At 38.0% G+C, this 72,089-nt stretch overlaps 2 protein-coding genes across 2 annotated transcripts; both read right to left on the reverse strand.

Annotated features, from left to right (window-relative positions):
- Positions 1–33,471: 33,471 nt before the first annotated feature.
- Positions 33,472–34,701, reverse strand: LOC122289235 (uncharacterized mitochondrial protein AtMg00810-like). Its single transcript, XM_043096212.1, has one exon. It carries the CDS (start codon positions 34,699–34,701, stop codon positions 33,472–33,474), a length of 1,230 nt encoding a protein of 409 aa, XP_042952146.1.
- Positions 34,702–36,353: 1,652 nt separating this feature from the next.
- On the reverse strand, positions 36,354–38,013 carry LOC122289236. Its single transcript, XM_043096213.1, has 3 exons — positions 37,822–38,013; positions 36,703–37,776; positions 36,354–36,563 (listed from the first exon to the last, which is right to left on the reverse strand). The coding sequence occupies exons 1-3, from the start codon at positions 38,011–38,013 to the stop codon at positions 36,354–36,356; spliced, it is 1,476 nt and encodes a 491-aa protein (XP_042952147.1).
- Between the last annotated feature and the right edge of the window lie 34,076 nt (positions 38,014–72,089).

The following is a 72,089-nucleotide window of genomic DNA, read 5'->3' on the forward strand; positions in this document are numbered from 1 at the left end:
AAAAGTCTAAATACATTTCTCCCACTTAGAATGTATTCTAGTCAACAACTTACCTTATCCCTTCAAATGTATCAAGGACTCATGTTCTTGAAAGAGAGGTTGGTTAGTAATTGTCGCACCCAGCACAAAAGCAATATAATGCTCTATCTCTCTAATAGGTGGTAATCCACTAAACACACCAGTAGGAATCATGATCTTATATTCTGCAACAAAGAAACAAAAATACTAGGCAAAGACACGTCAAGTTCATTAGTATTAAAATTTGCCTTGGTATAAAAACTCACTTCTCTCTTTATTTTTCTCTCACTTTTTTCACTCTCACTTTTCTTTTCACTCTCAGCCTCACAATTGTTTTTCAACTCACGCCCTCTTTTTCTTGAGGTTTCATTATTTCTTTCATCCTCAATCTCACTCTCACTCTTTTTTTTTTCACTCAACCCCACTTTTACTCTCTTTTTTTTTTTTATCAATCTCACTTTCTCTCTTTCTTTTTTGATCAACCTCACTTTTCAACTTCAGTTGGTCCTCATGGACTTGTGTTGGAGTTAAAGAAGCAAGTTTCATTCTTTTCCCATCCTTTTCAAAACTGTACATATTTCTAAACTCATCATAGATCACTCTCCTATCACACTGCCATGGCCTCTCCAACAAAATATGGCCAGCATGCATAGGCACAACATCACAAAGTACCTCATCCTTGTACCTCCCAATTGAAAAAGAAACTAGCACTTGCTTATTTATCCTAACCTCCCCACAATCATTCAACCACTGCAACTTGTATGGTCTAGGGTGTTTCAAAGTGGGTAAATTCAATTTCTCAACTAAAGTAGTGCTAGCAACATTAGTACAGCTCCCTCCATCAATAATCATACTACATACCTTGTTGTTGATGTGGCATCTAGTATGAAAAATGTTCTCTCTTTGCTGCTCTATACCATCCATCTTAAATTATGTATTGGGAGCACGCCTAACAACAAGAGACTCTTCATACTCTTCATTCGTATTGTATCTATTCTCAATACTAGGCTCACGTCTCCTCCTATCTCTCCCACTTTGCAAATTTCTAATCAATGCACCTTGTTGTTCCATCTTATCCCTCACTTCCCCCAACTTCAAATTTAACCTTTCAAACTTTTGTTGCATGGACTGTAACAAAAAGAATGAATTGTCTGACATCCCTTTGGTTATGAGTCACTTTAATGAGACATCGAATGTGCATTGATTATAGAAAGTTGAATGCTGCCACCCAGGAAGACCATTTTCCTCTCCCTTTTATTGATCAAATTCTTGAGCATGTGGCTGGTCATCCTTTCTATTGTTTCTTGGATAGTTATTCTTGTTATTATCAAATTGAAATTGCATTAGAAGACCAAGATAAAACCACTTTCACTTGTCCTTTCGGTACTTGTGCTCTTCGTAGAATGCCATTTGGATTGTGTAATGCACCTGCTACTTTTCAACGTTGCGTGATGAGCATTTTTAGTGACAAGGTTGAAAATTGCATGGAAGTTTTTATGGATGACTTGACTATTTTTGCATCTACTTTTGATGCATGCTTATTGAATTTAGAGAGGGTGTTGACTCGTTGTGAGGAGAAGGAATTGGTTTTGAATTGGGAAAAATGCCACTTTATGGTACCTTCAGGTATTGTGTTAGGGCATATTATTTCTTCTAGGGGGATAGAGGTAGATCAATCTAAGATTGAATTAATCTCTAAGTTGCCTACACCTAGGACAGTAAAGGACGTGAGATCCTTTCTTGGTCATGCAGGCTTTTATAGAAGGTTCATACTGAATTTTTCCACTATGTGGCCTCCTAGCTAAAGATGCCCAATTTGAGTTGACACGAGATTGTCAAGAGGCCTTTAAAACGCTAATTGGCAAGCTTACCTCAGCACCCATAATGCAGCCACCTGATTGGACTTTATATTTTGAGATTATGTGTGATGCAAGTAATTTTGCTGTAGGTGCTGTACTTGGACAGCGAAGGGAGGGAAAGCCTTTTGTCATTTACTATGCTAGTAGAACTCTAAATAGTGCTCAAATGAATTACTCCACCACTGAAAAAGAGTTGCTAGCTGTAGTGTTTGCTTTGGATAAGTTTAGTGCTTACGTGATTGGTTCTCCTATTATTATTTTTACAGATCATGCAGCCCTTAAGTACCTTCCTACAAAGAAGGATGCTAAGGCACGATTAATACGATGGATTTTACTTTTGCAGGAATTTGGCATCACCATCAAAGACAAGAAAGGAGTGGAGAACATAGTGGCTGACCATCTCTCGAGGCTCAAATTTGAGGACACCTCTGACCACCTGGCAATTAGGTATGATTTTCCCGATGAGCATTTACTATCTATTACTTCTCTACCATGGTTTGCTCATATTGTGAATTATTTGGCTGCAGGTGAGATACTGGTGGATTGGAGCACTCAGGACAATAGGAAGTTCATAACTGAGGTACGTAATTTCTATTGGGATGATTCTTTTCTTTTCAAATACTGGCCTGACCAAATTTTAAGGCGTTGCATCCCTGATGAAGAGATTGCTAGCGTTTTGGAATTTTGTCACTCTCAAGCTTGTGGGGGCCACTTTTCAATGAAGAAAACTGCTGCAAAAATTCTGTAGTGTGGATTTTATTGGCCCATCATATTTAAGGATGCAAACATGATGCCCTTAATATCCCGTGTGAAAAGTGTCAAAAGGAGTTATATCCCGTCGTAATATGATGCCCTTAAACCCAATTTTAGTGATTGAAATTTTTGATTGTTGGGGCATTGATTTTATGGGACCATTTCCTCCTTCTTTTGGATATCAATATATTATTGTGGCAATAGATTATGTGTCAAAATGGGTAGAGGCAGCAGCTTGCAGGAGCAATGATAATAGGACGGTAATTAAATTTCTTAAAGAGAATGTGTTATCTCGATTTGGTACACCACGTGCTATCATTAGTGATCGGGGTACACATTTTTACAACCGTTCTTTTGAGGCTTTGATGAAAAAATATGGGGTGGTACATAAGATCTCTACTGCCTACCACTCCCAGACAAGTGGACAAGTAGAACTTGCAAACAGGGAAATTAAGAAAATTTTAGAATAAACGGTCAACCCAGATCACAAAGATTGGTCTTTAAGACTAGTTTATGCGCTTTGGGCCTACCGTACAGCTTTCAAAACTCCCTTAGGTATGTCACCTTATAGGCTTGTTTTTGGGAAGCGTTGGCACTTACCTGTGGAGCTCGAGCATCGAGCTTATTGGGCCATCAAGCATTTCAATTTTGATATGGGAGAAGCAGGTAAGCTTAGAAAATTTCAGTTGACCGAGTTAGAGGAGTTGAGAAATGATGGTTATGAGAACTCTAAAATCTATAAGGCTAAAATGAAAGCGTTTCATGATAAAAATATTTTGAGAAAAACGTTTAAGCCTAATGATCGAGTGTTTTTATATGATTCTAGACTCCATAAGCACCCAGGAAAACTTCAGTCTAGGTGGACTGGCCCTTTTGTAGTAAAGAATGTTTTTGTAAATGAGGCAGTAGAAATAGAAGATCCTAAGGATGGTCGGATCTTTAAAATAAATGGTCAACGCCTTAAAGTATTAATTGATAGGCAAGTTTCGGAAGTGGAAGACATTCCACTTGTGGATCCAGTCTATCAACCTTGACCACACCACCAAGGTATCTTTTTCTTTATTTATTTTGTTTTGCTTTGTTTATTTTTGTTTTCTCTTATTTTCTTTCTTTTCCTTTTTGTTTGCTGTTGTTTTCTTTGTTTTTGATTGTAGGATAATTTCATTTCGCTATTTCAAGTTACCATCTTTGGTGCTTAACGAGCTACCATCGTCACTCATCATGTGTATTCTACCATTTTCAATTATTCCCCACTCAATTTTTGTGACGCCCCCAAATCCCCACGCACGGACACGGGGAAATCGAGACGTCCGGATGGTGACAACCCGGGTCACCATCCTATCGACGGGTGCCAACTGTGTGCAAAAGTAACATATGTGCACGAAGAAACACGCAGCGGATAACGAAAGTCATAACTACGTACCAAAATTGTTCTTAACGCAATACAAGCTGTTTAAAACGTACATAGATAAAATATTACAAAAACACAAATACAGTTTTAAACCAAATTTAAAGCAAAGCATCAGCAACCTGGCGGAGCCGCATCCTCAGGCTCAGCCTCCTCCTCCTCCTCCTCGAACTCTGCACCAAAAGCTACGGAACCAAAAATGGTACCGCAGGTAAGTAAAGCCCAAACACCACCAGATAAAAACACATAGAACTCAAACAACATGGATGCAAGAAAAACCAATGCACATGCCCCGCGAAACGACATTTTTTTTCCCACGCACGCCAAAAACCCATTTGGCCCAATAAAAACATATTCTTAAAAACCACGCCTCGCCATTATCCCAGATAATGGCCCAAACCACCATTTTCCCAGAAAATGGATCAAAAGCCTCAAAACCAAAACTCGCCATTTTCCCAGAAAATGGCCCGCATCTGAAAACCATAAAAACAAACCGGTTATGCATGCACCATGATCTCCCCTAGGGATCATCCGCACACCCTGGCTCCGTGCCACACCGCAGGTAACGACTACGCATGTGACACCTAAACGAGCGATGCCCAGACTCGCGCCCTGCGCGTACCTGGCCAGGCCATCCTCTAGCCCTCGCCAGCGAAGGGCCATGGAGTCGGTGAGTAGAGCGATGCCCAGACTCGCGCCCCGCGCGTACCTGGTCGGGTCATCCTCTAGCCCCGCTCCCGTCGTCGCCCAGCGACAACTCAGGGGACGTCACTCAGTATTATCCACTCCCGAGTGACCAGAGGAGCTCCACCGAGATAATAACCCATCCCGGCTTGGGCTCGTGAGACACACGCACCCGAAAATCCAATCACGCCAGCAAAACAGGGTTTCTCAAATAAAATAAAATACACGTGTATGCACCATGCAAATGCAATTATCAATGCACAAAACAAACAACCAACCATAAAACAATAAATCAAGCAACTCCGTCCTCCATCCACCCGACCCCCGAACTCCTCGGACTCAGTTCAGAATCAACCAACCAGCAGATTAATTAATTGAAAGAGCAATATATATTTAAATCTGAAAATAGGGTTTGGAAAATACTTACAGCGCTATATAGCAATTTTAGAAAACACGCGGCGTTACAAACGGCGCCGAAAAAGCAACGTCACAGTGAAAATTCACTGTGGCCGTGGGTTGTGAAAAACCCACTTTTGAACGGGGACACACTAGGGCTTGGGATTGATAGGGAATGGTCTAAGGATGGTTGTGAAGCTATTGGAAGTGGTGGTTGGCCGTGGGTGGCGGCGGAATCGCCGGAAAGAGGCCGAATTTCCCAAAAAGGAAAGCTAGCTCGTGGGAGCTGTTCCAGTGGTCGTTGGAGGCCGGAAATGGGTGGGTTAGGACGGCAAGGGACCGGTGATGGAGTGGTGAAGAAATGGTGGCCGGAGGTGGAGCGACGGCGGCGGATCGGAGCAAAATCCGTGCAGCCTTTGGAGAGCTTTTCCGGCCGGATGGGGGTCGAAATCGGTGGGGTGGTGCGCCGGAGGGAGATGAAGAGAATGGTGGGGGTGGTGTGCCGCACGGTGGCCGACAGCGGTGGGTCTGGGCTGAGAAGTGTTCCGGGGTGAGGGAGAGAGAAGAGAGAGAAACTGGGGGGGATGCTCGAGCGGGAAGAAGGAAAAAAAAAAGAAAAGAAAGAAAAAAGAAAAGAAAGGAAAAAAGAAAGAAGGAAAAAGAAAAAAAAAAAGAAAAAGGAAAAAGAAGAGAAAAAGGAAAAGAGATGTAGGGAAAAGATGAGGTCCAATTCTCATTCCGGGAAACAAAACTAAATCGCCAAAAAGAGATTAAAACTCACAAAACAACTAAAAGAAATAAAACAAAACATCAATTAAATTAAAAACAAAATTTTAAAATGCAAATAAATTAAAATAATTAACTAAAATATTAATAAAATAAAAACAATTATTTCAGCGAAAATACACTCAAAAGCGGGTCATCACATCCTCCCCTCCTTAAAAACAATTTCGTCCTCGAAATTGCAGATCAACCACCAACTTAAAGCAAGCCACAAGTAAACACATAAACCAACTGTGATCAAGATTAAGACACATACCTTCTCTATTCGAACAAATACGGGTACTGCTCCCTCATGTCTGCTGCTCACTCCCAAGAGAAGTCTTGAGCTAACGGATCTCCCCAAGCCACTTTAACCAAAGGTATCGTCTTGGACCTCAACTGTTGCTCCTTCCAATCCAAAATCTGCGATGGAACAACTTCATAAGTGAGATCCGGTTGCAACTGAATACTCGCTGGGTCGACGAAGCGTGGTTCTTGCTGTCCAAAGCTCTTCTTCAGGGATGATACGTGGAAGACATCATGAACATCCCCAAAATAATCTGGCAAGGCAACTCTATAGGCGACGGACCCTACTCTCTCCAGAATCTGAAAAGGGCCGACGTACCTCGGATCTAGCTTCCTCTTCTTACCAAAACGCTTAACACCTCTCATGGGAGAGACTTTAAGGTAAACCCAATCACCAACTTCAAACGACAACTCTCTCCTCCTGGTATCAGCGTAACTCTTCTGGCGACTCTGAGCTGCCGCCATTTTATCTCTGATGATCCGGACTTGGCTTTGCATCTCTTGAATTATTTCGGGTCCAATTATCCTACTCTTCCCAACTTCATCCCAACACAAGGGCGACCTCCACTTTCTCCCATAAAGAGCTTCATAGGGAGCCATCTGAATGGTCGCATGGAAGCTGTTATTGTATGCAAACTCGATGAGCGGCAAAAGGTTTTCCCAACTTCCTTGGAATTCCAGGACACATGCTTGCAACATGTCTTCCAGGGTCTGAATGGTGCGCTCTGACTGGCCGTCTGTCTGCGGGTGATAAGCAGTACTAAACTTCAACTTAGTACCCAAAGCTGCCTGCAAACTCTTCCAAAACTGCGACGTAAACCTCGGATCTCGATCCGACACTATACTCTTTGGTACGCCGTGTAGCCGTACTATCTCTTTGACATACAAACGGGTTAACTTACCTAAAGAGTCGGTGTTATTAACAGGCAGAAAATGAGCACTCTTTGTTAACCGGTCCACAATCACCCAAACAGAATTCTTCCCACTAGGCGTTCTTGGCAAACCCACTACGAAGTCCATCGTGATGTCATCCCACTTCCACTCAGGAATAGGGAGGGGTTGGAGCATACCTACAGGTCTTTGATGCTCGGCCTTTACCTGACGGCATGTGTGGCATTTCTCCACATATAAGGCAACGTCCTTCTTCATTCCATCCCACCAGTAATTTTTCTTCAAGTCCCAATACATCTTTGTACTGCTGGGATGAACTGAATACGGGGCCGCATGAGCTTCCGCCATGATCCGTTCTTTGAAATCTGAGTCCTTAGGGACCACTCTGCGATCTCGGAACCGAAGTATCCCATCACTATTCATGCTATAGTGCAACGGCCCTCGAGATTTTCTGACTCTCTTCCTGATGTTCAGCAGCTTCGGATCCTTTCTTTGGAGAGTTTTCAATTCTTCAAAATAAGTTACCCGAATATCGAGAACTGAAGACAAAATCTCCACTTGCTGCGAACTCTCTATAAGGAGCCTTCTCATCCCACAAAGCAACGATTCCAATTCTGACGGCTCGGCTTCATCTTCCAAGTGTGACTTCCGGCTCAAAGCATCAGCAACTATATTAGCCTTCCCCGGATGGTACTTGATCTCACACTGATAGTCACTGATTAGCTCCAGCCATCGCCTCTGCCTCATATTCAGATTTTTCTGGGAAAACAAATGCTTCAAACTCTTGTGATCAGTAAATACCTCGCAAGCTTCCCCATACAAGAAGTGCCGCCAGATCTTAAGGGCAAAAACAATCGCAGCCAATTCTAGATCGTGCGTCGGATAATTCTTCTCATGGTCCTTTAGCTGACGAGATGCATAGGCTACAACCCGTCCTTCCTGCATAAGGACACAACCCAAACCAAACTTAGACGCATCACTGAAGACTACGAATGGCTTATGCGGTTCTGGGAGTGCTAACACTGGTGCAATTGTCAACCTGTTCTTTAATTCCTGGAAGCTTCTCTCACATTTCTCTGACCAAACAAATTCTGTATTCTTTCGAGTCAAAGCTGTGAGAGGTCCGGATAGGCGAGCAAAACCCTCTACAAATCTTCGGTAGTATCCGGCGAGCCCCAAGAAACTCCTGACCTCGCGCTGCCATGACAAAATGGCTTCTACCTTACTGGGATCAACAGCCACTCCGCCCCGGGAAATTACATGCCCAAGAAATTTAACTTCTTCCAACCAGAATTCACACTTGCTGAGCTTGGCGTATAGCTGGTGTTCTCTCAACCTCTCAAGCACCAGACTAAGATGATACACATGCTCCTCCACATCTCGGGAATAAATCAATATATCATCAATAAATACTACCACAAAGGAGTCCAGATAAGGTCGAAACACTCGATTCATCAAATCCATGAAAGCTGCAGGGGCATTAGCTAACCCAAACGGCATCACCTTAAATTCATAATGCCCATACCTCGACCTGAAAGCAGTTTTAGGCACATCCTGGTCCCTGATTCTCAGCTAGTAGTATCCCGACCTCAGATCAATCTTAGAGAACACGGCTGCTCCTTGAAGCTGATCAAACAAATCATCAATCCGCGGAAGAGGGTATTTATTTTTTATGGTCACCTTGTTCAATTCCCGATAATCAATGCACATACGGAGGGTTCCATCTTTCTTCTTAACAAATAAAACTGGTGCACCCCACGGCGACGTACTAGGCTGAATAAATCCCTTCTCTACCAACTCTTGCAACTGAGTCTTCAACTTTTTTAATTCAGCCGGTGCCATGCGATAAGGAGCTTTATGCACAGGAGCCGCTCCAGGTTCCAAGTCTATAACAAACTCCATCTCTCGCACAGGGGGTAGTCCGGGCAAGTCATCCACAAACACATCGGGGAATTCTTCCACAACTGGAATGTCTGCTAAGGACTTCTTCTCAGACGGCGTGGACACCATCTGAACCAAGAATGCATCCGCTCCCCATGCAATCTCTCTCCTTGCCTGAATCGTCGATATAATCATCGGCTTTTCTTTTAATCTACTCCCCGCAAATTCCAGACAATCACCATCTGGAAGCTGAAAGCTAATTATCCGACTTCTGCAATTAATACTCACAGAATATCGGTATAGCCAATCCATCCCAAGGATGATATCAAAACCCAACAGCTTGAACACCACCAAATCAGCATCCAGGAATCTTCCCTCAAAATTTAACGGGCATCCCAAAGCAACCTTGGAACACCACACCATCTCACCATCGGGTAGAGCCACTACCATAGCCTTCGGCAATGGTTCCGTGACCAAATCACACTCCCGTGCAAACGTGGAAGATACAAACGATTGTGAAGCACCGAAATCAAACAAAGTACAAGCATAAAACTCATACAAACGGACTCTTCCTGAACCAAACACACAACCCATGAAATCCAAAAAGCAAAGAATAAACCAAAAACACCAAAAGAAATAAATCCAACTTAAAATTATATTAATCCATACCTGTGATTACTCCAGCATCATGGGTCACTGGTGCCTCATCATCCACCTCTCTGGGTGTGACAGCATAAACCCGGGCTTGCACTGTTTGTCTCGGGTTTGTTCTTCCACCGCGTCTACCTCCACGGCTTCCTTGAGCTGCTCTTGGACATTCTCGGGCAAAGTGACCCTGCTGGCCACAATTATAACATCGAGCCCCACCAGAAGGGCACTCACCCACATGGGCTCTATTACAAACTCCGCATACAGGCACACGTCCTCCCATGCGAACACTTGAGGATGCTTGCGGTCGAGTCCCGGTCCGCTGAACAAATTTCTGAGGCGAACCCGAGCTGCTTCCTTCACCAGAAAAACTCCGCCTCTTATGCCCTGGAGGGGAGCCCATACTCAGATTGTTTTCTCGTTCCACCAGGGTGGCCACATCCACTAATTCCTGAAAAGTGGATATCCGATGGCTGACCACCATAGGGCGTATATCAGGGCGCAGTCCCTCCTGAAAACGATCAGCTCGCATCTCCTCTGTGGCGATAAGGTGAGGAGCAAATCGCTCAAGTTCGATGAACCTCCGAGCTTATTGTTCCACTATCGTGTCCCCTTGGACCAGATTGGAGAACTCTCTTGCCTTTTGCTTCCTTACCGATGCGGGAAAGAAGAGGTCATTGAACTCCTTCTTGAAACGCTGCCAGGTCACCGCAGCGAAAGATCCCAGTTCAGATTCCAACAACACCCTCTTGGTATCCCACCAATCAGAAGCGGTACCTTGCAAGAGATAGCTGGCGTAGAGTACTTGTTGCGCCTCAGTGCATCCACACACCTCAAAGGTTTTCTCCAGATCTTTGATCCATTTTCCAGCCTGAAGTGGATCCTCATTTCCAGTGAAGTGTGGAGTCCTATGCGCCAGGAAGCGCTCATAGGTGCATCCGACTCGCACCATGCTACTGGACCCTCCTGGATACATCCAAGGCCCTCCCTGATATGGCCAAGGACCTCCTGGTTGTGGCCAAAACCCTCCTTGTTGCGGACAAGGCTCTCCTGACGGTGGATAAGGTCCTCCTGATGGTGGCCAAGGACCCCCTTGTTGTGGCCAAGGTCCTTGTTGTCGCCAAGGCCCTGTTTGTTGAGACCTCGCACTCTGCTGCATAAATTTCGTCATCTGCCGTATTGCTTCAGCTAGGGAGTCATCCCTGAAGGTATTGTCCCGTGGTTCCTGGGTAGATTTCCTTGGTCTCCCCATATCCCTGCCACAACACCACTCTTGACCCTCCTTTAAGAAAACAAATAAAACCATCATAAAACCAACAAAAACAAAACCACACCACACAGCAAGAAACAAAAGAAACCAGCTTGCAAAAACATAACCAAATAAATACAAACAAACAAACAAGCTCAAACAAATAAAACAACTGTACTTAACATAATTTTTTTTTTTTTTTAAAAACACAACTTTAAAACGCATTCTGGTACTGCCTACGGGACATGTGGTTTTACCCAGAGCCAAACCGCTCTGATACCACCTGTGACACCCCCAAATCCCCACGCACGGACACGGGGAAATCGAGACATCCGGATGGTGACAACCCGGGTCACCATCCTATCGACGGGTGCCAAGTGTGTGCAAAAGTAACATATGTGCATGAAGAAACACGCAGCGGATAACGAAAGTCATAACTACGTACCAGAATTGTTCTTAACGCAATACAAGCTGTTTAAAACGTACATAGATAAAATATTACAAAAACACAAATACAGTTTTAAACCAAATTTAAAGCAAAGCATCAGCAACCCGGCGGAGCCGCATCCTCAGGCTCAGCCTCCTCCTCCTCCTCCTCGAACTCTGCACCAAAAGCTACGGAACCAAAAATGGTACCGCAGGTAAGAAAAGCCCAAACACCACCAGATAAAAACACATAGAACTCAAACAACATGGATGCAAGAAAAACCAATGCACATGCCCCGCGAAACCACATTTTTTTTCCCACGCACGCCAAAAACCCATTTGGCCCAATAAAAACATATTCTTAAAAACCACGCCTCGCCATTATCCCAGATAATGGCCCAAACCACCATTTTCCCAGAAAATGGATCAAAAGCCTCAAAACCAAAACTTGCCATTTTCCCAGAAAATGGCCCGCATCCGAAAACCATAAAAACAAACCGGTTATGCATGCACCATGATCTCCCCTAGGGATCATCCGCACACCCTGGCTCCGTGCCACACCGCAGGTAACGACTACGCATGTGACACCTAAACGAGCAATGCCCAGACTCGCGCCCTGCGCGTACCTAGCCAGGCCATCCTCTAGCCCTCGCCAGCGAAGGGCCACGGAGTCGGTGAGTAGAGCGATACCCAAACTCGCGCCCCGCGCGTACCTGGCCGGGTCATCCTCTAGCCCCGCTCCCATCGTCGCCCAGTGACAACTCAAGGGACGTCACTCAGTATTATCCACTCCCGAGTGACTAGAGGAGCTCCACCGAGATAATAACCCATCCCGGCTTGGGCTCGTGAGAGACACGCACCCGAAAATCCAATCACGCCAGCAAAACAGGGTTTCTCAAATAAAATAAAATACACGTGTATGCACCATGCAAATGCAATTATCAATGCACAAAACAAACAACCAACCATAAAACAATAAATCAAGCAACTCTGTCCTCCATCCACCCGACCCCCGAACTCCTCGGACTCAGTCCGGAATCAACCAACCAGCAGATTAATTAATTGAAAGAGCAATATATATTTAAATCTAAAAATAGGGTTTGGAAAATACTTACAGCGCTATATAGCAATTTTAGAAATCACGCGGCGTTGCAAACGGCGCCGAAAAAGCAACGTCACAGTGAAAATTCACTGTGGCCGTGGGTTGTGAAAAACCCACTTTTGAATGGGGACACACTAGGGCTTGGGATTGATAGGGAATGGTCTAGGGATGGTTGTGAAGCTATTGGAAGTGGTGGTTGGCCGTGGGTGGCGGCGGAATCGCCGGAAAGAGGCCGGATTTCCCAAAAAGGAAAGCTAGCTCGTGGGAGCTATTCCGGTGGTCGTTGGAGGCCGAAAATGGGTGGGTTAGGATGGCAAGGGACCGGTGATGAAGTGGTGAAGAAATGGTGGCCGGAGGTGGAGCGACGGCGGTGGATCGGAGCAAAATCCGTGCAGCCTTTGGAGAGCTTTTCCGGCCAAATGGCCGGCCGGATGGGGGTGGAAATCGGTGGGGTGGTGCGCCGGAGGGAGACGAAGAGAATGGTGGGGGTGGTGTGCCGCACGATGGCCGGCGGCGGTGGGTCTGGGCTGAGAAGTGTTCCGGCATGAGGGAGAGAGAAGAGAGAGAAACCGGGGGGGTGCTCGAGCGGGAAGAAGGAAAAAAAAAAGAAAAGAAAGAAAAAAGAAAAGAAAGGAAAAAAGAAAGAAGGAAAAAGAAACAAAAAGAGAAAGGAAAACGAAGAGAAAAAGGAAAAGAGATGTAGGGAAAAGATGAGGTCCAATTCTCATTCCGGGAAACAAAACTAAACCGCCAAAAAGAGATTAAAACTCACAAAACAACTAAAAGAAATAAAACAAAACATCAGTTAAATTAAAAACAAATTTTTAAAACGCAAATAAATTAAAATAATTAACTAAAATATTAATAAAATAAAAACAATTATTTCAGCGAAAATACACTCAAAAGCGGGTCATCACAATTTTCATTCTTAAACATTGAGGACAATGTTTCATTTAAGTTGGGGGATGGTGGTGCAAATTCAGTATTTAAAATGCTTGTTGGAAATCTGTGGCATATTTTCACGTGTCAATTTTTTTTTTTAATTTGTATCACACTTGCATTATTTTCACATGTGTACTCATTCTCATTCATAGCCATCTTCGTGAATTCACTAAACCCACCATAATCATTTTTGCTTAAGCATTCACAGAACTCTTAATGCACTTATCCAAGTTTTGTGGTAAGATGGTAGTTTGACACATGTAGCTAGAGAACTCTTTTGCTTAAGTATTCATGTGAGTTTGGAGAGGATTGAGAGCATACAAATGCAGTAAATTGTGATAAGTGTTCATTGATCTGTTGAATTGGGCACTTCTTTTGAGAATATCATTACATGGTTTGTGGTACGATGGTGGATATACTTGGGATATGACGAAGGTCAACTTAGGATTAACGTTTGAGCCTTTCAAGCTATCCTTTTCCATCATAGACCCCTAGTAGCCAACTTTGAGCCAATAAACACATGTAACTTTTTTCTTTTCATATGCCCATATCATCCATGCCTCTCCATATTGGAGTATAACCTATACACTGATTTTCTTACCCTTTTTACTTCCAAGTGTATACTAGGTGTGTAATTTTCATTCTCTTTCTTTTATTTTATCAAAAAAGAAGAAGACGACAGGAAAAAAAAAAGGAAGAGTACAAGTTGCAATGTGTTCAATTGAGTGAGCTCTGAAAAAAAAAGTTGGTAGAAATGAAAAGAATACAAAAGTGGCATGTGTTTGTCCATCAAATTGTTGAAAAAAAAAAAGAGGAAGAAGAAGGAAAAGCATTATTATTTGATTATCTGAAAAGTTGGAGAGTACATCAAGTGAGAAGTGTGGTCTATTGAAATATTTAATGAAATTCCCTTTGTATGTACTTGGAAGTTTTTGAATCCCTTTCATCCTTTTTTTTTTCATATAACCCGGAAACCAAGCCACATTACAACCTTTTTGTGTTGACTATTCTGATCCTAAGTAAGCTGTTGGAAAGATTGATGGAAGTCTCATTTGTTAGTGTTCCTATCATAAGATCAATGTTTGCTTGTTGCTTGTACATAATTGCCTAATTTTCCATGAGAGTGTGTATACACCCATTGTCAACTCCATAGAGAGAGCCCTTACACGAAACAATATTATACCCATGAGTTATAGAGTTGAACCTTTGTTTGAGATGTTCTTGATGTTGTATGTGTCAAGGTTAGTGGTACGATAGTTATGGCTTGGAGAACACACACACACTCTGTGGATTGCTATAGGTGGATTGATCTTGATGGATTATTGAATTTCTTAGATTGTTTTGATATGTGAATCTGGAAAGTGTGACTTGATGGCCTTTATGTGTGATATTCTTTGGTCTCTTTCGTTGTTTTGACATGAAAATTGCTAGGGACTAGCAATGAGTAAGTTGGGGGGGTGTGATGAGTGTGCGAAAGTGCACTCTAAATACCCTATTATTGGACTAAAATGCTAAAATGTGAATAGAAATCATAGGAATTAATGTGTATTCTTAAATTGAATTTCTATTTACGTTGAGATACTCCTAAACTGTTTTTTTATGTCTAATTTCAGAATTTATAAAAGAGCAAGTCAAGCCCAGTCAAATTCAAAGGATGACATTCATGGGGTTTGAGAGCAATTTGGAAGAAAAGAAAAAGAAAAAAAATCACAAAATGAAATCACAAGAAGTCCAAGTCTGAAATTCGCTAAGAGACAGTCTGGACATAATTTAGTCTTTTAACTGTATCTTTTTACTCATATATCGGATTGATACGATTCTTGATGAATTGGAAAGATATCTTAAAGGGCTATAACTTTGTCTCTAATAAGGATTTCCAAATTCGAAATCCTGAAGGCTGTACGTGGCTGCCAAGATAAGTCCTAAAATTTAGGCGATTTTTTTATGCGGAAATCAAGAGGACATTAGGGTTTCTTTCTTACCCTATATAAGCATATCATTAGCATGAAATGGGAGGAGGAAGAGGCACAAGAGGCAGATCTGAAGAGAGGAGAAAATCACTTCCATGGCCACCGTTTGCTTCAGTTTTCTCTGGAGATTTTTGTTGTCCAATATATTTATGGGTAACTAAATTCTTAAGTAGGGTTAGGGATGAACTTGCATATTAGATGGTATTTCTAATTTATTCTTAATTCATGTATTTGATTTTCAATTGCTAAAACTATTTTGTTTTATCATTCTCAATTCATCGTTGATGTTTTGTTCTCCGAATAATCATAGAATTTATTCTGTTTATGGATTCAGTCATGCTTTTTCTATTAAATGGATTAGTTCTTTGATTATGTTTGGATAAATTATTTATCTATATTGATTTAGTTTTTTTGCTGCAATATCGCTCCCTGAGTATATTGTCATCATTGGATTTTCTCAATAGGGTAATAATTTATGTATATTAAAAGTGGTGAATGATATTTCAAAGAGTTAAATTTGATTTAATTTTAGTTTATAAATCTGTACCTTCCGATTGAGAATTTCTTAAATTGAGTTCCTAATTGAGTTATCCAATGAATTAAGAATAATTAAAATACCGGATTTGTGCAAGGGATTCCCGATGCTCTACTATTCGTCAAATTTGAGTATTTTTTCCGTTAATCACTTTGCTTCACTTTAATTTACATTTAAAATTAATTTTCATTCTCCATTATTTATTTAATATTTTTCTTTAGTTTCTTTCTTCCTCTTGCTATTCGTTTAATTTGTCTCCCTGTGGAATCGACACCCCAAAGCTGTGCTACAACTACCGTGTTATTCTTTGGGTGTAATCAGTTTGGTTAGGGTTTGAGATGCTATCAAGCCCAAATCCAATTTTTTCTTGGCCCAAACAAAATTCCAAGGTTTGAAGGCCAACTTTTGGGATTTGAGAAATTGAGAAATTAGTAGCATGTGGAAGAGATTTAATCAAGTGATTAAACACAATGCTAGAAATAGGATCAAAGAGGGTTTGAAGGCCAACTTTTGGGATTTGGGGAAACTGTTTAGGGTTTCGGTTTCAACCAAGCTTTTGGGATTTCAATTGGATTCCAACCATTTAGGGTTTTGCTAGGGTTGAAACCCTCTTTGATCTGGCTCAATTTGGTTGATCAGATGAAAAACCTAAAGCTTAGGTAGAATGATCTCACTCCTTGATTTCCTTCACAAATCCATCTAATGGTTCCTCTTTGTTCCAAGTGTCTAATACTATTCACTATGTGTGGCTAAGATCTTGTCAAGTGTCCAAATAAAACTTCTCTAACCTAATTTGGACATTCCACACTGTGATTTTCAAAACACTGCACTTAGTACGCTTATCGAGGTTACTATTCACTCCAAAGAAATGCATAATAAACTTAGTACTGAAAAATCCTAAATATTCATATTAACCTACAGTGAAAATCGTTTACCAAAACTCAACCCTGAAGTGCCCCTAAAAAAGATTTCACAGTTTCAAACAAGCATTTTGTCCGAAATTATGAAAATGAGTTATTGTGCCATAAAATCCTAAATATTCAAATGAGTCTAGTGGCTTAGACTATAACGTATTCTGACACTTCTCACTACCTCAAACAAATAAAATCGCATTTCTAGCACCATAGTGAGTGATAACACTGACTATGTTGACAGAATAAAACCTTTGCGACTAGTCAATTCGTGAAAACTTATGGAGTTTTCACAAGGTTCCTAAAGTCTATAGAAATTCCACCATTGAATTTCTAGCTGGATGTTACAAATGACATACATTTTGATGCATTGCCATATGTGATGACCCGTTTTTACGTGTATTTTCACTGAATGAATGTTTTTAATTTAACTAATATAGTAGTTCTTTTATTTTAAATTATTATATTTTAAATTGGTTTTTATTTTATTTGATGTGGTGTTTAATTTATTTTAGTCGTTTTATATTTTTAAAATCGTTTTCGGCGGATCGGTTTTTTGTTTCCAGAGTGAGGATTGGACCTCATTTATTTTCTTTTCTCTTTTGTCTTTTTCCCTTTTTGCTTTTTCCTTTTCCCTTTTCTTTCCTTCTTCTTTCTTTCTTTTTTCTTCTTCTTTTTCTCTTCTCTCCTGCGCACGGCCAGCTGCCTCTTTCTCCTTCCTGTCGCCGACCCTTTGACTGCCCAGACCTGCCGCCGCCGGCCGACGTGGTCAACACCACCCCCACCATTCGAACCCCCTCCGGTGGGTGATCACCCCCACCAATTTTCAGGGCCATCCGTGCAGCCGTTAGCCGCCACGCACGGCTGGAAGTCACGGCACCAGCTCTCTCTTTTCTCTCTGTTGCCGATTGCTTTCTCAGCCCAGAACCGCCGTTCGCCGGCAACGTGGCCAACACCACCCACCCAGTTTTCTTCCCCTCCCATTGATGAACATCCCCACCAAATTTCACCTCCATCCGAGCCACTATTAGCCACCACGAGCTCCTCCAAGCCACACGGTTTTTGAGCTTTTCCAGTGTCGTCGTTCCACTTCCGGCCACCACCTTTTCACAGCTTCTTCCCCTACCTCTTGCCGACCTAACCCACCCATTTCCGGCCCCGATCAGTTGCCGGAGCAGCTCCCACGAGCTCAACTCCGTTTAGCCCCTTTTTGGCCTTCCACCGTCGTTTCCACCGCCACCCACGGTCAAAGCTCGCTTCCTTTACCTTCATAAACATCTCAAGACCATTCCCTATCAATTTCATGTCTTGGTTTTTCCCCGTTCGAAAGTGGGTAATTTATTACCCACGGCCACAGTATAAATTACACTGTTACGTTGCTTTTTCTCCGCCGTTTGCAACGCCGCGAGCTTTTAAAAAATACCGTATAGCGCTGTAGGTATTTTCCAAACTCTACTTTTAGATTTAAATATATTTTACTCTTACAATAAATTATCTGGTTGGTTGGTTGATTCCTGACTGAGTTCAAGGAGTTCGGGGGTCGGATGGATTGAGGATAGAGTTGCTTGATTTGGTTGTTTTGTGATTGGTTGGTTATTTGTGCCTTGAGGCGTGCATTACATATTGCATTCATGTGCTTTTTATTTAATTGAGAAAAATCATGTTTTGTTGGCCTAAATGGATTTTCGAGTGCGTGTGTCTCACGAGCCCAAGCCGGGATGGGTTATTATCTCAGTGGAGCTCCTCTGGTCACTCGAGAGTGGATAATACTGAGTGACATCCCCATCGCACGATACAGTAATGCTGTCGTGTCGACTCCGTGGTCCCTAGAGTGGCGGGGACTAGAGGATGGCCTGGCTAGGGACGCGCTGGGTGCGAGTACTGGGCATCGCTCGTTTAGGTGTCACATGCGTAGACGTTACCTGTGGTGTGGGACAGAGCTAGAGTGTGCGGATGATCCTTAGGAGAGATCATGGTGCATGCATAATTGGATCGGTTTTTGTGGTTTTGGTTACGGGCCATTTTCTGGGAAAATGGCGAGGTTTGTTTTGAGGTTATGTGATCCATTTTCGGGGAAAATGGTGGTTTACTGTTTTGGGCCATTATCTGGGATAATGGTGAGGAATGGTTTTAATGGTAATGTTTTTGGGCCAAATGGGTTTTTGGCGTGCGTGGAAAAAATATGGTTTTATGGGTTATGTGCATTGGCATTCTTTCATGCATGTTGTTTGAGTTAATATGTTTTTATCTAGTGGTGTTTGGATCTTATTTACCTGCGGCACCATTTTTGGTATCATAGATTGGGTGTAGAGTTCGAGGAGGAGGAGTAGGCTGAGCCCGAGAATGCGGCTCTGCCGGAGTTCTGAGTTGGAGTTTATGCTTTGTAATTGGCTTTGAAACTATATTTGTAGTTTGTAATATTTTATTATATATGATTTGAACTGCTTTGTATTGAACTAAGAAAAATTCAAGTACTTAGTTATATGACTTTGCTATCCGCTGCGTGTTTCTTTTTGTACACTTGTTGCTTGTACACGCACTTGGCACTCGTTGTTAGAGTGGTGACCCGGGTTGTCATCATCCGGACGTATCGATTTTCTCATGTTCGTACGTGGGGATTTGGGGGCGTCACACTATACACTGGAATGTGAAGGGCATTTTGGAGCTCATCGGTCCACGACTAAAGTTCTTCAATCTGGGTTTTATTGGTCAACCTTGTTTAAGGATGCTCATGCTTTTATTGCTACTTGTAATAGATGGAATGAAATGCCTTTGCAGAATATTCTAGAGGTGGAGTTGTTTGACGTTTGGGGTATTGACTTCATGGGACCCTTCCCTTCATTGTACAACAACAAATACATTCTTCTAGTAGTAGATTATGTGTCCAAGTGAGTAGAGGCTACCGCAACTCCCACAAATGATGCAAAAGTGGTGCTTAATTTTCTCTGAAAGAATATTTTGTTCAATTTTGGGACTCCCAAGGCCTTTATTAGCGATGAAGGCACTCACTATTGCAACAAGCAATTTGAAGCTCTATTATTAAAATATGGAGTTAGACAGTGGATGGCATTGGCTTATCGTCTTTAGAAAAACAAACAGGTAGATGTATCAAATAGGAAGGTGAAGCAAATTCTAGAGAAAAAAGTTGACATCTCCTAAAAAGATTGTGTGAAAAAGCTAGATGATGCACTATGGGCTTATTGGATAGCATTCGAAACACCTTTGGGAATGTCTCCTTATTGGTTGGTGTATGGTAAAGTATGCCATCTTCATGTATTGCTCAAGCATAAAGCAAAGTGGGCGATGAAGCGCCTAAACATGGATTTCCAAGCATTCAGTGAAAAGCTTTTTTTACAAATTAATGGGATGGATGACTTTTGCAATGATGCTTATGAGAAGGCAAAAATCTACAAGGAGTGGCCCAAGGCTTGGTATGATAAGCACATCTTAAAGGAGTTCTACTCGGACAACAAGTTTTGCTTTACAATTCATGGCATCGACTCTTTCTAGGAAAGCTCAAATCGTGATGGTGGGGCCCATTCATGGCCATTAAAGTTTTTCCCCATGGAGCAGTAGAAGTCACTCATGAAGAGAAGGGGACATTTAAAGTAAATGGACAACATTTGAAGCCTTATTTGAATGGTGGAGTTGACAACAAGAAGACCATAATTCTCCTTGATCCAGCCTCGAAGAAGAGCAACAGTCTAGCTACTAACTATAACTAAGTGCTTCTTGGGAGGCAACCCAAGCATTCTAAACCTTTGTTTTGTTATTTTCATTATTCCTTGCAAGTTGTTTAGTTTTCTAATTATTATTTTCCTCAATTGCTTTCTTTACATGGGTGTGGCAATGATGTAGTTCCCCACTTCCTTGCTCCAAAACCTGAACGCGCTGATGAAGATACTGAGGAAGGGAGCTTGATTCATCTCCATCAGTGGTCAAGGAATTTTCTTTTTACCATGTAGTTGCTTTCTTTGCTGCACATTGGGGACAATGTGTTATTTAAGTTTGGGGGAAGGGATTTTTAATTTTTAATTATTTTTATTTGCTTTCAGTGTAAAACAAAATTATTGTCAAATATTTTAAATTTTTTTGGTTTGATGAATAAAAAGCCTAAAATATGATTGAAATTGATTATAATTCTTAGGAAAAAAATCTTTTTGCTTGAGTCAATTTGTTAATCCATACTTGATCTTACTAAATTTGAGATTTTCTATGTTCAATGAATGCTTATCATGATGATTAATTGTTTTGCATACCTAGAGAAATTTTATGTGAATTTTTATGGTCTCAACAAACTCTATAACTTGTTTGATTACACTAGAGATGAAATCCTAGATAGACTATCACTAGGGAAATGATTAAGGCGTTCTTTGGATCGATTTAGCATTTCAAGCTTACCTATTTATTATCTTTATCCATAGTCACCCCTTTGAATATTTTGGCATTATATTTTTCTTTCTTGTAAACCTTCAAATTCCCTACCCTATTTGAGCTTAAATATTGATTTCCTTACCTTTCAAGAGAACTGAGTAGACACAAAGTCAAAAGAGCATGAAAGGTGAGAGAGGTAGAAGGTTTACAAGTAAAGAGTATCATAGCTCTACTTATCAAAATCATAAGTTTGGGGGTGTCAACAAGGTGACTATGTGTACCGACGAACCAAGGTTGACAAAATTCGTCTGTAAAAGCATATAAAAAATTGGTTTAGTAACAAAAAAGAACATTCCAACTTGCAGACAGTGGGGTAGAGAAATAGATTTTTGGAAGTTTGATAAAGAGAGGTATGTTGAGAAATTCACAAGATTGAGAAGAGATGTTTGTGTTAGAAGTGAGTATGCTCTATGTGTTCTGTTGGTGTTCAAACTTAAGTTCTCTTGCTTTGTTTGAATCGTACCTTTTCTTTGTAGCTTTCATCCTAGCCTTACATTACGAGCTTAATAAAGACCTATTGATCCCTGGCAATAATTTTGTTCTATATTAGTGGAGAGTGATTTGAAAAGCAAGCCTATGGAGTTTTTTAGAGATCCATTCTTTATGTACTTGTTTGCATAAAACCATCTAGGGAGCTAATGATGAAGTGAGAATGAGACGTATGCATTAATGTAAAGATTGATAATACGGTGGAATTGGGTTTTGAATTAACTTGTGGACTTGTGTGCTTTTGAATGATTCTTTTGGATTATAAACTTTAGGCAATTTTTGAGGAAATAAATTTTATGAATCAAACCAAATTCTTGTTTTCAATTGTTTTTGTCTTTTTCTTTGCTTGAGGACTAGCAAAGTTTAAGTTTGGAGGAATTTGATAAGTGTAATTTTTACATAATTTTTATTACCCTTTTACTTATTACAAGTGTTAATTTTCATATAATTCTTTTGATTCTATTTTATTTTCATTTGTTTTTCCTTATTTTCTTTTTCTTGAAGGAATGAGAAGATGCAATGCAAAAGGAGAGCATTTTGGTATAAAAGAAGAGACTATAGATCCTGACCGACAATAGGCGACAAAATCTTATGAGAGCCGAGAAGGTTTGGCGAGGAGCCTTGTTCTATGGGCAACAAAGAGACTTATCTGAGCAGAAAGGTGAGAAGAATTACCTCTTGAAAGGTGAGTAGTTTTACCTCTCGGTAGGCGAGGAGACCCAAGGGCAACCAACCTAAACGACACATCTTGGGTGACGACTAGTCCGGCTGAGGAGACTTACAGTTCGATATATAATCCTAGTTAGGAGTCTATTATCTCAGCAAAGAAGCATTTTATCTATCACAAGCCGAGGAGAGTAGTTTTACTCTGCGCACATTGCATCTACCAGATGGGACCCTCCCGAGTTCCACAATCAATCTACTGACCACCAAATCCTCTCGAGCTCTTCAAATCAAGTTGCTTATCACTGAATCTTCCATTTTTTATAAGTCCATTATTTTTGACATATTTTTCTATTTTGTTAACAATTATCTTTTGAAACTATTTTCTAGATCTTTATGCTAGACTGTAGCCGTAAGTCTCTAATTTTGTTTTGCCAACTTTTATAGCTATTTAATCCATGTTTGTGGGATGAATTAGGGGGGATCAAAGGGAAACAAAATCTCTTTGAGTTTCTTGATGTTAAACTCTTTGATTATGCTTTTATTCTGTTTTATTATGAACTAATTTCCATTTTCTAAGGTTACGACGTAGCCTAACTATAATTATGTGAATCTTTCTTTAATCGAACTAATTTAGTAGCTGTTTCATATTGTTCAATATTTCATTTTGGACTTAATGCTTGTGAATGATTTATCAGCATTTACATGATTTGGGATTCAATTTGAGATTAAGAAGTGATAATTAGCCAATTTTTGAGATACCACAAGGAATCTGTAGGATAGATATATATATATATATATATGGACTTGTGTAATCTTTTTGAGGATTTCTTTGTTCTTAATGAATTTTGACAGGTTAAGAGTTTTCACATAGATGTAGAAAACTTACTTGTTGAGATATTGTGTTAATGCTTGAGAAGGATTAATGAATAAATTATGATCCGATATCAACAACAACAGGAAATAATTATACTTAGTTCAATTAGGAAATTCGTGTAGCATTAGTTATGATGGATCGGAAACATTAAAATATTGTTTCCTTTATCTCATCTTCTGTCTTTATTTTCTTTTTTGTTATTTTAAATTTTCTAGTCCAACAATTCATTTCTATTTCAATTATCAAATAGATTATAATTTAATAAATTTTGGTACTTATTAGTAATTTTTCAATCCTCGTGAGATGATACTCTCACTCATTCACTTTATTACTTGTTATGATTCATGCACTTGCAATTTCAATGAACAATGATATCAGTTCTCCAAATCTCAAAATCAGTATATATCAGTTCGGTTCTAAAATAAGTCCAAAGCCAGACCGAACCGAACCGGTTATACCCTAGAAGGAATAAGTTTGTGTTTGAAAGCAGATGTCAAGAACCCCATTGTCTATACTCAGCTGTAGAACAAGCATTACAGGAATCATGACCTGTAAGGAAGCTCAAGTCAGAAATCATAACCTGCCCATGGCCACAAGCAGTGGAAGGAGTAACAATATGCGGCGAAAACAAGAACATTAAGTTAAGAAAAATTGGGATGCTACAGTGAATTTAAAAGGTACAAGAGTAGGGATTTGTGTTATTGCAAGGGATCACAAAGGGAAAGTTCTAATGTCCTCTAATTTCCTTATGTGCAAAGCTAGAGTTGAATGTCCATGCATTTCTGAAGGTATGGCACTAAGGAGGGCTATGGAGGTAGCTACTGACCTTGGCTTATCAAATGTGACTTTTGAAGGAGATGCACAGACTACTATTAGAGCAATTAAATTCCAAAGAAGAGTATTGGGCTTGGAATGGAATGGATAGGTAATTGAGGACATCAAAAAATTACTTTCCCTTCACCCCCGCTAAAAAGTACAATTCACCTATAAAGAAGCAAACAAAGTTGCTCACAAGTTTGCTAAATAGGCTTACCCGTTGTAGGAAGAGAGAATATGGCTAGAGGTGGGTTCTAATTTTATTCATAATTCTGTCTCTTGTGAATGACATTGTAATGACTCGACTTTGATGAATAATACTTCTCTGCCTTGACTTAAAAAAAAGAAAAAGAAACACAAAAGTAAGAAATAGTAAAGCTCCATTGAAGTTTTATGCAGGTGGGCAATAAATTTTTGGCTTATTTACAATTAATTTGAATAATTTATCCTCATAAACAAGAGTTTTACTACACATAAGCTGATATATTAATACAACACTTGTAGTGGGATATATTATAACTTTAAAAACACTAAGACACCAATCATCTTTTAGCATAGATGATGTGGAAAGCTTCCACAGTAGTAATTTGCTGGGTGTGTAAAAAATAAAACTTACAAATAAATTTTCTCCATAAACAATATTAAATTAAAGAGAAAAATCAACCCCCTCTTGCCATATATTGAAGTTTTGTAATGAATATATATTACAGAATTATTAATGTTGATCATATTGTCAATGATGAGGAAATGACAACATTAAAGATCAATATAAGAAAAAAGTCTTTTTTTCTGACAACCAAAAGTCATCTGCAAAAGACCTAAAATTGCTAGAAATACTTGTTTCTAACAGGAAAGTGGTTGCCAAAGGCTAGTTGTGACTGTTGAGCCAAGATAATTTATGCCCTTTTATGCCTAGCCACAAGTAAAATGCATCCTTCAACAACTGCTCATTGTTTGTGCCAATGGCAATGGTTATAGGCAGGCTCAATATTTAACAAATAGAAAAGTTACTTTTGCTGAATACTACTCAAAGAAGAAGCTCAAAGCAAACTAGAAGGGATAAAAATTAGCAGAAACCGCCCATCCATCTCTCACTTGCTTTTCGCAGACGACACCATAATTTTTGCAAGAGCCACAGAAAACAATGCAAAATCCATTTCTGAAAGTTTGGCAAAATACCAAGAATGGTTAGGTCAAAAAGTAAATCTAGGCAAATCTTCTATCTACATCACAAGGAATACCAACCAAGTGATTAAGCAAGCTATCTCCCAAAGACTGCCATTCAAAAGCTCATCGGTGAAAATGAAATATTTAGGCCTTCCAACCTCCATGGGGATTAATAAAATAGCCACTTTCCAAGAAATGATGACAAAGATTGAGAAAAAATTAGAAGGCTAGAAATCGAAGCTACTCTCACAAGCTGTAAGAACTATGTTAATCAGAAGTGTTGCTAGTACAATCCCTTCATATGTCATGACCTCATTCAAACTGCCAAAATCAATGTGCAAGACCCTAGACATGAAATTAAAAAATTTTTGGTGGGGATTCCCGGAAGGAAAAAATCAAAACCTGACCCTAAAATCATGGAAGTTAATATGCCAACCAAAAAAGGAAGGAGGATTGGGAGTTAGAAGGGTGGAGAATCTCAATGCAGCACTAATGGCAAAAACAAGCTGGGAAATAAGTGAAAACAGAAATGGGCTATGGCATAACATTCTAAGCACCAAATATCTTAACAGAGAGGACTTCTGGAATGTATCACCTAAATGATCTGACTCAAACCAATGGAAAGGAATACTCTAAACAAGAGAACTCCTCAAAAAAGGAAGATGCTTCCAAATCAATGATGGCACCTCGGTCAATATTTGGTCGGACCCTTGGATACCAACTACCGAAAACTACAGACCAAAGCCACTCCAAGTTGAAATCAACTCTATGCCACTTGTCTCTTGCTTAAAAGTCTCCGACTTAATCTTCAGAAATCAAAGATCCTGGGATATACAGAAAATGCAAACACTCTTTGACCCTAATAGCATCCAACAAATTCAACAAATCCCATTCTCAAGCAATTCACAGCAGACAGACAAAATAGTATGGGCTCCAAATCATAATGGTAAATTCATAGTCAAACCAGCTTACAATTTGGAAATAAAGGAACAAGCTCAAGCTCAAGAGAATCAAGAGAGCCATACTAGGGATCTATTCAAGCCTTTACGGAAAATGAAAATCCATGAGCGTCATAAGCTGCTATTATGAAAAATGATTTGGAACATCCTCCCCACCAAAGGAAGAATTAAAGAAGTAATTCCCTCTCTACCTCAAAATGAATGTTCGCTGTGTAACCAAGCAGAAGAGACTCTTGAGCATCTCTTCACACAATGCCCAGTCACTCATATACTCTGGAGTCAAGGCCCATGGCCACTGCACTTGGAAAATCTCCCGATTAATTCTATATTAGATTAGATAAAAATGATCATATATCCAGATAAGAAGTTGGGGCTACAAGAACTGGAGAAACATCACTTCCAACTTTATGCGGTAGTCAACATGGATTACATCTGGCGATTGAGAAATGACATTATCCACAATCATGCCTCCTTTCATCTGAATAGGGCAAAAACTTACCTCAAGCAAGTTTATCATAACTATACAAATGCTTGGGAAAGGAAACAAAGGACTAATGAGAAACCATGGGAAGCTCCACCTCTGCTCTCTCTAAGCATCACCTTTGACACTGCAATTAGAAATGCCTTTTCTGTAATATCAGCATTATGCAGAAATCACAATGGAGACATCATAGACATCAGAACAGAGCAAATCCTATCGTCAAACCCATTGATAGCAAAAGCTTCGGTAGCTCTACTAGCTACCCAAATGGCATCACCACTTCATCATAGAAAAATCTTTTTTGAAGGGGATGACCCACAGGTAAACCAAGCAATACAAGATCCAGACTTCTCTTCCTTATGGTGAATATCTCCAATCATTGAAGAAATTCAAAAGTGGTTTCAAAGCAATATGAACTGGACCTTAACAAAGATTAATCGATTTCAGAATCGATGTATGCACTTTGTTGCGCAATGGGCAGCAGCCAATCTTGTCTTTGGTAGCATACCCCCTAATTTTATCTCTTGCTCTTCTTTTCTTTTTAAACGTCCTTGAACATGCTTTCTATTATTAATAAAGTTGCTTGATTAGAGGGAAAAAAAAGTTACTTTGAATTTATTATGCGCTTTAAAAAAAAAAAAAAGTCCTATAAACTTGTCAACCTTTTGATAAAACAACTAATTAAGGTATATTTGAAGTAACAAAACTCTCAATTCTCCAAATCACCTAATCCACAGATATAAATGCCATTCCAGCACTCGAAAAAGCACATACCACAATTGAGCCAATTTAGAATTGTAGTAAACCCACCAAAAGCAATAACACCCAATGTTCACAATGAAATACCTAGAGAAATTTATGTGAATTTTTATGGTCTCAACAAACTCTATAACTTGTTTGATTACACTTGAGATGAAATCCTAGATAGAATATCACTAGGGAAATGATTAAAGCATTCTTTGGTTCGATTGAGCATTTCAAGCTTACCTATTTACTATCTTTATCCCTAGTCTCCCCTTTGAACTTTATTGAATTATATTTTGGCATTATATTTTTCTTTCTTGTAAACCTTCATATTCCCTACCCTATTTGAGCTTAAATACTGAATTCCTTACCTTTCAAGAGAACTGAGTAGACACAAAGTCAAAAGAGCATGAAAGGTGAGAGAGGTAGAAGGTCTACAAGTAAAGAGTATCATAGCTCATATTATCAAAATCATAAGTTTGGGGTTGTCAACATGGTGACTATGTGTGCCAACGAACCAAGGTCGATGAAAGTCGTCTGCAAAAGCGTTGAAAAAAAAATTGGTTGAGTAACAAAAGGAAAAGAACAATCCTACCTGCTGAACATTGGGGTAAAGAAAGAGATTTTTGGAAGTTTGATAAAGAGAGGTATGCTGAGAGATTCACAAGATTGAGACAATATGTTTGTGTTAGAAGTGAGTATGCTCTATATGTTTTGTTGGTGTTCAAAATTAAGTTCTCTTGCTTTGTTTGAATCCTACATTTTCTTTGTAGCTTTCATCCAAGCCTTACATTACAAACTTAATAAAGACCTATTGATCCCTGGCAATAATTTTGTTCTACATTAGTGGAGAGCGATTTGAAAAGCAAGCCTGTGGAGTTTTTTAGAGATCCATTCTTTATGTACTTGTTTGCAAAAAACCATATGGGGAGCTAACGATGAAGTGAGAATGAGACGTATGCATGAATGTGAAGATTGATAATACGATGGAATTGAGTTTTGAATTAACTTGTGGACTTGTGCGCTTTTGAATGATTCTTTTGGATTATAAACTTTAGGCAATCTTTGAGGAAATAAATTTTATGAATCAAACCAAATTCTTGTTTTCAATTGTTTTTATCTTTTTCTTTGCTTGAGGACTAGCAAAATTTAAGTTTGGGGGAATTTGACAAGTGTAAGTTTTACATAATTTTTATTACGCTTTTACTTATTACAAGTGTTAGTTTTCATTTAATTCTTTTGATTCTACTTTATTTTCATTTAGTTTTCCCTATTATCTTATTTTGGAAGCAACAAGAAGATTCAATGCAAAAGGAGAGCTTTTTGGTGTAAAACAAGAGGCTACAGATCCAGACAGACAAGTGACGACAAAGTCTGATGAGGGCAGAGAAGATTTGGCGAGGAGCCTTGTTCTGTGGGCAACAAAGGGACTAATCTGAGCCAAAGGGTGAGAATTACCTCTTCGAAGGCGAGTAGTTTTACCTCTTAGTAGGCGCGGGGACCCAAGGGCAACCAACCTAAACGACACATCTTGGGCAAAAACTAGCCGGGTCGAGGAGAATTGCAGCTCAATATATCATCCCAGTTAGGAGTTTATCATCTCGGCCAAGAAGAATTTTATCTATCACAGGCCAAGGAGAGTAGTTTTACTCAGCGCACATGGCATCTACCCAATGGGACCCTCCAGAGTTCCGCAATCAATCTGCTGACCACCAAATCCTCCCGAGCTCAGCAAATCAAGCCGCTTATTACTAAATCTTCCATTTTTTAAAAGTCCATTATTTTTGGGATATTTTTCTATTTTGTTAACATTTATCTTTACAAACTATTTTCCAGATCTTTAGGTTAGATTGTAGCCGTAAGTCTCTAATTTCATTTTGTCAACTTTAATAGTTATTTAATCTTTGCTTGTGGGATGAATTTTGGGGGGGGGGGGGGGAGGGATCGAAGGGAACCAAAATCTCTGAGTTTCTTGATGTAAAACTCTTTGTTTATGCTTTTATTCAGTTTTATTATGAACTAATTTTCACTTTATAAGGTTTCAATGTAGCCTAACTATAGTTATGTGAATCTTTCTTTAAGGAACTAATTTAGTAGCTGTTTCATATTGTTGAGTATTTCATTGTGGACTTAATGCTTGTGAATGATTTATTAGCGTTTACATGATTTGGGATTCAATTTGAGAGTAAGAAGTGATAATTGTTTCAGCCAATGTTTGAGATACCATAAGGAATCCATAGGATAGAGTTATTTATGGACTTGTGTAATCTTTATGAGGGTTTCTTTGCTCTTAATGAATTTTGATAGGTTTAGAGTTTTCACATATGTAGAAAACTTACTTGTTGAGATATTTTGTTAATGCTTGAGAGAGATTAATGAATAAATTATGATCCAACTATCAACAATAGGATATAATTATACTTAGTTCAATTAGGAAATACGCTGAAGATTAGTTATGGTTAATCGGAAACCTTAAAACATTGTTTCCTTTATCTCAACTTGTTTAACAATTCATTTCTATTCCAATTATCAAATAGATTATAATATAATAAATTTTGGTAATTATTAGTAATTTTTCAATCCTCGTGAGATGATACTCTTACTCATTCACTTTATTACTTGTTACTATTCATACACTTGCGATTTCAATCAACAGTCATATCAGTTCATCAAATCTCAAAACCGGTATATATCGGTTTGGTTCTAAAATATGTCCAAAGCCCAACAGAACCAAACCGGTTACATCCCAGAAGGATTAAGGTTGTGTTTGAAAGCAGAAGTCAAGAACCCCATTGTCTATACTCAGCTATAGAACAAGCATTACAAGAATTTAAGGAAGCTAAAGTCAGAAATCATGACTTGCCCATGAACACAAGCTCTGGAAGGAGTAACAGTATATGGCGAAAACAAGAAGAACGTGAAGTTAAGATAAATTGGAATGCTGTAGTGGATTTAAAAGGTACAAGAAAGGGATTTGTGTTATTCCAAGGGATCACAAAGGGAAAATTCTAATGTCCTCTAATTTCCTTATGTGCAAAGCTAGAGTTATGGTTACATCCATGCATTGCAGAAGCCATGGTGCTAAGGAGGGCCATGGAGGTAGCTATTGACCTTGGCTTCTCAAATGTGATTTGATTGAGCTGAAATATTGCATGTTTTAGCTATTTAAAACCAATGTATTTTAAATTCTTCATGACACTATTATTGGTTTTAAATGAAAAAAAATAGTTAATAAGCATAAATACGAGTTGCGATTTTTAATTGATTAATATCATGTTTATGCTTAATTTTATAACTATGATTTAATGGGACAATATTTCCTCACATATATAGTTTATTTGTGATAATCTATTTTTCTTTTAATTTATTTTTGAGTGTTATTTTTATTGTTTGTGAATAAGTGACAACCATATGTGCATGATGCAGTGTAGGTGGTGGTATTGAGTTGGAAGAAAGAGAGCTAGAGGATGATGGTGAAGAACATGGAATAAATAAAAGAGACAAGGACGCATGAAAGCACCATGATTAAAGAGAAAGCAAAGTTGAGCTGGAAGAAAGAAGAGAAATGAAAGCAGCCGAGTTGAAGGAGTGTGAGGATGATTCACCTGTTGAGGAAAATAAAAAAAAAGCAAGAAGACGAAATGAAGGAAATTTAGAAAATAAATTTCAACAACCAAAGAAAAATAAGAAAGGGATAGGTGAGAAATTGAGGGGTTACGTAAGAGATAGAAGAAAGTTGAGGTGTTAGCTATTACGTGGGCCCTCATTAAAGAAAGGAATTGGAATAATTTGGTTGATGGTGAAAGGAGGAATCGGTGAGGATGGGTGTGTTAGTCATGAGTAGAGAGGGAGAGTAATGAGTGGAAGGGAATTGTGTTAGTTGAGATAGGAATTACGTGGGCCCTCATTAAAGAAAAGAAGATGAGAGAATTGGCTGGAATGATGGTAGAGGAATCGGTGAGGTGAGCTGCCGAGATTGAAGGAGTGATTTAGTGAGGGTGAGAAGTGTGTGGGGTCGGTTTGGGTAGCCGATTGGTTTAAGAATTGTGAAAAGTGGGGAGAGATGACAAAGAGAGAGGGACCGGTTAGTGGAATAAAATTAGTGGAAGAGTGGAACCGGTGGGTGCAAGATTAAACAACCAATTAAATGATTTTCAAGAGGCAAGTGGAGTCATTCGGCCATTGAATCTTTTGCTATAAATTGAGACCGGTTGAGGAGTTAAGGGGGAGGACATTTTGGGAGAAAAAAAAGATAGAGAGTAGAGGGAAGAGAGGGACGACACATTGAGAGAGAAGTAGGGGAAGAAATAAGTAGGGAAAGAGGGCTGAAGTACCACTCAATTTCGGCATTCTTTTGGCTGAATTCTTTAGTTTTTGTTCGGCATTTTTTTTTGTTGCAATGCTTTGTTGTTTTAGAATTTTTATTAAGTGTATTAATATGTGTTTCAGAATTGTATTTCATTAAGTGTAATACCTTAATTTCCATTAAGTTACTATTTTGTTTCATCCAATAAAAGAAATCGTGTTAGAAGTTTTTAATCAAGTATGCTATTTTGTTTCAATAAGAATTGCTTTAGAAGTTTTCATTAATTGTGTAACCTTAATTTATTGCAAGAAAGATTTGGTTATAAGCTTTTGTTTTTATTTTTATTTTGCCTGAAACATCATATATGAGAAATTGTTCCTTTTCGTTTCGAATTTCAATCGAATTGTGAAAGGACGTTTTCGTTTAGATTTTTCGGTCTATATTTTATTTAAATTCAGTTTAAAGTTTATAGAATACTTTTGAGTTTCTGTTTACTTATTTCATGTTATTTATTTTTCTTACTTCATTTAATTTTTCATAGTGATTACAACTGTTATATGTTATTTTGAGAATTCGTAATTTAATTCTAGAATCTTAGTTTTGGGCTCTTTTTAATTTTTCCGTTCATGTTTTGTTAATTACTTTCTAATTTAGTTTAATGCTTAATTTAGTTTTGTTAATCTCTGAATTTAATCTGTTAGTCATTTACATTCCAATTCGACAATCAAACATCTAAAAATATGAATCTAGTCCATGACTAGTAACCTCTTCCATCCATTGTACATATCATCCTCTTGTTTTCTCTTTGTGAAGTTTTTCACATTTTTCAACAAGTTTAATTTTAAGTAACTTTCCCTGAGGAGACGATCTAGGAATTTATTCCTAATTATTACACGACATCCTCCTGCACTTGGGATAGCATTAGTGTTACTCATTTTTGAGTGAGTCATGATTTTTGAAGTAGATGCACAGACTGTTATTAGAGTAATTCATGCCAACGAAGAGTGTTGGGCTTGGAATGGACAGGTAATTGAGGACATAAAAAAATTACTTTCCCTTCACCCCTGCTAAAAAGTACAATTCACCTATAAAGAAGCAAACGAAGTTGCTCACAAGTTTGCTAAATAGGCTTACCCGTTGCAGGAAGAGAGAATATGGCTAGAGGAGGGTCCTGATTTTATTCATAATTCTGTCTCTGGTGAATGACATTGTAATGACTCTTGACTTTGATGAATAATACTTCTTTGCCTTGATTTGAAACAAAAAATAAATAAATAAACACAAAAGTAAGAGAAACGGTAAAGCTCCATTGAAGTTTTACGCAGGTGGGCGTTAAATTTTTTGCTTATTTACTATTAATTTGAATAATTTACCCTCATAGACAAGAGTTTTACTACTCATAAGTTGATATATTAACACAACACTTGTAGTGGGATATATTATAACTTTAAAAAACCTAAAACACCAATCATTCTTTAGCATAGATGATGTGGAAAGCTTCCATAGTAGTAATCTGCTAGGTGTGTAAAAAGTAAAACTTAGAAATAAATTTTCTCCATAAACAATATTAAATTAAAGAGAAAAATCAACCCCTCTTGCCATATATTGAAGTTTTGTAATGAATATTGTTGAGAACTTGATGAATAGCAGAGAAAAACTAAAACAGAGGAAGAATATGAGAATTGTGTAATCTGATGTGAATGAAATCGATACTACTTGATGTCAAATACATGAAGGTCTATGTAATACTTATACTACATAGAGAAATAAATGTATAACAGAAATAACTGTATTTTAAATCTTCTCTTGCTCTTTTTCAGCCTTTAGCTTTTCTTCTTTAGACTTCAACTCCATGCTGTCAATATGAGAGGCTATACTCCAACACCCCCCCTGAAGATGAGCATGTATATTGATAATGTTCATCTTGCGCAAATTATGATGGAAAGGCAATGATCCGAGAGGTTTGGTAAATATATCTACTAGTTGTAATCTTGAGGGAATATAGAAAAGCTTTATAACATTCTGCTGCAATTTCTCCCTAACAAGATGGCAATCGATTTGAATATGTTTAGTCCTCTCATGTTGTACTGGAATAGTTGTAATGGACAAAGCTGATTTGCTGTCAGTGTAGAGCATTGTAGGCTGAGAGTGAACAACACTGAGATCTTGAAGGGCATATAATAACCACTGCACCTCACATGTTGTGGCAGCAAGAGCCCTATATTCTGCTTGTATAGATGATCTGCTAACTGTGGCTTGTTTCTTTGATTTCCATGAGATTAAAGAATCTCCTAGAAAAATTGCATATCCTGTAACACTTCTCCTGGTGTCTAAGCAACTTGCCCAATCACTGTCAGAAAAAGCTTTTAATTGAAAATCTGAAGATGAAGAGAAGAACAATCCTTGTCCTGGTGTAGCTTTTAAGTATCTAAGCACACGCATAGCAACTTGATAATGAGAAACTGCTGGTTTAGCAATAAACTGGCTAAGGACTTGAACAGAATAGGCCAAGTCAGGCCTTGTAACTGTCAAATATAGTAGCCTGCCAATTAACCTTCTGTAACCCGAGGCATCTTCATAGAGATTAGGATCATCTGCACTAAGTTTAAGAGTAGATTCCATTGGAAATGCAGCTGGCTTGGAACCTGTGAGACCTGCATCTTGAAGTATATCCAAAGTATACTTTCTTTGATAGAGAGAGATGCCAGGCTTTGATCTGGCTACTTCCAATCCTAGGAAGTACTTCAGCTGCCCCAAGTCCTTGATTGTGAACTTATCATGCAGAAATATCTTGAGTTGCTGAATCTCAATTAGATTATCACTAGCTAGTAGAACATCATCCACATATACTAGTAAAGTAATGAAAGAAGTGGCAGTTTTCTTGATGAAAAGTGAGCAATAAGAATTGCCTTGAGTAAAGCCATGTTGAAGAAGAGCTTGAGAGAGTTTGGCAAACCATTGTAGAGATGCCTGCTTCCAAACTACATTGGGATGTTTAACATCCAAACCAGGGGGCACTTCCATGTAAACTTCTTCATTTAATTCACCATGTAAAAAAGCATTATTTACATCTAATTGGTGAATATACCAACCCTTAATAGCAGCAACAACTAACAATAACCGAATTGAAGTAAGTTTTGCCACTGGGGAAAAAGTATCAAAGAAGTCTAATCCTTCTTGTTTTGGCTACTAGCCTTGCTTTATGTCTTTCTATGGTTCCATCAGCCTTGTATTTCACTTTAAAAATCCATTTACAACCTATGGTCTTTTTATTTTTAGGTAGAGTAACAAGTTCCTAGGTTTTATTTAACTCTAAAGCAGTGAGTTCATTTCTCATAGCAACTTGCCATGCATGAGATTTTGCAGCTTGTTGATATGTTTTGGGTTCTTTGATAATAGAAATTGAAGCTGAGAAAGCTTAGTGTGATGCTAAAAGTCTACTCACAAAAATAAAAGAGGATATATGATAGGGATTACCTGTGTTAGAGGAACAACCAATGAAAGTAGATGAGTTGATTGCATGAGGAAACAATGAGGCAGTACCACAATAATAATCCTGCAAAAATTTTGGTGTTTGTTTAATCCTTGATGATTTTCTGACAGTAGGGATAGGATTTGCTAAGTCAGTTTGATGGTTGCTATCAATATGAGATGAGTCTGAACTTTCTAAGTCATTTTGGTGCATGCTATCAATATGAGAGGAATCTGAACTTGCTAAGTCAGTTTGATGGATGCTGTCAATATGAGAGGAATCTGATTCATTAGGAAACAGTGATGAAATATTTTGATCAAAAGAGATAGGATTATTTATATGAGGGGAATTATATTGGAATTCTGAAGGAGGAAACAGAAAAGTAGGTATGGCAGAATTAACTGGAAGACTTTTGAATGGAAAATTGGTTTCATGAAACACAACATTTATGGAAATAATGATTCTATTTGTGTTTAAGTCCATGAGTTTGTAACCTTTGACAGCAGAAGGATATCCTAAAAATAGACATTTTGTTGCTCTTGGATCGAACTTTTGTCTATGACTAGTAATTGTAGATGCAAAGCATAAGCATCCAAAAACTTTTAAATGAGAAACATTTGGTGATTTGTGAAATAAATTTCAAAAGGTGTTTGATTTTGGAGAAGAGGAGTTGGAATTCGATTTATGATATGGGCTGCAGTCAATACACAATCACTCCAAAAAATTAAAGGTAAGTTTGCTTGAAACATCAAAGCTCTAGCTGTGTTTAATAAGTGTTGATGTTTTCTTTCAACCACTCCATTTTATTGTGGAGTTTCTACACAACTTCTTTGATGTACAATTCCATTGTCACTATAAAATGTTGTAAGGAAAAATTCTGAACCATTGTTTGTTTTATGGTTTTTACAGAGGTATTAAACTGATTTGTAACCATGTTACAAAAATTTGGTAGTAAAGATGAGACCTCAGATTTAGTTTTAAGCATATACACCCACATGCATCTTGTAAAATCATCTACTATAGTAAGAAAGAATTTAAAACCAGAATATGATATGGTAGCAAATGGACCCCATATATCACAATGAATCAATTTAAACTCTTTATTAGAAATACTTTGTGATACAAGGAAAGAAAGCTTTTTCTGCTTTGCTAGTGAACAAATTTCACAGACATTTGTACAATCAAATGTTATTGAATTGTCTATTTATCTAAGAAAAGGTATTTTAGAATTTGAGACATGACCTAATCTGTAGTGCCAAAGGTTTGGCTGGTTTTGAGTAATGGTTGCTGCAGAGATTGGTGTAGAATTAAACTGATTTTGCTGATAGGAATTAGCTTTTGAAGAAGCTTGAGGTAGGTGATAAAGGCCTTGTTTCTCATAGGCAATCCCAATCATCTTCTTCATTGATTGGTCCTGTAAAAGGCAATGTGAATCAAAGAAAGATAGACAAAGATTAGATTCTTTGGTTAGTTTAGAAATAGATAATAGGTTGAATGAAAAGCTTGGAACACACAAAGACATTATGCAAATGTAATGTGCTAGAAAGACTTACAGTTCCAATATACAATGCTGGAACAGTTTGACCATTAGGAAGATTTATGGAATTTGTAACTGGTTTAGGAGTAGAAGAATATAGTAGTGGTGAACAGATCATATGATCTGTTGCACCAGTATCTAGGATCCAAGAAAATTTAGAATTTAACTTGGTAGAAACATAATTGCATTGACTGAAAAGATTACCAGAAAATTGAGTGGTGGCTAGATTTACTGCTGTTGTGGATTTATCAATGTTCTGAGTAGTTGAACTCGAATTGGCAAGTGCTATGAGTTTATTGAATTCTTCAGCAGTTAGACTAAACCTTTGGTTCTCATTATTGTTTTTAATATAGACCTTTTCAGTTGAAATGGCTGCATGTGCAGAAGGAAGGTTTCTTTTTCCCTTAGGTCCAGTCCATCCAGGAGGATAACCATGCAATTGAAAGCATTTGTCAATTGTATGACCATTATAGCCACAGTGAGTACAATGCAGTGAGGATTTCTTCAGCTTGTCTTTGATGAACTTGGACTGAGTATTCTGATTGGACTGAGTATAATGCTTTGCCAACAAAGCATGTGTGTCATTACTTGTGAAGTTGGTCAATTGTCGCTGACTTTCTTCTTGAAGCAGCAAGGAAAACACTTTAGCCATGCTAGGCAACAGGACAGCAAGTAACAATTGACTTCCTACTGAGGCATAAGAATCATTCAATCCTACCAGAAATTTCAACACGTAATATGACTGTTGCCTAAGAAGCAAGAAATTGAACAGATCATAGGTGCAAGAAGCCATCTTGCCACATGTAGAAGTTGGAAATGGCCTATAATTGACATACTCATCCCAAAGAGTCTTGAAAGCACTGAAATATTCTGTAATCGAGGATGAACCCTGGTTTATACAGCTTAGGGATTTTTCAAGATGAAAAACCCTAGGTCCATCACTTCTCAAGTATCTTGTTTTTAACTCATTCCATAGGTCTACAGCAGATGCAACATAAAGTAAACTATTTCTAATATCTTTAGAAATAGAATTCATGAGCCAAGACAGTACCAAATTATTGGCACGAAGCCAAGCAGTATGATTAAGACACTAAGTAGTAGGAGGAGCATTAATTGAGCCATCAATGAAAGCTACCTTGTTCTTCACAGTTAGAGCAATAGTGATTGAATGACTCCAAGCAATGTAGTTGTCTCCTGCAAAGATTTCTGAAACCAAGAGAGAACCCGGATTATCACTAGGATGAAGATAATATGGGCTAGAGGAATCATCTGAAGGGTTAAGAATACGAGATGAAGCTGAAGAATTAGGGGAGTTTTCTTCTGCCATGTTTCCAAGAATTGAAAAGAAAATACAAGAATTGAGAAACAAGATTCTCGAGAAACAAGAATTGAAGATTCTTAAGCAGAAATATGTAATTTGAGTAGAAAGATCAAAGTTTGCAATGCAGATTGCAAGAACAGATAAAAGAAAAATATGCGGAAGCAGTTTTTGTGATTTCTCAATCTGATACCATGTTGAGAACTTGATGAATAGCAGAGAAAAACTAAAACAGAGGAAGAATATGAGAATTGTGTAATCTGATGTGAATGAAATCGATACTACTTGATGTCAAATACATGAAGGTCTATGTAATATTTATACTACATAGAGAAATAAATGTATAACATAAATAACTGTACTTTTAAATCTTCTCCTTCTCTTTTTTTGCCTTTAGCTTTTCTTCTTTAGACTTCAACTCCATGCTGTCAATATAAGAGGCTATACTCCAACAAATATAAATAACATAATTATTAATGTTGATCATATCGTCAATAATGAGGAAATGACTACATTAATAATCAATATAAGAAAAAAGTCTTTTTTCCAGCAACCAAAAGTCATTGGCAAAAGACCTAAAATCGCTAGAAACACTTGTTTCTGGCAAGAAAGTGGTTGCCAAAGGCTAGAGTGACTGTCGAGCCAAGAACATTTATGCCCTTTTATGCCTAGCCACAAGTAAAATGCCTTCAACAACTTCTCATTGTTTGTGCCAATGGCAATGGTTATAGGCCGGCTCAATAGATAACAAATAGAAAAGTTACTTTGAATTTCTTATGCTTTTAAAAAACAAAAGTCCTATAAATTTGTCAACCTTTTGATAAAACAACTAATTAAGGTATATTTGAAGTAACAAAACTCTCAATTCTCCAAATCACCTAATCCACAGATATAAATGCCATTCCAACACTCGAAAAAGCACACACCACAATTGAGCCAATTCAGAATTTTAGTAAACCCACCAAAAGCAATAACACCCAACGTTCACAATGAAATACATATATTATATAGAAGTAGGAAGCAACTTTAAAACATGTAAACAAGCTTGTCAGCACACTACAAAAAGTTGGACATGCCGGCCAATGTGTTATCATCATTATTCATTCCGTAATGCATCTTTATTTCCTTCTAAGTTGAAAGAAAGAAAACTGAAATGAAAACACTTTAAAGCTGACTAAACCAGAAGTCATACTATATGTCATATTTTTTAATGCACACTCGTTTTCTTCTTCGTTTGTGTAAGAAAAACTCTAGAAGAATATGAATGCAATACTTACCTGGACTTCATACCATACTCAATCCAAGCAGTCTATTCGTGTACGTGTCAGATGGCAACCTACATGCATACACATAACCTTACGTCATCATCTATCTAATGCATAAGTAATTATTCTAAAAATATAACTATGCCTCACTTGGAACACTCTTCGTCCATCCCTAGGCTCTTATGTGCCATTTACTATACTAAAACTTTTGGGGTCTTATTACTTAAAGTAAACCCTTGTGATTCACCTTAGGGTTAAGACACTAAGACCTCTGTCTTGTTCTTCTATTTCCACAATTCGACGCATGATTCCTACCGACAGAGTCGTGCGTCCCAACCTTAGATTATATACTCGTCATTACCTTCACGTATCCTAATCGATACTAAATCCTCATATTTTTATTAATATGGCTGCGGCCAATGTGTTATCATCATTATTCATACCGTAATGCATCTTTATTTCCTTCTAAGTAGAAAGAAAGAAAACTGAAAATAGAGCACTTTAAAGCTGACTAAACCAAAAGTCCTACTATATGTCATATTTGTTAATACAAGTGGTTGAGCTCTACAAAAGGAAACACCCGTCTGACTGAACCAAAGCACCTATTTATAGGCTAGTAAAACTTACTGATAATTATACTGTAAAACGGCCCATGAAGTAACTGAAGAATTAAACTATGTAATAGTTAATGCACGAAATAATTATTTGAAATGGCTAAGCCTTAAAACAAAACCATAAAACATCATAATCAATCAAACATTGAAAATACTTTCTCAAGCTGGAGCTATTTTTCCGTCAATCAAAATAAGGATAACGTATATAAATGAGCTAAAGCCATAGATGGAAAAGTAGCACCTCAATAGCCATAATGGAATGCATGCCTACTGAATAAAAACGTACAACACTAAATCAATCAAATTTATTATAAACAGATTTCCAGATAATTACAAAATATATTAATATAAGAAAATCTGCAACGGCATGCAAATAAAAATCTATATTAGAGCCTTCTCACCAAATTATGTATTTTTAAAATATATTATATTTTTTAACTATTAGATATAAAACACACTTATAATGGATTATTTATTAACAAAATTTGTAGCTTTTAGCTAGTATCGGTAAAGAAAAGATTAAATTTGGTCTACACTGTATAAAGAGTAAATCTTATTTTATTATTTTTTATAACACTCTCTCTCTTCTCTCTATCTACATCCACAAACTTCCATAAGTTTCTTTAAATTAAATAGCAAAATGTGATAAAATAAAATAAACTAATAATTAATAATTAAATATGATAAAATAAAATAAATTAATAATTAAAAAATTAAATATTTTTTAAATTATTAATTTTTTTTTTTTGATAGGAAAGTATAAATTTTATTCATCAACTCAAGCATTACAAATTTGAATCAACCCAAATAGCTTGGGAGATACAATCTGGAATTGAGTTCCACCAAATATATATATCATCTAAATTCCATGCAAAACAGTGCATAAGAGCTGAGTATTAGAAACAATACTCCTATGTACACCATGAAGTCGCACTATCCCCCTAAAACATAAGTTAGCTATGTTTGTGGTATCAACAATTTTATGACATGAAATGAAATGTGACAGTTTGCTAAATCTATGCACAACCACAAAAATTGAATCTCTACCCCTTTTAGTTGTACGCAGCCGCAAAACAAAGTCCATAGATGTGCCTACCAATGGTTTACTAGGAACGGGTAAGGGTGTATACAACCAATGTGGCAAAACCTTAGACTTAGCTTTCCTACATGTAATGCACATGCCACAAATGCAATTGACGTCTCTCTTCATCTTAGGCCAAAAGAAATGTTCATCCAACAATTCAATGAATGGCAAATGATACTCCCACAAACGTTCATGAGACACATCTAAAGTTTTCTTTGTACCAAAATGACCATTCCAATTATATGCAAACTCAATGAATGGCAAGTAGTACTCCCACCAATGGTCATCCAACACGTCTAAAATCCTCTTTATATCAAAATTTTCCAACAGAACACATCCATGCACAAGCAACTCACGCATAAGACTAGTAGGCACACAAAGTCTTTTCTCTCTAAACAAGTACCAATCTAGTCTATATAAATGAGAAAACGATGCTTTCTTACGTACTCCATACACACTGGCCAAACCATCATCATTAACAAACAAGTTCTTATCATATTCAAGTCTTAATAACTTTGCATCCAAAATGAAGATAAGGACATACCTTCTTGATAATGCATCAAACAGAAGATTTTCCTTACCATGTGTGTGTTTGATTTCATGAGGAAAAGTCTCAATACATTCATCCCACTTAGCATGCATTCTAGTCAACAACTTACCTTGTCCATTTAAATGTATCAAGCACTCGTGTTCTTGAAAGAGAGGTCGGTTAGTAATTGTCGCACCCGGTACAAAATCAATATAATGCTCTATCTCTCTAATAGGTGGCAATCCACTAAACACACCAGTAGGAATCATGATCTTATATCCCTGCAACAAAGAAACAACAATACTAGACAAAAATAAGTCAAGTTCATTAGTAGTAAAATTTGCTTTAGTATAAAAACTCACTTCTCTCTTTATTTTTCTTTCACTTTTTTCACTCTCACTTTTCTTTTCACTCTCATTTTTCTTTTTACACTTTTTTTCTTTCACACTTTTTTTCAACATCTTTTTTTTAACTCTCAGCCTCACAATTGTTTTTCAACTCACACTCTCTTTTTCTTGAGGTTTCATTATTTCTTTCTTTCTCAATCTCACTCTCACTCTTTCTTTTTCGCTCAACCTCACTTTTACTCTCTTTTTTTTTTTATCAATCTCACTTTCTCTCTCTTTTTTTTTTTTTATCAACCTCACTTTTCAACTTCAATTGGTCCTCATGGACCTGTGTTGGAGTTAAAGGAGCAAGTTTCATTCTTTTTCCATCTTTTTCAAAACTGTACATGTTTCTAAACCCATCATAAATCACTCTCCTATCACACTGCCATGGCCTCCCCAGCAAAATATGGCCAGCATGCATAGGCACAACATCACAAAGTATCTCATCCTTGTACCTCCCAATTGAAAAAGAAACTAGCACTTGCTTATTTATCCTAACCTCCCCACAATCATTCAACCAATGCAACTTGTATGGTCTAGGGTGTTTCAAAGTAGGTAAATTCAATTTCTCAACTAAAGTAGTGCTAGCAACATTAGTACAACTCCCTCCATCAATAATCATACTACATGCCTTGTTGTTGATGTGGCATCTAGTATGAAAAATGTTCTCTCTTTGTTGCTCTATACCATCCATCTTAAATTCTGTATTGGGAGCACGCCTAACAACAAGAGACTCGTCATACTCTTCATTCTTATTGTACCTATTCTCAATACTAGGCTCACGTCTCCTCCTATCTCTCCCACTTTACAAATTTCTAATCAATGCACCTTGTTGTTCCATCTTATCCCTCACTTCCCCCAACTTCAAATTTAACCTTTCAAACTTTTGTTGCATGGACTGCAACAAAAAGAATGAATTGTCTGACATCCCCTTTGATTATGAGTCACTTTACTTAGACATCATATGTGCTGCACCAAAAAGAATGTTAGTGGAAAAAGACCTCACACGCTCTTCCTCACGTGTTTACACTCAAATAATGGTACTCCACTCGTGTTTCACTCTTAATTGGCTTTTTCCCGATAATGATCTCACACTATCTTGCCTTTTACCTCAAGAGTTTTCCCACTCAAGTTGTTTCAAAACTAATTGAACTAAGTCAAGACAATACAACCTTCTTTTATCCCAACTAATAATTAGGTCCTAAAAACAAGAACAAGAGAAACACGGAAGAAATAAAACGACAAGGGAATTAAGGAAATTATTGGAATGGAAGGGTAACTATAAGACAAGATACCAACTAGATAGATTTATTCAGGCCCTTTAAAGATAACGCTCAATCGATGCCAAGTCACTCAATTTCATATGGCAAAGTATTTCAAACAACCTATACCCAAAATCCTTTTCTTGCTCTTTTTTTTTTCAAATTGTTTTCCTTTTTTTTCGAATTTTTTTTCCTTTCTTTTCTTTTCTTTTCCTTTCCTTTTTGTTTTCTTTTCTTTTCTCAACAATTCAACCACAAACAGGAATATTCAATTGTGATAATCAAACAATTGAATTCAAACACATACAAATTGACAAGGAAATAGAAGGAAATCAATGAAACCCTAGAAATTTCAAATCCTAGATGGTGCAAATTTTGGCAGCCCTAGGAAAGATGAATTTTTGTGCTTTTTTTTTTATGCCATCCTAGAACATTGAAGCCCTAGAATTAATGATACAATAGATAAAAAGATAGAATCAGACCTGATTGGAAACCTTGCTCTGATACCAAATGATGTGAACTGCAATCGACTCGCTTTGAGACCCAACAACAATATTGGAAAAATAAACCCAAGAACGCCAAATTCAAGTCTATGGATGGAGAATTTAGACCCGTTGAGATCTCATTTCAAGAACCTAGATTATATTAAAATCTAGACCCAATGAAATCCCGTCTCAAGAACCCAAATTACAAGGAGGAACGCCACAAAGGTTGTGATCTACCTTTGATAAGTTTAAGAGTTCAATTAAAAACAAGAGGAGAAAACTCACTCATAATGAAAATTTATCAATTTCAATAATGTCTTTTTTTCTCAAATGAGGCTACAAGTGGTTTAAATAACAATCCCCAAAACCCTAAGTGAGCCGCAGGTACTGTAGCGCGAACAGTACCCGGGCTACAGTACTTCTAAAACCCTAGTTCACTTTAATTTATAACTTTCCAAATATGCCCTTGGCCAAAATACAAGGCCTTCCAAAAAAAACCTAGTTCATTAGAAATAAGACATATGTGTGGGTTGACATCCTCAAGCCCACTTATTCTAAACTAATAAGATAAGCTCTTTTAATGAAATAAATAAGTTCATGGCCTTCATTAACAGTAGAACCAAGTTGTGTCTTTCATAGCTTGGATCAAGTGGATCAAAATTGGTTCTGGCTCTTGCTAGCTTTATCCCAATTGGATTGCACCAATCCTTGCATTGCTTTTTTGATCTTCGTGACTCTTAATCTTGTAATTGATCCTTAAGACTTGGTCCACCTTGGGGCCCATCAATAGGACCTTGCATACTACTATTTTATATTCTCCTTTCGAAGTTGTTTATGATTTTAATCCACTTACTCATTTAACTCTGACACTTTTGTTTGTGGATGACAGAAATAGCTTGGATGGACATTTTCAAATTCTTGATAAAATTAATGATATTTCATATCTAGTGGATCTTCCAGGTATGTATCATGTGTTTGCTATTTTCAATGTTACTGATCTTTTTCCCTTTGATCCAAGTGGAGATTTGAGGTTGAATCCTTTTGAGGAGAGGGGGAATGATGGGCCCCAAGGGAGACCAAGTCTTACGGATCAATTACAAGATTAAGAGCCACAAAGATCAAGGGAGCAATGCAAGAATTGGTACAATTCAATTGGGATGAAGCTAGCAAGAGCCCGACACTCATGATGGGCTTGAAAGAAGGAGAACCAGTTTTGATTCACTTGATCCAAGCTATAGAAGACACGACTTGGGCCTATTGTTATTGAAGGCCTTGGACTTATTCATTTCATTAAAAGAGCTTATTTTGTTAGTCTAAAATAAGTGGGCTTGAGGATGTCAGCCCACACATATGTCTTATTTTTAATGAACTAGAGTTTTTGGGAAAGCCTTGTATTTTGGCCAAGGGCATATTTGGAAAGTTATTATTTAATTTGAACTAGGGTTTTAGATGTTACAGTAGCGCGGCACTATTTATGCTACAGTACCCGCGGCACTATGCCTTTAGGGTATTGGGGATTGTTTATTTAAACCACTTGTAGCCTCATTTGAGAAGAAAAGACATTTTTTATTGAATTTTCATTGTAAGTGAGTTTTCCCCTCTTGTTCTTAATTGAACTCTTGAACTTATCAAAGGTAAATCACAACCTTTGTGGCATTCCTCCTTGTAATTTGGGTTCTTGAGACGGGATTCATTGGGTCTAGATTTTAATATAATATAGGTTCTTGAAACGAGATCTCAACGGGTCTAAATTCTCCATCCATAGACTTGAGTTTGGCGTTGTTGGGTTTGTTTTTCCAATATTGTTGTTGGGTCTTAAAGTGAGTCGATTGGGGTTCAAATCAGCTTCTATCTTGAGTTAATGGCTTTAAAAAACTTACAAATGATTTGTCATCTCTAAAACAAGTTTTGAGCTTCATGTCTTTTTTAATTCTTTCTCACATTTTTTTACATTAATGCCTTTTCTCTCAAAGGAAATACGGATTTCTTCAAACCAATTTGTCCAATGCTAGAATTGAGCTTGGAGGGTTATGGTGTGATGCATTTGATGAGATTTTCGTTGAGAAAATCGTGTAAAATGCATGGATTGGTGGATGATTAAGTCTAATGCTCATGGAAGTGCGCCCAGGTGGCAATTGTTGGCGACTTGGGCATTGGAATTACATTCTTTCAATTGGAATGTGTTGCATCAAGCCTAATTCCTCTAATTGTCTCTTAGAATGATGAAAAATAACGATAAAAGTAATAAGATCAATGTAAGAAGAAGTGAGAAAGAATTAAAGAATAGATTAAGCTCAAATCGTCGTTCAGAGATGGCAAATCACTTTCATGTTGTTTAAAGCCATTAACTCATTATCGAAGCTAAAACCAAGGTGAGATGAGGGCCTTAGGGCTGTGTGACACTTCTTGGGCATGTGCGATACCAATTGTATGGTGTATGTGTGCTACAAATCTAAGGATTAAAGGAAATACGGATTTTTTCAAGCCAATTTCTCCAAGGCTAGAATTGAGCTCAGAGGGTTATGGTGTGATGCATTTGATGAGATTCTCATTGAGAAAATGGTGTAAAATGCATGGATTGGTGGATGATTAAGTCCAATGCTCATGGACGTGCACCTAGGTGGCGACTGCTGGCGACTTGGGCATTGGAATTACATTCCTTCAATTGGAATGTGTTGCATCAAGCCTAATTCTTCTAATTGTCTCTTAGAATGATGAAAGATAACAATAAAAGTAAGATGATCAATGTAAAAAAATGTGAGAACTAATTAAAAAAGAGATTAAGCTCAAATCGTGGTTTACGGATGGCAAATCACTTTCATGTTTCTAATGCCCTTAACTCATTATCAAGGCTTAAACCAAGGTGAGATGAGGGCCTTAGGGGTATGTGACACTTCTTGGGCCTGAGAGATACCAAATGTATGGTGTATCGGTGCTACAAATGCAAGGATTAAAGGAAATACAGATTTCTTCAAGCCAATTTGTCGAATGCTAGAATTGAGCTTGGAGGGTTATGGTGTGATGCATTTGATGAGATTTTCATTTAGAAAATGGTGTAAAATGCATGGATTGGCGGATGATTAAGTCCAGTGCTCATGGAAGTGCGCCTAGGTGGCGATTGGTGGCGACTTGGGCATTGGAATTACATTCCTTCAATTGGAATGTGTTGCATCAAGCCGAATTCTTCTAATTGTCTCTTAGAATGATGAAAAATAATGACAAAAGTAATAAGATCAATGTAAGAAAATGTGAGAAAGAATTAAAGAACAGATTAAGCTCAAATCGTCGTTTAGAGATGGAAAATCACTTTCATGTTGTTTAAAGCCATTAACTCATTATTGACGCGTAAACCAAGGTGAGATGAGGGCCCTAGGGCTATGTGAGACTTCTTGGGCATGAGCGATACCAAATGTATAGTGTATTTGTGCTACAAATGCAAGGATTAAAGGAAATATGTATTTCTTCAAGCCAATTTGTCCAATGCTAGAATTGAGCTGGGAGGGTTTTGGTGTGATGCATTTGATGAGATTTTCATTGAGAAAATGGTGTAAAATGTATGGATTGGTGGATGATTAAGTCCAATGCTCATGGAAGTGCGCCTAGGTAGCGATTGCCGGCGACTTGGAGATTGGAATTACATTCCTTCAATTGGAATGTGTTGCATCAAGCCTAATTCTTCTAATTGTCTCTTAGAAAGATGAAAACTAACGATAAAAGTAATAAAATCAGTGTAAAAAAATGTGAGAAGGAATTAAAAAAGAGATTAAGCTCAAATCGTGGTTTACAGATGGCAAATCACTTTCATGTTGTTTAAAGCCATTACCTCATTATCAAAGCTAAAACGAAGGTGAGATGAGGGCCTTAGGGGTGTGTGACACTTCTTGGGCATGAGCGATACCAAATGTATGGTGTATGTGTGCTATAAATGCAAGGATTAAAGAAAATACAGATTTCTTCAAGCCAATTCGTCCAATGCTAGAATTGAGCTTGGAGGGTTATGGTGTGATGCATTTGATGAGATTTTCATTGAGAAAATGGTGTAAAATGCATGGATTGGAGGATGATTAAGTCCAATGCTCCTGGAAGTGCGCCTAGGTGGCGATCGGTGGCGACTTGGGCATTGGAATTGTATTCCTTCAATTGGAATGCATTGCACCAAGCCTAATTCTTGTAATTATCTCTTAGAATGATGAAAAATAACGATAAAAGTAATAAGATCAATGTAAGAAGATGTGAGAAAGAATTAAAGAACAGATTAAGCTCAAATCGTTGTTTAGAGATGGCATATCACTTTCATTTTGTTTAAAGCCATTAACTCGTTATCGAAGCTAAAACCAAGGTGAGATGAGGGCCTTAGGGGTGTGGGTGTGTGATACTTCTTGGGCATGTGCGATACCAATTGTATGGTGTATGTGTGCTACAAATCCAAGGATTAAAGGAAATACGGATTTTTTCAAGCCAATTTGTCCAAGGCTAGAATTGAGCTCGAAGGGTTATGGTGTGATGCATTTGATGAGATTCTCATTGTGATTATGGTGTAAAATGCATGGATTGGTGGATGATTAAGTCCAATGCTCATGGACGTGCACCTAGGTGGCGACTGTTGGCGACCTGGGCATTGGAATTACATTCTTTCAGTTGGAATGTGTTGCATCAAGCCTAATTCTTCTAATTGTCTCTTAGAATGATGAAAAGTAACAATAAAAGTAAGATGATCAATGTAAAAAAATGTGAGAAATAATTAAAAAATAGGTTAAGCTCAAATCGTGGTTTACAGATGGCAAATCACTTTCATGTTTCTAAAGCCCTTAACGCATTATCGAAGCTTAAACCTAGGTGAGATGAGGGCCTTAGGGGTATGTGACACTTCTTGGGCTTGAGGGATACCAAATGTATGGTGTATCGGTGCAACAAATGCAAGGATTAATGGAAAGATGGATTTCTTCAAGCCAATTTGTCCAATGCTAGAATTGAGCTCGGGGGGTTATGGTGTGATGCATTTGATGAGATTTTCATTTAGAAAATTGTGTAAAATGCATGGATTGGCAGATGATTAAGTCCAGTGCTCATGGAAGTGCGCCTAGGTGGCGATTGGTGGCGACTTGGGCATTGGAATTACATTCCTTCAATTGGAATGTGTTGCATTAAGCCTAATTCTTCTAATTGTCTCTTAGAATGATGAAGAATAATGACAAAAGTAATAAGATCAATGTCAGAAAATGTGAGAAAGAATTAAAGAACAGATTAAGCTCAAATCGTCGTTTAGAGATGGAAAATCACTTTCATGTTGTTTAAAGCCATTAACTCATTATCGACGCCAAAACCAAGGTGAGATGAGGGCCCTAGGGCTGTGTGACACTTCTTGGGCATGCGCGATACCAAATGTATGGTTTATGTGTGCTAAAAATGCAAGGATTAAAGGAAATATGGATTTCTTCAAGCCAATTTGTCCAATGCTAGAATTGAGCTGGGAGGGTTTTGGTGTGATGCATTTGATGAGATTTTCATTGAGAAAATGGTGTAAAATGCATGGATTGGTGGATGATTATGTCCAATGCTCATGGAAGTGCGCCTAGGTGGCGATTGGCGGCGACTTGGACATTGGAATTACATTCCTTCAATTGGAATGTGTTGCATCAAGCCTGATTCTTCTAATTGTCTCTTAGAATGATGAAAACTAACGATAAAAGTAATAAGATCAGTGTAAAAAAATGTGACAAAGAATTAAAAAAGAGATTAAGCTCAAATCGTGGTTTACAGATGGCGAATCACTTTCATGTTGTTTAAAACCATTACCGTATTATCGAAGCTAAAACGAAGGTTAGATGAGGGCCTTAGGGGTGTGTGACACTTCTTGGGCATGAGCGATACCAAATGTATGGTGTATGTGTGCCACAAATGCAAGGATTAAAGAAAATACAGATTTCTTCAGGCCAATTCGTCCAATGCTAGAATTGAGCTTGGAGGGTTATGGTGTGATGCATTTAATGAGCTTTTCATTGAGAAAATGGTGTAAAATGCATGGTGATTGAGCTGAAATATTGCATGTTTTAGCTATTTAAAACCAATGTATTTTAAATTCTTCGTGACACTATTATTGGTTTTAGATGGAAAAATAGTTAATAAGCATAAATACGAATTGTAATTTTTAATTGATTAATATCATGTTTATGCTTAATTTTATAACTATAATTTAATTGGACAATATTTCCTCACATATATAGTTTATTTTTATAATCTATTTTTCTTTTAATTTATTTTTTTGAGTATTATTTTTCTTCTTCTTATTTTCAGCTTAAATAAAATTCAGATGGAATTCGGTTGGAACTTTTGACCAAAAGTGCATATTAATTGAGAGGAACGAAGAGAAGAAATGAAGAAGTGTACTTGGGCAGCTAAAAATAAAGACGAAGACTTTTGATAGTAACTTTCTTACTTGGTTGTTTATAGATGCATGAAGAAAGTAATTTGCGGTGGATAAATACATATAATGTAAAAGTCAAGAACAAGTTTGGCAAAAGAAGAAGTGAAGGACAAAAGGGAATGGAGTTGGACGTATACGGAAAGAAAAAGTCTTCACGTCTTCACGTTTGGCGTCTTCTTGAGGCGGTTATTTAATTGATTTTGATGGTTGGTGCAGCTAATTGATTGTTTGGCTTTTTACGTTGATAGAGGAGAGGAAATTGGCGCTTGATTGAATTGAAGAGAGAAGTCGGTGGATTATTTCTTTATTTTCCAGGGGCTCTACATTTGAGTGGTGTTTACTTCCAGAAGTAAGAGTCGATTGATTAAAGATAAAGCAAGGTGTCGTGTGATATTTGGCTGAATAGAAATGGAGATTGACATGGGAAGTAAACGTGTGAGTGAAATAAATGCTGGAAAGTAAAGCTGAGGGAGTGTCGGCAGGAAACGTGAAGACGTGGGAGACGCTGGTAGAAAGAAGGGATAGTCTATGCTTGAGTTTTCTGACTCTATGCTGGACGGTAGAAATAAAGAGGGTTACGTAAGGGACGTGAGGAACATGTGATTGATTGAAGAAGGAGAGTCGGCTGCTTTTGAAGTGAGTAGAGGTTGGCGTGTAAAGAAAGAGAGGTGCCGTGATTAAAGGGGAGTGAAGAGTGGAAAATCGGGGGTGATTGAGGCTGGAATAAATTATTGTGATTGGAGGAGGGAGTTTGGACGACTAGAAGTAGCTATATATATATATATGTTGCTGGACGTAAAAAAAAAAAAGGGCAATCGGTTGGAGAGGTATAGAGTGAGAGGGTTACGTGAGGGATAGAGAGGGAAGGTAAGTTGATCAATAGGTGAGAGACGTGGATGTGGTGTGCAGGAAATTAGCAGGTGGTCAGTGCTGTAAAGGAAATAAAGCAGTCGGTGGTGATTTAAAGAGTCGGTTAGAGATTGATTTACGTGGGGAGTTGAGAGTGAGATGTTGTGCTGGACATGTAGAGAGAAAGAGAAGTGTCGGTGCAGTAGGTACTTAGGAAGAGCTGTGCTTGATTGATTAAAAAAAAAGAGAGAGACGTGTGAGGAATTGAGTTGGGCTGGAATTGAAAAAGAGAAGTCGGTGAGAGGCATTTCTTGTCCAGACTTTCGGTGGCAGCTCTCTCTTTGCATTTTCATTGTTTAGACGGACGGAAATCTCTCTCTCGTTTGAAGACTTTCTTTTGTTCTGTTTTCTAAGTTTTCCGTTGTTAATTCTTAGAATTCTCTCGTACTAGATTACTTCATTTTCTTGTTTTTACTTTTGGTAGGCGTCGGCTGAGTTCCAAATTTTATTGTTTCTAAATTATTGTCTAGTATTTCTTGTGTTTTATTTTGGTTTTAATGAATAATATTTATGTGATTTCTATAGTATTTGTAATAAATATGTTTGGCTAAATTTTCATACTAAGGTTAGAGGTGAAGTCTAATGATTTAAATATTGTTTTCAGATCCACATAAAATTTATTCTGCGAGCTTGATCGATTGAAGGATTTTATTATTGGATATTTTGATTATCTATATACTCGTCTTGATTCATTGTGATTTCCGAATACAATGAATGCTTGAGGAATCCTTGTGGTATTCAAATAGATTTGTAAATGTTTTAATCATCAATCGCTCACGCTCGATCATAAGCGTTTGTTTTTCTTGATCTTAAATGCTAAATCTTCCAAATGAACGGAATCATTATTCTAGTTTAATTGAAGTAAATCAATCGGAAAGAATATCATAAATTATTAGGCGGATCCTCGAAACCTTAGTCTTTATCCATATCTTTATATTTGATTGCACGTTTCTTTTAGTTATTTTGTTTCATTGTCTGAATTTATTTTCTTTATCACAAAAGTCAATCCCTGTGGATTCGATCCTGTAAGATACTACAACACCTGTATACTTGCAGGTAAAACTGCACTAAATTTTTGGTTCATTAATTTGAGTCAAAGTTTAGGCGCAACACATGGATTGGTGGATGATTAAGTCCAATGCTCCTGCAAGTGCGCCTAGGTGGCGATTGGTGGCGACTTGGGCATTGGAATTGCATTCCTTCAATCGGAATGCAATTCACCAAGCCTAATTCTTGTAATTATCTCCTAGACTGATCCAAAATAACAATGTAAAAAAATGTGAGAAAGAATTAAAAAAGAGATTAAGCTCAAATCGTGGTTTACAGATGGCAATTCACTTTCATGTTGTTTAAAGCCATTAACTCATTATCCAAGCTTAAACCAAGGCGAGATGAGGGCGTTAGTGGTGTGTGACACATCTTGGGATTGAGCGATACCAAATGTATGGTGTATGTGTGCTACATATGCAAGGATTAAAGAAAATACGGATTTCTTCAAGCCAATTTGTCCAATGCTAGAATTGAGCTTGGAGGGTTATGGTGTGATGCATTTGATGAGATTTTCATTGAGAAAATCGTGTAATATGCATGGATTGGTGGATGATTAAGTCCAATGCTCATGGAAGTGCGCCCAGGTGGCGATTGTTGGCGACTTGGGCATTGAAATTACATTCTTTCAATTGGAATGTGTTGCATCAAGCCTAATTGCTCTAATTGTCTCTAAGAATGATGAAAAATAACGATAAAAGTAATAAGATCAATGTAAGAAGATGTGAGAAAGAATTAAAGAACAGATTAAGCTCAAATTGTCGTTTAGAGATGGCAAATCACTTTCATGTTGTTTAAAGCCATTAACTCATTATCGAAGCTTAAACCAAGGTGAGATGAAGGCCTTAGGGGTGTTTGACACTTCTTGGGATTGAGCGATACCAAATGTATGGTGTATGTGTGCTACAAATGCAGGGATTAAAGGAAATACGGATTTCTTCAAACCAATTTGTCCAATGCTAGAATTGAGCTCGAAGGGTTATGGTGTGATGCATTTAATGAGATTTTCATTGAGAAAATGGTGTAAAATGCATGGATTGGTGGATGATTAACTCCAATGCTCATCGAAGTGCGCCTAGGTGGCGATTGGTGGTGACTTGGGCATTGGAATTACATTCCTTGAATTGGAATGTGTTGCATCAAGCCTAATTCCTCAAATTGTCTCTTGGAATGATGAAAAATAACAATAAAAGTAAGAAGATCAATGTAAGAAAATGTGAGAAAGAATTAAAGAACAGATTAAGCTCAAATCATCGTTCAGAGATGGCAAATCACTTTCATGTTGTTTAAAGCCATTAACTCGTTATTGAAGCTAAAACCACGGTGAGTTGAGGGCCTTAGGGGTGTGTGACACTTCTTGGGCATGAGCGACACCAAATGTATAGTGTATGTGTGCTACAAGTGCAAGGGTTAAAGGAAATACAGATTTCTTCAAGCCAATTTGTCCAATGCTAGAATTGAGCTTGGAGGTTATGGTGTGATGCATTTGATGAGATTTTCATTGAGAAAATGGTGTAAAATGCATGGATTGGTGGCTGATTAAGTCCAATGCTCGTGGAAGTGTGCCTAGGTGGCGATTGGTGGTGACTTGGGCATTGGAATTACATTCCCTGATTTGGAATGTGTTGCATCAAGCCTAAGTCTTGTAATTATCTCTTTGAATGATGAATAGGAACAATAAAACTAATAAGACCAATGTAAAAAAATGTGAGAAAGAATTAAAAAGGAGCTTAAGCTCAAATCGGGGTTTACAGATGGCCAATCACTTTCATGTTGTTTAAAGCCATTAACTCAATATCGAAGCTTAAACCAAGGTGAGATGAAGGCCTTAGCGGTGTGTGACACTTCTTGGGATTGAGCGATACCAAATGTATGGTGTATGTGTGCTACAAATGCATGGATTAAAGGAAATACGGATTTCTTCAAACCAATTTGTCCTATGCTAGAATTGAGCTCGGAGGGTTATGGTGTGATGCATTTGATGAGATTTTCATTGAGAAAATGGTGTAAAATGCATGGATTGGTGGATGATTAAATCCAATGCTCATGGAAGTGCGCCTAGGTAGCGATTGGTGGTGACTTGGGCATTGGAATTACATTCCCTGGATGGGAATGTGTTGCATCAAGCCTAAGTCTTGTAATTATCTCTTTGAATGATGAAAAAGAACAAAAAAACTAATAAGATCAATGTAAAAAAATGTGAGAAAGAATTAAAAAGGAGATTAAGCTGAAATCGGGGTTTACAGATGGCCAATCACTTTCATGTTGTTTAAAGCCATTAACTCAATATCGAAGCTTAAACCAAGGTGAGATGAGGGCCTTAGGGGTGTGTGACACTTCTTGGGCTTGAGCAAGACCAAATGTATGGTGTATGTGTGCTACAATTGCAAGGATTAATGGGAATACGGATTTCTTCAAGCCAATTTGTCCAATGCTATAATTGAACTCGGAGGGTTATGGTGTGATGCATTTGATGAGATTTTCATTTAGAAAATGGTGTAAAATGCATGGATTGCTGGATGATTAAGTCCTATGCTCATGGAAGTGCCCCTAGGTGGCGATTGGTGGCGACTTTGGCATTGGAATTGCATTCCTTGAATTGGAATGTGTTGCATCAAGCCTAATTCCTCTAATTGTCTCTGAGAATGATGAAAAATAACGAGAAAAGTAATAAGATCAATGTACGAAAATGTGAGAAAGAATAAAAGAACAGATTAAGCTCAAATCGTTGTTTAGAGATGGCAAATCACTTTCATGTTGTTTAAAGCCATTAACTCATTATTGAAGCTAAAACGACGGTGAGTTGAGGGCCTTGGGGGTGTGTGACACTTCTTAGGCATGAGCGATACCAAATGTATAGTGTATGTGTGCTACAAGTGCAAGGATTAAAGGAAATACAGATTTCTTCAAGCCAATTTGTCCAATGCTAGAATTGAGCTTGGAGGTTATGGTGTGATGCATTTGATGAGATTTTCATTGAGAAAATGGTGTAAATTGCATGGATTGGTGGATGATTAAGTCCAGTGCTCGTGGAAGTGTGCCTAGGTGGCAATTCTTGGTGACTTGGGCATTGGAATTACATTCCCTGAATTGGAATGTGTTGCATCAAGCCTAATTCCTCTAATTGTCTCTTAGAATGATGAAAAATAACAATAAAAGTAATAAGATCAATGTAAGAAAATGTGAGAAAGAATTAAAGAACAGATTAAGCTGAAATCGTCGTTTAGAGATGGCAAATCACTTTCATGTTGTTTAAAGCCGTTAACTCATTATCGAAGCTAAAACCAAGGTGAGATGAGGGCCTTAGGGGTGTGTGACACTTCTTGGGCTTGAGCAATACCAAATGTATGGTGTATGTGTGCTACAAATGCAAGGATTAAAGGGAATACGGATTTCTTCAAGCCAATTTGTCCAATGCTAGAATTGAACTCGGAGGGTTATGGTGTGATGCATTTGATGAGATTTTCATTTAGAAAATGGTGTAAAATGCATGGATTGCTGGATGATTAAGTCCAATGCTCATGGAAGTGCGCCTAGGTGGCGATTGGTGGCGACTTGGGCATTGGAATCTGTTGCATCAATCCTAATTCCTCTACTTGTCTCTGAGAATGATGAAAAATAACGATAAAAGTATTAAGATCAATGTAAGAAAATGTGAGAAAGAATAAAAGAACAGATTAAGCTCAAATCGTTGTTTAGAGATGGCAGATCACTTTCGTGTTGTTTAAAGCCATTAACTCATTATTGAAGCTGAAACCACGGTGAGTTGAGGGCCTCAGGGGTGTGTGACACTTCTTGGGCATGAGCGATACCAAATGTATAGTGTATGTGTGCTACAAGTGCAAGGATTAAAGGAAATACAGATTTCTTCAACCCAATTTGTCCAATGCTAGAATCGAGCCTGGAGGCTATGCTGTGATGCATTTGATGAGATTTTCATTGAGAAAATGGTGTAAAATGCATGGATTGGTGGGTGATTAAGTCCAATGCTCATGGAGGTGTGCCTAGGTGGCGACTTGGGCATTGGAATGTGTTGCATCAAGCCTAATTCTTCTAATTATCTCTTAGAATGATGAAAAATAACAATAAAAGTAATGAGATCATCGTAACAAAATGTGAGAAAGAATTAAAAAATCGATTAAGCTCAAATCGTGGTTTGCAGATGGCGAATCACTTTCATGTTGTTTAAAGCCATTAACTCATTATCAAAGCTTAAACCAAGGTGAGATGAAGGCCTCAGGGGTGTGTGATACTTCTTGGGATTGACCGATACCAAATATATGGTGTATGTGTGCTACAAATGCAAGGCTTAAAGGAAATATGGATTTCTTCGAACCAATTTGTCCAATGCTAGAATTGAGCTCGGAGGGTTATGGTGTGATGCATTTGATGAGATTTTCATTTAGAAAATGGTGTAAAATGCATGGATTGGTGGATGATTAAGTCCAATGCTCATGGAAGTGCGCATAGGTGGCGATTGGTGGTGACTTGGGCATTGGAATTACATTCCTTGAATTGGAATGTGTTGCATCAAGCCTAATTCCTCTAAGTGTCTCTTAGAATGTTGAAAAATAACGATAAAAGTAATAAGATCAATGTAAGAAAATGTTAGAAAGATTTAAAGAACAGATTAAGCTCAGATCGTCGTTTTGGGATGGCAAATCATTTTCATGTTGTTTAAAGCCATTAACTCAATATCGAAGCTAAAACCAAGGTGAGATGAGGGCCTCAGGGGTGTGTGACACTTCTTGGGCATGAGCGATAAGAAAAATGTATAGTGTATGTGTGCTACAAATGCAAGGATTAAAGGAAATACAGAGTTCTTCAAGCCAATTTGTCCAATACTAGAATTGAGGTTGGAGGGTTATGGTATGATGCATTTGATGAGATTTTCATTAAGAAAATGGTGTAAAATGCATGGATTGGTGGATGATTGGGTCCAATGCTCATGGAAGTGCGCCTAGGTGGCGATTGGTGGTGACTTGGGCATTTGAATTACATTACTTCAATTGGAATGTGTTGCATCAAGCCTAAGTCTTGTAATTATCTCTTTGAGTGATGAAAAATAACAATAAAACTAATAAGATCAATGTAAAAAAATGTGAGAAAGAACTAAAAAAGAGATTAAGTTCAAATCGGGGTTTACAGGTGGCAAATCACTTTCATGTTGTTTAGAGCCATTAACTCATTATTGAAGCTTAAACTAAGGTGAGATGAGGGCCTTAGGGGTGTGTGACACTTCTTGGGCTTGAGTGATACCAAATGTATGGTGTATGTGTGCTACAAATGCAAGGATTAAAGGGAATACGGATTTCTTCAAGCCAATTTGTCCAATGCTAGAATTGAGCTTGGAGGGTTATGGTAAGATGCATTTGATGAGATTTTCATTTAGAAAATGGTGTAAAATGCATGGATTGGTGGATGATTAAGTCCAATGCTCATGGAAGTGCGCCTAGGTGGCGATTGGTGGCGACTTGGGCATTGGAATTACATTCCTTCAATTTGAATGTGTTGCATCAAGCCTAATTCTTCTAATTGTCCCTTAGAATGATGAAAAATAACGATAAAAATAATAAGATCATTGTAAGAAAATGTGAGAAAGAATAAAAGAACAGATTAAGCTCAAATCGTCGATCAGAGATGGCAAATCACTTTCATGTTGTTTAAAGCCATTAACTCAATGTCGAAGCTAAAACAAAGGTGAGATGAGGGCCTTAGGGGTGTGCAACACTTCTTGGGCATGAGCGATACCAAATGTATAGTGTATGTGTGCTACAAATGCAAGGATTAAAGGAAATACAGAGTTCTTCAAGCCAATTTGTCCAATGCTAGAATTGAGCTTGGAGGGTTATGGTGTGACGCATTTGATGAGATTTTCATTGAGAAAATGGTGTAAAATGCATGGATTGGTGGATGATTAAGTCCAATGCTCCTGGAAGTGCGCCTAGGGGGTGATTGGTGGCGACTTGGGCATTGGAATTACATTACTTCAATTGGAATGTGTTGCATCAAGCCTAACTCTTGTAATTATCTCTTTGAATGACGAAAAATAACAATAAAACTAATAAGATCAATGCAAAAAAATGTGAGAAAGAATTAAAAAAGAGATTAAGCTCAAATCGGGGTTTACAGATGGCAAATCACTTTCATGTTGTTTAAAGCCATTAACTCGTTATCGAAGCATAAACCAAGGTGAGATGAGGGCCTTAGGGGTGTGTGACACTTCTTGGGCTTGAGCGATACCGAATGTATGGTGTATGTGTGCAACAAATGCAAGGATTAAAGGGAATATGGATTTCTTCAAGCCAAATTGTCTAATGCTAAAATCGAGCTGGGAGGGTTATGGTGTGCTGCATTTGATCTGATTTTCATTTAGAGAATGGTGTAAAATGCATGGATTGGTGGATGATTAAGTCCAACGCTCATGGAAGTGCACCTAGGTGGCGATTGGTGGCGACTTGGGCATTGGAATTACATTACTTCAATTGGAATGTGTTGCATCAAGCCTAAGTCTTGTAATTATCCCTTTGACTGACGAAAAATAACAATAAAACTAATAAGATCAAAGCAAAAAAATGTGAGAAAGAATTAAAAAAGAGATTAAGCTCAAATCGGGGTTTACATATGGAAAATCACTTTCATGTTGTTTAAAGCCATTAACTCGTTATCGAAGCATAAACCAAGGTGAGATGAGGGCCTTAGGGGTGTGTGACACTTCTTGGGCTTGAGCGATACCAAATGTATGGCGTATGTGTGCTACAAATGCAAGGATTAAAGGGAATACGGATTTCTTGAAGCCAATTTCTCCAATGCTCGAATTGAACTCGGAGGGTTATGGTGTGATGCATTTGATGAGATTTTCATTTAGAAAATGGTGTAAAATGCATGGATTGCTGGATGATTAAGTCCAATGCTCATGGAAGTGCGCCTAGGTGGCGATTGGTGGCGACTTGGGCATTGGAATGTGTTGCACCAAGCCTAATTCCTCTAATTGTCTCTGGGAATGATGAAAAATAACGATAAAAGTATTAAGATCAATGTAAGAAAATGTGAGACAGAATAAAAGAACAGATTAAGCTCAAATCGTTGTTTAGAGATGGCAAATCACTTTCGTGTTGTTTAAAGCCATTAACTCATTATTGAAGCTAAAACCACGGTGAGTTGATTGCCTCAGGGGTGTGCAACACTTCTTGGGCATGAGCGATACCTAATGTATAGTGTATGTGTGCTACAAATGCAAGGATTAAAGGAAATACAGAGTTCTTCAAGCCAATTTGTCCAATGCTAGAATTGAGCTTGGAGGGTTATGGTGTGACGCATTTGATGAGATTTTCATTGAGAAAATGGTGTAAAATGCATGGATTGGTGGATGATTAAGTCCAATGCTCATGGAAGTGCGCCTAGGTGGCGATTGGTGGCGACTTGGGCATTGGAATTACATTACTTGAATTGGAATGTGTTGCATCAAGCCTAAGTCTTCTAAGTATCTCTTTGAATGACAAAAAATAACAATAAAACTAATAAGATCAATGCAAAAAACTGTGAGAAAGAATTAAAAAAGAGATTAAGCTCAAATCGGGGTTTACAGATGGCAAATCACTTTCATGTTGTTTAATGCCATTAACTCATTATCGAAGCTTAAACCAAGGTGAGATGAGGGCCTTAGGGGTGTGTGACACTTCTTGGGCTTGAGCGATACCGAATGTATGGTGTATGTGTGCAACAAATGCAAGGATTAAAGGGAATATGGATTTCTTCAAGCCAATTTGTCTAATGCTAAAATCGAGCTGGGAGGGTTATGGTGTGCTGCATTTGATGTGATTTTCATTTAGAAAATGGTGTAAAATGCATGGATTGGTGGATGATTAAGTCCAACGCTCATGGAAGTGCACCTAGGTGGCGATTGGTGGCGACTTGGGCATTGGAATTACATTACTTCAATTGGAATGTGTTGCATCAAGCCTAAGTCTTCTAATTATCTCTTTGAATGACGAAAAATAACAATAAAACTAATAAGATTAATGCAAAAAAATGTGAGAAAGAATTAAAAATGAGATTAAGCTCAAATCGGGGTTGACATATGGCAAATCACTTTCATGTTGCTTAAAGCCATTAACTCATTATCGAAGCTTAAACCAAGGTGAGATGAGGGCCTTAGGGGTGTGTGACACTTCTTGGGCTTGAGCGATACCAAATGTATGGTGTATGTGTGCTACAAATGCAAGGATTAAAGGGAATACGGATTTCTTCAAGCCAACTTGTCCAATGCTAGAATTGAACTCGGAGGGTTATGGTGTGATGCATTTGATGAGATTTTCATTTAGAAAATGGTGTAAAATGCATGGATTGCTGGATGATTAAGTCCAATGCTCATGGAAGTGCGCCTAGGTGGCGATTGGTGGCGACTTGGGCATTGGAATGTGTTGCACCAAGCCTAATTCCTCTAATTGTCTCTGGGAATGATGAAAAATAACGATAAAAGTATTAAGATCAATGTAAGAAAATGTGAGACAGAATAAAAGAACAGATTAAGCTCAAATCGTTGTTTAGAGATGGCAAATCACTTTCGTGTTGTTTAAAGCCATTAACTCATTATTGAAGCTAAAACCACGGTGAGTTGATTGCCTCAGGGGTGTGCAACACTTCTTGGGCATGAGCGATACCAAATGTATAGTGTATGTGTGCTACAAATGCAAGGATTAAAGGAAATACAGAGTTCTTCAAGCCAATTTGTCCAATGCTAGAATTGAGCTTGGAGGGTTATGGTGTGACGCATTTGATGAGATTTTCATTGAGAAAATGGTGTAAAATGCATGGATTGGTGGATGATTAAGTCCAATGCTCATGGAAGTGCGCCTAGGTGGCGATTGGTGGCGACTTGGGCATTGGAATTACATTACTTGAATTGGAATGTGTTGCATCAAGCCTAAGTCTTCTAATTATCTCTTTGAATGACAAAAAGTAACAATAAAACTAATAAGATCAATGCAAAAAACTGTGAGAAAGAATTAAAAAAGAGATTAAGCTCAAATCGGGGTTTACAGATGGCAAATCACTTTCATGTTGTTTAATGCCATTAACTCATTATCGAAGCTTAAACCAAGGTGAGATGAGGGCCTTAGGGGTGTGTGACACTTCTTGGGCTTGAGCGATACCGAATGTATGGTGTATGTGTGCAACAAATGCAAGGATTAAAGGGAATATGGATTTCTTCAAGCCAATTTGTCTAATGCTAAAATCGAGCTGGGAGGGTTATGGTGTGCTGCATTTGATGTGATTTTCATTTAGAAAATGGTGTAAAATGCATGGATTGGTGGATGATTAAGTCCAACGCTCATGGAAGTGCACCTAGGTGGCGATTGGTGGCGACTTGGGCATTGGAATTACATTACTTCAATTGGAATGTGTTGCATCAAGCCTAAGTCTTCTAATTATCTCTTTGAATGACGAAAAATAACAATAAAACTAATAAGATTAATGCAAAAAAATGTGAGAAAGAATTAAAAATGAGATTAAGCTCAAATCGGGGTTGACATATGGCAAATCACTTTCATGTTGCTTAAAGCCATTAACTCATTATCGAAGCTTAAACCAAGGTGAGATGAGGGCCTTAGGGGTGTGTGACACTTCTTGGGCTTGAGCGATACCAAATGTATGGTGTATGTGTGCTACAAATGCAAGGATTAAAGGGAATACGGATTTCTTCAAGCCAACTTGTCCAATGCTAGAATTGAACTCGGAGGGTTATGGTGTGATGCATTTGATGAGATTTTCATTTAGAAAATGGTGTAAAATGCATGGATTGCTGGATGATTAAGTCCAATGCTCATGGAAGTGCGCCTAGGTGGCGATTGGTGGCGACTTGGGCATTGGAATGTGTTGCACCAAGCCTAATTCCTCTAATTGTCTCTGGGAATGATGAAAAATAACGATAAAAGTATTAAGATCAAAGTAAGAAAATGTGAGACAGAATAAAAGAACAGATTAAGCTCAAATCGTTGTTTAGAGATGGCAAATCACTTTCGTGTTGTTTAAAGCCATTAACTCATTATTGAAGCTAAAACCACGGTGAGTTGATTGCCTCAGGGGTGTGCAACACTTCTTGGGCATGAGCGATACCAAATGTATAGTGTATGTGTGCTACAAATGCAAGGATTAAAGGAAATACAGAGTTCTTCAAGCCAATTTGTCCAATGCTAGAATTGAGCTTGGAGGGTTATGGTGTGACGCATTTGATGAGATTTTCATTGAGAAAATGGTGTAAAATGTATGGATTGGTGGATGATTAAGTCCAATGCTCATGGAAGTGCGCCTAGGTGGCGATTGGTGGCAACTTGGGCATTGGAATTACATTACTTGAATTGGAATGTGTTGCATCAAGCCTAAGTCTTCTAATTATCTCTTTGAATGACGAAAAATAACAATAAAACTAATAAGATTAATGCAAAAAAATGTGAGAAAGAATTAAAAATGAGATTAAGCTCAAATCGGGGTTGACATATGGCAAATCACTTTCATGTTGCTTAAAGCCATTAACTCATTATCGAAGCTTAAACCAAGGTGAGATGAGGGCCTTACGGGTGTGTGACACTTCTTGGGCTTGAGCGATACCAAATGTATGGTGTATGTGTGCTACAAATGCAAGGATTAAAGGGAATACGGATTTCTTCAAGCCAACTTGTCCAATGCTAGAATTGAACTCGGAGGGTTATGGTGTGATGCATTTGATGAGATTTTCATTTAGAAAATGGTGTAAAATGCATGGATTGCTGGATGATTAAGTCCAATGCTCATGGAAGTGCGCCTAGGTGGCGATTGGTGGCGACTTGGGCATTGGAATGTGTTGCATCAAGCCTAATTCCTCTAATTGTCTCTGAGAATGATGAAAAATAACGATAAAAGTATTAAGATCAATATAAGAAAATGTGAGAAAGAATAAAAGAACAGATTAAGCTCAAATCGTTGTTTAGAGATGGCAAATCACTTTCGTGTTGTTTAAAGCCATTAACTCATTATTGAAGCTAACACCACGGTGAGTTGAGGGCCTCAGGGGTGTGTGACACTTCTTGGGCATGAGCGATACCAAATGTATAGTGTATGTGTGCTACAAGTGCAAGGATTAAAGGAAATACAGATTTCTTCAAGCCAATTTGTCCAATGCTAGAATCGAGCCTGGAGGCTATGCTGTGATGCATTTGATGAGATTTTCATTGAGAAAATGGTGTAAAATGCATGGATTGGTGGATGATTAAGTCGAATGCTCATGGAAGTGCGCCTAGGTGGCGATTGGTGGTGACTTGGGCATTGGAATTACATTCCTTGAATTGGAATGTGTTGCAACAAGCCTAATTCCTCTAATTGTCCCTTAGAATGATGAAAAATAACGATAAAAGTAATAAGATCAATGTAAGAAAATGTGAGAGAGAATTAAAGAACAGATTAAGCTAAAATCATCGTTTAGAGATGGCAAATCACTTTCATGTTGTTTAAAGCCATTAACTCATTATCGAAGCTAAAACCAAGGTGAGATGAGGGCCTTAGGGGTGTGTGACACTTCTTGGGCTTGAGCGATACCAAATGTATGGTGTATGTGTGCTACAAATGCAAGGATTAAAGGGAATACGGATTTCTTCAAGCCAACTTGTCCAATGCTAGAATTGAACTCGGAGGGTTATGGTGTGATGCATTTGATGAGATTTTGATTTAGAAAATGGTGTAAAATGCATGGATTGCTGGATGATTAAGTCCAATGCTCATGGAAGTGCGCCTAGGTGGCGATTGGTGGCGACTTGGGCATTGGAATGTGTTGCACCAAGCCTAATTCCTCTAATTGTCTCTGGGAATGATGAAAAATAACGATAAAAGTATTAAGATCAATGTAAGAAAATGTGAGACAGAATAAAAGAACAGATTAAGCTCAAATCGTTGTTTAGAGATGGCGAATCACTTTCGTGTTGTTTAAAGCCATTAACTCATTATTGAAGCTAAAACCACGGTGAGTTGATTGCCTCAGGGGTGTGCAACACTTCTTGGGCATGAGCGATACCAAATGTATAGTGTATGTGTGCTACAAATGCAAGGATTAAAGGAAATACAGAGTTCTTCAAGCCAATTTGTCCAATGCTAGAATTGAGCTTGGAGGGTTATGGTGTGATGCATTTGATGAGATTTTCATTGAGAAAATGGTGTAAAATGCATGGATTGGTGGATGATTAAGTCCAATGCTCATGGAAGTGCGCCTAGGTGGCGATTGGTGGCGACTTGGGCATTGGAATTACATTACTTGAATTGGAATGTGTTGCATCAAGCCTAAGTCTTCTAATTATCTCTTTGAATGACGAAAAATAACAATAAAACTAATAAGATTAATGCAAAAAAATGTGAGAAAGAATTAAAAATGAGATTAAGCTCAAATCGGGGTTGACATATGGCAAATCACTTTCATGTTGCTTAAAGCCATTAACTCATTATCGAAGCTTAAACCAAGGTGAGATGAGGGCCTTAGGGGTGTGTGACACTTCTTGGGCTTGAGCGATACCAAATGTATGGTGTATGTGTGCTACAAATGCAAGGATTAAAGGGAATACGGATTTCTTCAAGCCAACTTGTCCAATGCTAGAATTGAACTCGGAGGGTTATGGTGTGATGCATTTGATGAGATTTTCATTTAGAAAATGGTGTAAAATGCATGGATTGCTGGATGATTAAGTCCAATGCTCATGGAAGTGCGCCTAGGTGGCGATTGGTGGCGACTTGGGCATTGGAATGTGTTGCATCAAGCCTAATTCCTCTAATTGTCTCTGAGAATGATGAAAAATAACGATAAAAGTATTAAGATCAATGTAAGAAAATGTGAGAAAGAATAAAAGAACAGATTAAGCTCAAATCGTTGTTTAGAGATGGCAAATCACTTTCGTGTTGTTTAAAGCCATTAACTCATTATTGAAGCTAACACCACGGTGAGTTGAGGGCCTCAGGGGTGTGTGACACTTCTTGGGCATGAGCGATACCAAATGTATAGTGTATGTGTGCTACAAGTGCAAGGATTAAAGGAAATACAGATTTCTTCAAGCCAATTTGTCCAATGCTAGAATCGAGCCTGGAGGCTATGCTGTGATGCATTTGATGAGATTTTCATTGAGAAAATGGTGTAAAATGCATGGATTGGTGGATGATTAAGTCGAATGCTCATGGAAGTGCGCCTAGGTGGCGATTGGTGGGGACTTGGGCATTGGAATTACATTCCTTGAATTGGAATGTGTTGCAACAAGCCTAATTCCTCTAATTGTCCGTTAGAATGATGAAAAATAACGATAAAAGTAATAAGATCAATGTAAGAAAATGTGAGAAAGAATTAAAGAACAGATTAAGCTAAAATCATCGTTTAGAGATGGCAAATCACTTTCATGTTGTTTAAAGCCATTAACTCATTATCGAAGCTAAAACCAAGGTGAGATGAGGGCCTTAGGGGTGTGTGACACTTCTTGGGCTTGAGCGATACCAAATGTATGGTGTATGTGTGCTACAAATGCAAGGATTAAAGGGAATACGGATTTCTTCAAGCCAACTTGTCCAATGCTAGAATTGAACTCGGAGGGTTATGGTGTGATGCATTTGATGAGATTTTCATTTAGAAAATGGTGTAAAATGCATGGATTGCTGGATGATTAAGTCCAATGCTCATGGAAGTGCGCCTAGGTGGCGATTGGTGGCGACTTGGGCATTGGAATATGTTGCATCAAGCCTAATTCCTCTAATTGTCTCTGAGAATGATGAAAAATGACGATAAAAGTATTAAGATCAATGTAAGAAAATGTGAGAAAGAATAAAAGAACAGATTAAGCTGAAATCGTTGCTTAGAGATGGAAAATCACTTTCGTGTTGTTTAAAGCCATTAACTCATTATTGAAGCTAAAACCACGGTGAGTTGAGGGCCTCAGGGGTGTGTGACACTTCTTGGGCATGAGCGATACCAAATGTATAGTGTATGTGTGCTACAAGTGCAAGGATTAAAGGAAATACAGATTTCTTCAAGCCAATTTGTTCAATGCTAGAATCGAGCCTGGAGGCTATGCTGTGATGCATTTGATGAGATTTTCATTGAGAAAATGGTGTAAAATGCATGGATTGGTGAATGATTAAGTCGAATGCTCATGGAAGTGCGACTAGGTGGCGATTGGTGGTGACTTGGGCATTGGAATTACATTCCTTGAATTGGAATGTGTTGCAACAAGCCTAATTCCTCTAATTGTCCCTTAGAATGATGAAAAATAACGATAAAAGTAATAAGATCAATGTAAGAAAATGTGAGAAAGAATTAAAGAACAGATTAAGCTCAAATCGTCGTTCAGAGATGGCAAATCACTTTCATGTTGTTTAAAGCCATTAACTCATTATCGAAGCTAAAACCAAGGTGAGATGAGGGCCTTAGGGGTGTGTGACACTTCTTGGGCATGAGCGATACCAAATGTGTAGTGTATGTGTGCTACAAATGTAAGGATTAAAGGAAATACAGAGTTCTTCAAGCCAATTTGTCCAATGCTAGAATTGAGCTCGGAGGGTTATGGTGTGATGCATTTGATGAGATTTTCATTGAGAAAATGGTGTAAAATGCATGGATTGGTGGATGATAAAGTCCAATGCTCATGGAGGTGCGCCTAGGTGGCGATTGGTGGCGACTTGGGCATTGGAATTACATTACTTCAATTGGAATGTGTTGCATCAAGCCTAAGTCTTGTAATTATCTCTTTGAATTACGAAAAATAACAATAAAACTAATAAGATCAATGCAAAAAAATGTGAGAAAGAATTAAAAAAGAGATTAAGCTCAAATCAGGGTTTACAGATGGCGAATCACTTTGATGTTGTTTAAAGCCATTAACTCATTATCGAAGCATAAACCAAGGTGAGATGAGGGCCTTAGGGGTGTGTGACACTTCTTGGGCTTGAGCGATACCGAATGTATGGTGTATGTGTGCAACGAATGCAAGGATTAAAGGGACTATGGATTTCTTCAAGCCAATTTGTCCAATGCTAAAATCGAGCTGGGAGGGTTATGGTGTGCTGCATTTGATGTGATTTTCATTTAGAAAATGGTGTAAAATGCATGGATTGGTGGATGATTAAGTCCAACGCTCATGGAAGTGCACCTAGGTGGCGATTGGTGGCGACTTGGGCATTGAAATTCCATTCTTTGAATTGGAATGTGTTGCATCAAGCCTAATTCTTCTAATTGTCTCTTAGAATGATGAAAAATAACGATAAAAGTGATAAGATCATTGTAAGAAAATGTGAGAAAGAATAAAAGAACAGATTAGGCTCAAACCATCGTTCAGAGATGGCAAATCACTTTCTTGTTGTTTAAAGCCATTAACTCATTATTGAAGCTAAAACCAAGGTGAGATGAGGGCCTTAGGGGTGTGCAACACTTCTTGGGCATGAGCAATACCAAATGTATAGTGTATGTGTGCTACAAGTATAAGGATTAAAGGAATTACAGATTTCTTCAAGCCAATTTGTCCAATGCTAGAATTCAGCTTGGATGGTTATGGTGTAATGCATTTGACGAGATTTCCACTGAGAAAATGGTGTAAAATGCATGGATTGGTGGATGATTAAGTCCAATGCTCATGGAAGTGCGTCTAGGTGGCGACTTGGGCATTGGAATTACATTCCTTCAGTTGGAATGTGTTGCATCAAGCCTAATTCTTCTAATTATCTCTTAGAATGTTGAAAAATAACAATAAAAGTAATGAGATCAATGTAAAAAATTGTGAGAAAGAATTAAAGAATAGATTAAGCTCAAATCGTCGTTTAGAGATGGCAAATCACTTTGATGTTGTTGAAAGCCATTAACTCATTATCGAGGCTAAAACCAAGGTGAGATGAGTGCCTTAGGGGTGTGTGACACTTCTTGGGCTTGAGCGATACCAAATGTATGGTGTATGTGTGCTACAAATGCAAGGATTAAAGGGAATACGGATTTCTTCAAGCCAAATTGTCCAATGCTATAATTGAGCTGGGAGGGTTATGGTGTGATGCATTTGATGAGATTTTCATTTAGAAAATGGTGTAAAATGCATGGATTGGTGGATGATTAAGTCCAATGCTCATGGAAGTGCGCCTAGGTGAAGATTGGTGGCGACTTGGGCGTTGGAATTACATTCCTTCAATTGGAATGTGTTGCATCAAGCCTAACTCTTCAAATTGTCTCTTAGAATGATGAAAAATAAGGATAAAAGTTATGAGATCAGTGTAAGAAAATGTGAGAAAAAATGAAAGAATAGATTAAGCTCAAATCGTCGTTTAGAGATGGCAAATCACTTTCATGTTGTTTAAAGCCATTAACTCATTATCGACGCCTAAACCAAGGTGAGATGAGGGCCCTAGGGCTGTGTGACACTTCTTGGGCTTGAGCGATACCAAATGTATAGTGTATGTGTGCTACACATGCAAGGATGAAACGAAATGCAGATTTCTTCAAGCCAATTTGTCCAATGCTAGAATTGAGCTCGGAGGGTTATGGTGTGATGCATTTGATGAGATTTTCATTGAGAAAATGGTGTAAAATGCATGGATTGGTGGATGATTAAGTCCAATGCTCATGGCAGTGCGCCTTAGTGGCGATTGGTGGCGACTTGGGCATTGGAATTACGTTACTTCAATTGGAATGTGTTGCATCAAGCCTAATTGTTCTAATTGTCTCTTGGAATGATGAAAAATAATGATATAAGTAATAAGATCAATGTAAGAAAATGTGAGAAAGAATTAAACAACAGATTAAGCTCAAACCGTCGTTTAGAGATGGCAACTCACTTTCATGTTGCTTAAAGCCATTAACTTAATATCAAAGCTAAAACCAAGGTTAGATGAGGGCCCTAGAGCTGTGTGACACTTCTTGGGCATGAGCGATACCAAATGTATAGTGTATGTGTGCTACAAATGCAAGGATTAAGGGAAATATAGATTTCTTCAAGCCAATTTCTCCAATGCTAGAATTGAGCTCGGAGGGTTATGGTGTGATGCATTTGATGAGATTTTCATTGAGAAAATGGTGTAAAATGCACGGATTGGTGGATGATTAAGTCCAATGCTCATGGAAGTGCGCCTAGGTGAAGATTGGTGGCGACTTGGGCATTGGAATTACATTCCTTCAATTGGAATGTGTTGCATCAAGCCTAAGTCTTGTAATTATCTCCTTGAATTATGAAAAATAACAATAAAAGTAATAAGATCATTGTAAGAAAATGTGAGAAAGAATTAAAGAAGAGATTAAGCTTAAATCGTGGTTTACAGATGGCAAATCACTTTCATGTTGTTTAAGGCCATTAACTCATTATCGCAGCTTAAACCAAGGTCAGATCAGGGCCTTAGGGGTGTGTGACACTTCTTGGGCTTCAGCGATACCAAATGTATGGTGTATGTGTGCTAGACATGCAAGGATTAAAGGGAATTTGGATTTCTTCAAGCCAGTTCGTCCAATGCTAGAATTGAGCTGGGAGGGTTATGCTGTGATGCATTTGATGAGATTTTTATTGAGAAAATGGTGTAGAATGCATGGATTGGAGGATGATTAAGTCCAATGCTCATGGAAGTGCGCCTAGGTGAAGATTGCTGGCGACTTGGGCATTGGAATTACATTCCTTCAATTGGAATGTGTTGCATCAAGCCTAAGTCTTGTAATTATCTCTTTGAATGAAGAAAAATAACAATAAAACTAATAAGATCAATGTAAGAAAATGTGAGAAAGAGTTAAAGAGCAGATTAAGCTCAAATCGTCGTTTAGAGATGGCAAATCACTTTCATGTTGTTTAAAGCCATTAACTCGTTAGCGACGCCTAAACCAAGGTGAGATGAGGGCCTTAGGGGTGTGTGACCCTTCTTGGGCATGAGCGATACGAAATGTATAGTGTATGTGTGCTACGAATGCAAGGATTAAAAGAAATATGGATTTCTTCAAGCCAATTTGTCAAATGCTAGAATTGAGCTCGGACGGTTATGGTGTGATGCATTTGATGAGATTTTCATTTAGAAAATGGTGTAAAATGCATGGATTGGCGGATGATTAAGTCCAGTGCTCATGGAAGCGCGCCTAGGTGACGATTGGGGGCGACTTGGGCATTGGAATTGCATTCCTTCAATTGGAATGTATTGCATCAAGCCTAATTCTTCTAATTGTCTCTTAGAATGATGAAAAATAACGATAAAAGTAATAAGGTCATTGTAAGAAAATGTGGGAAAGAATTAAAGAACAGATTAAGCTCAAATCGTCGTTTACAGATGGCAAATCACTTTCATGTTGTTTAAAGCCATTAACTCAATATCGAAGCTAAAACCAAGGTGAGATGAGGGCCTTAGGAATGTGTGACACTTCTTGGGCATGAGCGATACCAAATGTATAGTGTATGTGTGCTACAAATGCAAGGATTAAGGGAAATATAGATTTCTTCAATCCAATTTATCCAATGCTAGAATTGAGCTCGGAGGGTTATGGTGTGATGCATTTGTTGAGATTTTGATTAAGAATATGGTGTAAAATGCATGGATTGGTGGATGATTAAGTCCAATGCTCATGCAAGTGCGCCTAGGTGGCGATTGGTGGCGACTTGGGCATTGGAATTACATTCCTCCAATTGGAATGTGTTGCATGAAGCCTAATTCTTCTATTTGTCTCTTAGAATGATGAAAAATAATGATAAAAGTAATAAGATGAAAGTAAGAAAATGTCAGAGAGAATTAAGGAACAGATTAAGCTTAGATCGTCGTTTAGAGATGGCAAATCACTTTCATGTTGTTTAAAGCCCTTAACTCATTATCGATGCCTAAACCAAGGTGAGATGAGGGCCCTAGGGCCGTGTGACACTTCCTGGGTATGAGCGATACCAAATGTATAGTGTATGTGTGCTACAAATGCAAGGATTAAAAGAAATATGGATTTCTTCAAGCCAATTTGTCAAATGCTAGAATTGAGCTCGGACGGTTATGGTGTGATGCATTTGATGGGATTTTCATTTAGAAAATGGTGTAAAATGCATGGATTTGTGGATGATTAAGTCCAGTGCTCATGGAAGCGCGCCTAGGTGACGATTGGGGGTGACTTGGGCATTGGAATGTATTGCATCAAGCCTAATTCTTCTAATTGTCTCTTAGAATGATGAAAAATAACGATAAAAGTAATAAGTTCATTGTAAGAAAATGTGAGAAAGAATTAAAGAACAGATTAAGCTCAAATCGTCGTTTAGAGATGGCAAATCACTTTCAGGTTGTTTAAAGCCATTAACTCAATATCGAAGCTAAAACCAAGGTGAGATGAGGGCCTTAGGGATGTGTGACACTTCTTGGGCATGAGCGATACCAAATGTATAGTGTATGTGTGCTACAAATGCAAGGATTAAGGGAAATATAGATTTCTTCAATCCAATTTATCCAATGCTAGAATTGAGCTCGGAGGGTTATGGTGTGATGCATTTGATGAGATTTTGATTAAGAATATGGTGTAAAATGCATGGATTGGTGGATGATTAAGTCCAATGCTCATGCAAGTGCGCCTAGGTGGCGATTGGTGGCGACTTGGGCATTGGAATTACATTCCTCCAATTGGAATGTGTTGCATGAAGCCTAATTCTTCTATTTGTCTCTTAGAATGATAAAAAATAATGATAAAAGTAATAAGATGAAAGTAAGAAAATGTCAGAGAGAATTAAGGAACAGATTAAGCTTAGATCGTCGTTTAGAGATGGCAAATCACTTTCATGTTGTTTAAAGCCATTAACTCATTATCGATGCCTAAACCAAGGTGAGATGAGGGCCCTAGGGCTGTGTGCCACTTCTTGGGCATGAGCGATACCAAATGTATAGTGTATGTGTGCTACGAATGCAAGGATTAAAAGAAATATGGATTTCTTCAAGCCAATTTGTCAAATGCTAGAATTGAGCTCGGACGGTTATGGTGTGATGCATTTGATGAGATTTTCATTTAGAAAATGGTGTAAAATGCATGGATTGGCGGATGATTAAGTCCAGTGCTCATGGAAGCGCGCCTAGGTGACGATTGGGGGCGACTTGGGCATTGGAATTG

Source organism: Carya illinoinensis, chromosome 12, assembly GCF_018687715.1.
Source record: "Carya illinoinensis cultivar Pawnee chromosome 12, C.illinoinensisPawnee_v1, whole genome shotgun sequence".
Taxonomy (NCBI): domain Eukaryota; kingdom Viridiplantae; phylum Streptophyta; class Magnoliopsida; order Fagales; family Juglandaceae; genus Carya; species Carya illinoinensis.

Bases quoted from the DNA above. Each gene is read 5' to 3' on its own strand.
- LOC122289235 (XM_043096212.1), bottom strand. From the start codon at position 34,701: ATGGAAGTGCCCCCTGGTTTGGATGTTAAACATCCCAATGTAGTTTGG.
- LOC122289236 (XM_043096213.1), bottom strand. From the start codon at position 38,013: ATGGCAGAAGAAAACTCCCCTAATTCTTCAGCTTCATCTCGTATTCTT. The intron at 37,777-37,821 runs GTAGCTTTCATT...CCTACTACTTAG, and splicing joins CTCTAACTGTGAAGAACAAG to TGTCTTAATCATACTGCTTG. The intron at 36,564-36,702 runs GTAAGTCTTTCT...TGCCTTTTACAG, and splicing joins CAGCATTGTATATTGGAACT to GACCAATCAATGAAGAAGAT.